The sequence below is a fragment of the Setaria viridis genome, chromosome 8 (assembly GCF_005286985.2).
Source record: "Setaria viridis chromosome 8, Setaria_viridis_v4.0, whole genome shotgun sequence".
Taxonomy (NCBI): Eukaryota; Viridiplantae; Streptophyta; class Magnoliopsida; order Poales; family Poaceae; genus Setaria; species Setaria viridis.
In genome coordinates, this window is record NC_048270.2 from 8,185,466 (window position 1) to 8,256,664 (window position 71,199).

The window sequence follows — 71,199 nt, forward strand, 5'->3', positions numbered from 1 at the left end:
TGTGACTCGCTAGGACCATAGTGACCGTATAGACAGACTAGTGCAGACAAACAAAGACTTCAGAATTTGCTGCCATGAAAAGATCAGGACTTCAGGAGTATCCGCTGACACTGTACTCTGAGCTAGTAGCAAGGCACAAACACCCTGAGGGCGAGAAGCATGCGGCCACGCACAAACAATCATTGCATGCCTCATCAATAGCTTAACAATCGCATCCCGGCCAGGCGTCCAAACATGCCTTCCCTGGATGCCTCTCCCTCAAATATTATTCTACTACCATTGCAGTATTGCCAATAGATCGTACCACTGCAACTAATAACCCTAACTGACCAAATATATTACTGTAAGATAATTGTGCGAGCATCTTATTAATTAATAAAAAAGAAATGTCATCATCAATTAGCATACTCTTAAGTGTCTTAACACATGACCTCAGCAAACCTTGCGCTAATTAGCCTAATTAGTCCATGATTTGACAATGTGGTGCTACAGTAACCATTCACTAATGATGGTTAATTAGGCCTAATAGATTCGTCTCGCGATTTAGCCTAGGAGCTATGCAATTTGTTTTGTAATTAGTCTATGTTTAATACTTCTAATTATTATCTAAACATCCGATGTGACAGGAGGTAAAATTTAATCTCTGTCTTCCTAACACCCCCTTAATTTGGCTAAAGGCTACCTACAAATACCTACCTCTACCTAGCCAGGTAGCTAGCCTAACTTACACAGAGCCTCGACGCCATGAATTCATGCAAATGGAAGGCAGGTCGCGTGGCGGCGGGGCAGGTCCGGCGGTGGCGGCGGCGCTGCGCCGCCGGTGGCGCCCGGGTGCTTCTCGGTGTACGTGGGCCCGGAGCGCGCGCGCTTCGTGGTGCCGGTGGAGCGCGCCAACCACCCGCTCTTCCGTCGCCTCCTCGACGACGCCGAGCGCGAGTACGGCGGGCAGGCGGCGCAGGGCCCGCTCGCGCTGCCCGGCTGCAACGTCAGCGCGTTCCTCGACGTCCTGTGGCAGATGGAAGAGCGCCGCGACGACGACGGCGGTGAGATTCCCACGGCGGTGGTTTCGTCGCCGGTGTGTCTTGTGGAGAGGCGGCGGCAGCAAAGGGTGGCAGCGCGACGGCTGGGTACCGGAAGCTGAGCCCGACGAGGTCTGCTGCTCTCCGTTGGATGCGTTGATGGGGTGTTTTTATCTGTCAAGAAAACCTAGGGTTGTTTTGTTTCAGAAAAGAGGCAGCCACGAGCTACACATCCATGTTTCATGGCTTTCACGTATGGTAGCCTGCTTGTCGTTGATGGTGTGATCTGTTCATTGGCAGGCTCTTACCAAGAGCTTGCCAGCCAATGAACACAGATCACACCATATAAATGCTATGACTAAGGACTAAACCAAAACGTATACAACTTATAATTTGGAACTGATCGAGAGAGTAAAAACGGTTGCCAGCAACCAGCATCCCTGAATCCATGGCCACGGGCTCATACAGGGCATGCATGATAACCTTGTCATTGTTGATATTGTCAACATCCTGTCCTCCCCGTAGGAATGTTGGATCCCTTATTGGCTCCAAGGCAGCAGATCCTACCTGTTGCTCCAAGGCAGCACATCCTGTCAAATTAAGGTCGGCGGTGATGACTTTGGTCATCACAGCCGGATGTATAACTGGCGGTGATGAGCATAGGAAAAAAAAAGAAAAAGAAAAAATCCCTGCTGCCGTACCCGCAGTCACCGCCACATCCCGGCCCGCAGCAGCTAGCTCGCTGTCACCATTGGCGCCGCATCCCGCAGCCGCACCCGCCGTCGCCGCCACATCCCAAATCTCGCAACCGATGGAACTCACCTTGGGCCGCCACTACCCCTCGGGTGCCGCCGCCGCAGACCCGTTGGGCGCGCTGCCCCTAGGCGCCGCCGCCGCAGCCCCTCAAGTACGTCGCCGAGGCTCACCGTCGCGGATCCCTGCGCGCCACTACTCCGCCGAGGCTCTGTGCCGCAGATCCACGCCTGCCGCCACCTGGGGTGCCCCCCTGCCTTGGATCCTGCCCCGCCGCTGCACCTCGCCACTGCGTACTCCTCTCTGCCTCCACAACTCGCTCCTCTGCTACTGCCGAAGGGCAGTGAGCAGAGGGGGGAGGGGCAGCCATAGAGGTTGGAGGGGGAGCTGGCTTGGGAGAGAGAGGAAGGGGCTGGGGCGAGAGAGAAGAGGGGACCGCAGGGGTGAGAGAGAGAGGAGGGGGCCGGGGCGAGAGAGAGGAGGGAGCAGAGCAGCTGTCAACGGATAAGGCATAGGAGGAGGTGAGAGAGGGAGGGCTCCAGGGGTATCGGACGCGTGTGGACGGTTAAATGCGGTGAAGTCCAAATTTTGGGTGCGGGATCCAGGCTGCACTGCCGATGTGTAATACCAGCCGGCTATGATGGTATCACCACCGACTCATAATGAGATCCGGCGGTGATATTATATTATCACTGCCGGTTCAAGTTTTCACCGCTAGATCATTTAAAAATCCAGCGGTGATAACTCAATACTGCCGAATTTTCTTAAACCGGCAGTGATATAGGCGTGGCGATAACAAATTTTGTAGTAGTGTGATGGCAGTCATCAGCCAATACTTCACAGAATGTGGTCCGTAGCAAGACAAAACCATTAACAATGAGAGGAGAGAATATTGGCAGCGAAGAGTGGAAAAACAAGATGAAGCGAGAATAAAGACGAAGAAGACAATCAAACAGCAATGTCGTTTCACGCATGAAAACAGTAAACCACAGCGGGTTCATATTTCAGACCGTTAACAAAGCAACCTGATAGGACACTTGTCAGCCATTGCCTCCTCCTGTCTGAGGGGAACGTCCCTGACAATGACCCGATAGTGATAGGAGATGAGAGGTGGTTGGGCTGGCATCGCCGCATGGTTGGTGCCTGTGAAGAAGGGTGTGGCAAAAAGGAAGTGATGTTTGTGAAGTTATGATAGCAATAGCATAGCATCTCTAGGGAGAAACCGACTACGATATCTGTTGGAAGATACTTTCCAGTGGAAGCAGGTTTCCCGAACGGACTCATCCGGCATGAGTCGATCCCGCATGCAAACGGCCGGGTGTCGTCCAGCAATTTCATGCAGGGAAATTAACTTAAAAAAAGGCTATTACGACCTTAGCTTCACACCTTCAAGCTAAGTTCTCTAAATGAAAAAAAACACGATTGTGTAGTGTATATGTATATCTACACGATGATTAGAGGGAGAGGAAAAAAAAGATAAGGAAAAGAAAAGGATGAATGAAACAAAACGAAATGAAAAGAAAACGGATGAAAGAAAACATGCAAACCGTTTCGCAAATGGGCCTTCCAGGAGCAACCTTCTTTAGCAGGCCAGCCCAATCATACATATCCCCACACGCAGCCAGCCTGCTGCTCCTTTACGCGACAAAACATGAATATTATCATGTTCCAATCCCTTGGTACACCTTCAATTTATCCACACAATCTTGATATCTCGGATGATTTTGGGATCAACTAATGGAGAGCAAAAGTAAGCGTTAATGCAATTAATGGATGGCAGATTGTTTGCTTTAAAGCATAAGAAAGAAATCAAGTGAAACACCCACTGGATATAGCTCTCCTTTTGTCAACCATTTTCATTGTGACAACATGACTTCAAGAACTATAGAAACAAGCAGAGACAGTATAACGCGGAATATAGGCTTAGTTAAAAAAAAAAGAACGCACAATATAGACTTCAATTTTGTTTGCACCTGCTGTGTTATCGAGGTTGCATACATGGCGGTATCTATCTATCTATCTATCTATATATATTGATCCAAGGCTCGAAATAGTGTAACTGAATTGGATGTACTCTATATTCTAGTCCTAATTAACCCACTTGCAGGGAAAGAAAAAAAAAGTGGGGCAGTGAGAAAGAAACGATTATGATGGCAGTCATTTGGGTGTGTATTCGAATGAATTATTTATTTCCATGCAATTTTTGCAGTGCTCATGGTTTTACTGGTAAATACACCATACATGCATGTAAACATTATCTGAAAATCTACAGCACTAGGTCTTCTTCTTCATTCCCGGTTCTCTTATGTTCTTCAACTCGTCCCTGCAGCAATCTAACTTTTGAACATTGCACAAACGCCGCGGATCCACTAGCCAGATGAATCTGGTATTACACCCTCTGTCCTAAATTACTATTCATTTTGACTTTTCTGAATACATGCATGTCTAAGTGCATAAAAATTATGTATCTAGAAAAACTAAAACGAATAGTAATTTGGGACGGAGGGAGTACTTACCAGAAAAAAGTAGATGATGAAATGTGGTGGCGCCAGGGCACCGTGGAGGAACTGGGGATCGGAGTCACGAGATCCAATAGCCCGGCCAGAAGCATAATCTACGGCTGGTAACAAAAAGCCGTCGAAGAAGAGGCTGATGAAGTTCATTGTGATTTTAGGTCATCGTTCATATCTCATTCGTTCGCTGATCAGCTCTTCATGATTAGATGCATGTATAAAATTTCATCAATAACTTCATCAATTATATTCAGTCATGCTGTGTTATTTATTTGCCTTCTCTTACAGCGAAGGGTTTTCATTAGCATTCTTGATGCTATAAATTGAAGTTCAATCCAAAACGAAGTTATTATACGTCAGAAAATTCTTTCTCCTTGAGGGCTGGAAGTTCAGAAAATTCTGGCGTGGGTCCCAAACGCGCCTGAGTGACATCAAGAGTGCACCTGGAGATGGCTACATACGGCCTTTGTCAATTCCCATCAAAAGATCATGGGTCGGTATGTTGACTCGCTCAAGTCTCAACCCTCAACTACCGGCTTGTTTACACGAGAGGCGGCGTAGAGTAGGCCGTGAGAGCCGCCATGCACAGTCATTAATATAAACAACCTCAATTAGCAACCTAATTAACATGTGCATTTCCATCCCACATCGATCCCCACATGTGCCTTCCCTGCATTCCTCCCTATCAATTCTTATACTAGTATATGCATGTAACCAACACTAACTGACCACATTGTACTTGTGCAAAGATATAGAGATAAAACAAACAGTATATTTTAACAAATCCATCACAGTTAATCAGCATCTCTTATACTATAATACTACTATAAACCCCATCCAGCCCCTTGCTTCCTTCCTTGATCCTCTCCTGTAGCACTAGCAGCCACATCCACATGCGCCCTAACGGCCTTGTGCACATGCATGACTTCAGCAAACCTTGTGCTCTGAAACTTCTGAAGGAGTCAACACCACACCCTGCCCTCCCTCTGCAATGGAATCATGGGCATAGCTGGGAGCTGTAGCAGTTCACAATCGACGAGTCAACGGTCAGCACCGCCATCCATGAACCCTAGCTTGTTTGGGCCCTACCACTCTACCTATAAATGTACAGCTAACAACTAGAGTGCCTATACCTAAGCCATCGATCTAGCTGCTAGAGTCAACGCTATGCATGCACGCACGTACAAGGAAGGCCGCATGGCGGCGGCGGTGAGGAGCCTGGTGTCGAGGACCCTGCTAGACCGGCGGCGCCGCGGCAGGTCCGGCGCGGTGGCCGGGTGCTTCTCGGTGTACGTGGGCGCCGGGCGGGAGCGCTTCGTGATGCCGGTGGAGCGCGCCAACCACCCGCTCTTCCGCCGCCTCCTCGACGACGCCGAGCGAGAGTACGGCCTCGCGGCGCAGGGCCCGCTCGCGCTGCCCGGATGCGACGTCGGCGCGTTCCTCGACGTCCTCTGGCTGATGGAAGAGCGCCACGACGAGGATGAGGAGGACGGCGAGGGGACGATCGCCAACAACACGGCCGTGTTATCGTCGTCGCCGATGTGCGGCTTAATCCGGAGGAGCTGCGGCGCCAATGGCGGCCGCGTGGTGGCAGGGTACCGGACGCTGTGCCCGACGTCGAGGTCGAGGTCTTCTCTCCGCCGGTGGTGGCTATGACGAGAAGGAGAGCAGCAGCGGCAGAGAGGATTTTTTTATAATGGCTCAGGATGTTTGTTACAAGAACAACACTGCGCATGTTTTTTTGGTAGTTATCAATGGACGTTTCAAGAAATGTGCTCTTTGAGATATACTGTGTGAGTAATTATGGGCGTTTTGCTTCCAACAACGTTAGATGAGTATAAGGGCGCGTTCGGTTCCTTGGCGAACGTGTTGCCTAGCTCGCCTCGCCTTGCCAGCCTAGGCCAGCGAAAAGCTTGCTGTGCTCCAATGAAAGTTTACCGAACGCTAGTTTCCTTGCCCAACTAGGCAAAGCAAGGCGCGGCGAGAGATCCAAACGCCCCCTAAATGGTTTGGGGTTTAGGCACATGCATCCTATGATTGTCTTGTAATGTGTTTGTGAAATTTTGTACGTGCCATAAGGTAACTGCCTCGTAAATCTGGTTTGTCACATTAGATTATTATTGCAAGAAATTACCAACAGAAAACGAAATGTATATATAGTATGCAATCTTGTTGAAAAATATTATATATTTTAATATTTCAACTCTTATTGCATAGGCTGCTATATGCCTATATAGTTCCTCTCCATTAATTTTGCGCGTGTTAGACATCAATGCCGTATCCCATATGCAACTTCGACCATACCAATTTATTAATATAATAATTTATTTGTATCAGATCTTTGCATTGTGGAAGTACTTTTCAAAAAAAAGTAATGTATTTTACTATTCTGAGCAAAACACTTTGTAAATTTAACTCCAAAATAAAATTTGGCTAAATTTAATCCTTCAAACTATTTCAATTGTAAAATTTACTCCTTAATGGTATTTGTGTTTTTTCCTCCGTGTACAAGCAAGTTTTAAGCCTGAATTTTTGTGGGGCCATAGAGGACATGATATCCAATTTTAGAAAAATCCTAGAAGAATTTTATTATCGTTTTTCATTCAGTTTTATATCTCTAGGGTTAATTTAGTACTAGATGGCCATAACTTAATTATTCTAAGAAACAATGACATAAAAAAAGCTTAAAGCTAACATATGTTAGATATTCCCTACAAACTATCACCCCCACCAAATTTGAACTTAAAAATTAACTTGAACTTGGAGAGACAAATATTCGGGGAGAAAATGAAGCCAAAACTTCACTTAGGGATTTAAGCAGACAAAGTAAGTTGTTTAGTATGTAAACTGGACTTAGTTCTATTTCAATATGATTAATCCTTGTACTTGTCTAACTGGTCAAAGTAAGAGAAGTTTACCTACGTGAATTCTAGGACATTTTGCATTTGAGAGCGGGCTAGTACAATGGGGAAAGTTGTTGCAATAACGTAAGAATCTAAAAAGTAGGTAAATGTTGCAATTTATGTTACTTACCATACACTACTAGAAATATGAGCATTCGTCCTTGGCGTTAGTACCGGACAACTTTTCAGCCGGTACTAATGCGCGAAATTAGTACCGGGTAGAATTTTTCAGTCCTCGAAGACCATTTAGTACCGGGCAATAACACATTTAGTACCGGTCGTGTGTTTAGCTTTTGTCATTAAACTTAATCGCATGCATAACATGATCACTAACATTTCATATGCGCCTTTGGCTTCAATAAGTTCTAGTATCAATTGATCACTTGTGCTATAGTCTTTGGTTTCAAGATGCATTTTTGGAGTTTCTTCATTTAAATAATATTAAAAAGCATAAATGTGAAATTATGGAAATTATGCTCAAATTAGTCGCAGATGCTAAATAAATCAATTTTGAATCATGAACATGTTGAGTATCGAAATAAATTCGAAATCCACTTTAAACCTTGGTTTGCTTGAAAAACTTAAGTGTTGGTTTACTCCAATTTCATCATCTTTGGCTGCCATTTAATTAATTATTTTTTTACTAAACACTTAAATTTTGGTCAATACCAGTTTTGTAGTCCTTCCTATCTAGTTTGACATAGGCATCAGCATGGAGTATGAAAACTTGGTATGGTAGTGCCAACATGAGGTCAAACTTGAGTCAAAAATCACATTTTTCCCTATTACCTGCTACCGTCCTACCCTGAAGGATGCTCGCTGCGCGTCGGCCAATGAGCCATCGGCGAGCGGTGCCACTGCCATGCGCTGGCGTCCGCGACGATCATTGCATGGCTCTGTGCGTCAACATGACCCACCCCGGCCACTTGCGTCGCTCGCCCATGCCGCCGACGTCCGTGCCAACGCTGCCTCGGCCGCACTCCTCACTGCTCCGGCGTCCTCGCCGTCCTAGCACCACTACTCAACTACCCTCTCCACTGTTAAGCACGCACGACCGTCGCTTGCCCGGCCTTATCTCCTCCCCACCCAACCAGCCTCCTCTTCCCTCTCCCATTCTTCTTCCTTCTTCTTGCTTCGGCCAAGTCAAAGCAAAACAGAGCCGAGCCGAGCAGGGCGCCTTCGCCGGCCAAATCCACCGCCCCTGCCTCGCCATTTTCAAATCGCCTCGGCCCAAAGCTGCCTCACCTTCCTAGCCACCTCCTCCACCTCTCCTTGCCCGGCGCCATGGCCTCGACCACTGGAACTTGAGGTTCCAGTGCCGCCATTCCCGCTGCCTGCACAAACTCCACCCCACCGTCGAACCACCCCTTGCCGGCCTCCTCTGCTCCAACAAACAACCAAAACCGAGCTTTGGTGAGCCCCTAACCATGATGCGCTCACTATTGAGTCAAACCATTCGAGTTGCCGTGCTCAATCCTGAGCATGCCGCCGGCCATGTGCCGCCATTAGTCAAGGGCTAGGCTAGGGTTAGAGTTTTGAGGAGAAAAGAGGGGGAGAAGGTGCGCCAGGTCATGGGCAAGATGCCAGGGGAGTCATCGGGGTGGGGGAACGCGCCACCGCGCCGGCGCCGGTGCGCCGCCACCGCCGGCCGTGAGATGTCCCGAGGTGGATGAAGGCCGGGGGCGTATGTGTGAGGAAAACAGAAGGTCAGGGGGTTATGGGGAAGGTGGTAGGGTTTAAGTGCTAGATGGGAAAACTTCCAAGGACCTAAGTGCTAGTTCCAGGGGTTTTAGTGTAAAAGGAACGGCTGAGCTAGGATAAGGATTGTTTCCGAGGACGTATCCGTGAAAGTAGTTCTTCCTTTTAGTCCTTAGTTTTTGTTTGAAAAGGCTGAAACTTTGAAAATCCATATAAAATCTTAGAAAGATGGTAAAAATGCATAATAAATTTTGTTGGCTTCCTGATACTCAGATCCACCTAGTAAAAATACTTGTTCTGTGAAATATATGCTTTTGTTGCTGATTAAAATACATGTGGTTTAATCTCCTTATTTTGGAATAAATAGTTATCGTGCTCATAAAATTCTGATAAATTCACATTAATATATTCCTATGTTGAAAGTATTCTGAAAAGTTTGTAGAACCAAATTGCTTATATAAATTTAGATATAAATTATTCTTCATATCTACAGTTTTGCAATGTTTTATTTTTAATACATTCTGTGGAAGTTCAATCATGCTGAAATGTTTATAGTAATGTGTTTGTGTGATTGGTAAGCTCCTGTAAATGATTTATGTTCATATAACACAGAATGCTTCCTGAATAATTATTCTTGCTATGAACTAGTTTAAATTATTAAAGATACCTGTTGCTATAATTATGGGCTAATAAATTATTTTTATGCCCTTTATCAGTAGCATGTTCATCCTTGAAAAGCTTGCCAGCAGAATCTATATGGCTGCTTGTATATGTCATTTATTTGGCCTCCAGTATGTTATTGCTATAGTTTCACTCGTAAGCGTGTTTTACCTAGATCTTGTTGCCATCATGACATGCTAAGTCACTTATTTAGGACCTGGTATTCATGTCATGCTGCAACCAAAGTTACTGAATATTATTGGCTTAGTTTGATAATGGTATGTCTCACATGAAAACTCTAGTGTTTCCTTATGTGGATAATGATATACTTGTATGCTCTTCTTTGATCTTTAAATGTTGTATGATTGAGTTTCTGCAAAGTTAACTTGATGTATGATTGAGTTGTTGCACTCTCTAAACTTGACTTCACGTATGTGTCATCACCTTTCAATCAACTCATATATCTGCATCTTCATGTCGATAACCCGCTAGTCGACAGTCTTTATGAATTGATCATCGTGTCTAAGAGTGAGCAGCTCGAAGCCTTTCAAGTTGAAGCGCCACAAGATCTAAACCAAAGTTCAGAAGAGCCCAAGGCTAATCTCGAAGGCAAGCCCCGAAGCATGACCCCTAATTTCAAAACTATGCAATTACTTTAAATAAGTGTTTACTTCATGCATTAAGTTCCTAGGAGTTGAATGAAACCTTAGTTACATGATCCCTAGGACTCCCAAATCAATACTAGCATGTGTAAGTCGATAGAAGTGCCATGCTTAATTAAGAATGGTAGAACTCAAGTGATTGCCTGTCGCTCTTGAGACATAGGGCCTTTCGATATCTATGGCAAGTTACTTGAGAATGAATCACTGATGAAAGAAAAGTTAGAGACCAGGCAGAGATAGAAATGAAATTGAAGTTAGTATGGTTGGTTGCACTCCGCATGTGTCGATTAAGGTCTGTTCGTTGTGGCCCTGCTGATCGAGTTTGAAATGTATGATACACATGCTGGAAGCTAGAGGTAGTTGAAACTGGTAAAACCTGGTACCTTATGGCTCGATTGTAGATTGAGTTGGTCCTATTTCCTATTTGTGTGCTAGTCAGTAACTCACGGTTGGTCCGGCGAGGTACATGTGGGGATTATTACTCGAGAATCGTAGGAGTTTGCAACTGTCATCGCTCTTTAAGGGAACTGTTTGCCATATGCGGCTCGATGGGGCATGCATATGCCATGTGTATAGGTCCACCTTGCACGGTTATAAATCGAATCGATTCGCTATCGCCCTCGGTTAAGAGAATCTTGATCACTGCGTCACATCGTAGTAAGAAGTGGAATGAAAGAAAATATGAAATGATGTTGATGTTGTTATCTAATCAATTGTTTTTCCACACTGAAAAGTTTTGAAAATGTTGCTCACTTAGAATGGTTAGCTCAACTTAATTTGGATGCTAAAACTTGAAAGTAAGGATCCACTCTTAGTTGCTTTTTGGCAAAAGAAATCCCTCAGCCAAAAGTCTTTCATACTAAGAGTCGGCTAAGTATATACCATAGTCGGGTAAGTCTTTCCAAGTATTAGTATACTCAGTCTTGCTTTGTTGTTTACTTTTAGGTCTTAGTGAAGAAATGATAGAGTTGGTTGCCGGTCAACCTTGAGATGGCCATCCTTTACCTGAAGGGTGGTCGGTTGAGTGGTCTCCAGCCTCACCTTGAAATGATCTCGTATTGGATGACATGTGGCGAGCTACTCATGTAGTCATGTATCTTTATTCTCCCTTTATCCTTTAGACTTTCGTGTGTTTTATTTAAGAACTCTAGCTTGTAATCTTTTATGAATTTCGAACTCGGTTTGTAAATTAATTAAGAACTTATGTTTGTAAACTGAAATACCATGTTGTATCATCTGTGCTCATCTTTGTGTGAGACTTGTTGCATGTTGTTTCGATTGAGGTATTCAGTGGTTGAATCGAGCTTGACCCGACGGACTATCAGATTACACCGTTTTAAGTGTGTGATAGGATTAACCATTAAGATGATGGTTAGCACACTTAAGCTAGTTTAATTTGGGTGGTTCCACCACAAGTACCAGGCAATAACACTAGTACCCCGTGGAGTACCATTTAGTACCGATCAATAACACCGATTCACCATTTAGTACCGGTCGGTGTTATTGACCGGTACTGAAGGCCTATCCACGGGTCACTTCAAAAGGAAAGAATATCTAACTCAATCATATGTGTTGTGTAGGTGAGATGGTAATGAAGGTTCGCGCGAGGCTTGAGGTCGTGGGTTTGAATCCCACGAACCGCGCACGTGCATATTACGGGTGAAATACTTGGGACTTGGGACAATGCGCGTGTGCGAGGACCTTCCGGCTGTTCATTAATTTTTTTTCCTTATTTTTTGAGTGCAAAGTCATTTACTACCGGTTGGTAAATGGTGCATTTAGTACCGGGCATTTTAGCTGGTACTAAATGGCGTGATATTTAGTACTGAACAAACGGTACCGGTCAGATGCCCGGTATAAAAGGAGGTTACTGACCGGTGCTAAAGCTTCCGCAGTAGTGATATGGTTTTGATAGTCTATATTGATAGTAGCAATCATGGTTGTTAGTTGTTATCACAAATTTGAAGGCGTTGGTGTTGCAGATCTCCTTGTAAATGAACAGTTGCTCGATCTGATGAAATCGGTGCGCCATAGAAGTCCGGAGCTTTGGAGTCTGCCTTCATGTCTTTTTTTTCCCTTTTTGGAAAGGAATGCAAATTCCATTAAAACATTGGCACCGCTTGGCTACCAGAATCTGAATACAATTTGGAAGAGAGATCGCTCTATGGGAACCAGTGGCAGGGGGGCCATGCAAATTTCCATTAAAAATTCAAAGTTTAACTTAAATTTTGAAAATTTTAATACTGCTGATCCCCTAATAAGATAAATTTTGAGTTTTTAATTCCAGCACTGATGAGGATAGTTCTCCTGCCACACACATCCTAGTGCTGCTAAAAGCATCAGCCACCGTATTGCAATCTCTGCAGGAAAAAAAAAACACAACAAAGGCCCTGTTAGGAACCAGTGGTCAGGAGAAGCGCTTTTGTATAAATATTGAAATAGCGCTTATTTAATAAGAGAATCTGAACTAGCTTTTGCGTTTTAGTACAAATGGAAGTGGTGGGGAGAAACGCGGCTAAAAAAGTAAAAAAAAGGAAGTGGTTTGGTTTCTAATTTCAGTTTATTTTAACCGTAGTGTTCCAAACAAACAGGATCAAAGTCACCACGATTAACAACATTTGCTCCTTCAGCTCCTCGACAAGTAGGCCGTAATCCTTATAAAAAAAACAAGTAGGCCGTAGTACTCGTGAGAAAGACGTGTAGAAACAAAATTAGGGCAGCTACATACATAATCGAGCCTGGTCCAACAATTCGTACTCGGCCCACTAGGCTAACGTGCTCGATTAGGGGCCTACTGGATCGGGACAATGGGCTAGATAGCCTGGTCCAACAATTCGTACTCGGACCACTTGCCACAAATCAAAGCCCATGTATGGTTTCCAATCACACATAGAAATCCTGAAAACAAAACACATCCCACTTTAAAAAACACTTTAAAAATGCGCAAAAGTACTGTAACATACAGATAGCCTTTATCGAAAAATTTCAGAATCAGCACTTCACTTTTTAAAAACCGATTCTGAAACACATTTTAATCGTTTGGTTCCAGAATTAGGATTTCGCCGGTGCAAACTAGGACAGAACCACTGTCTGAAAGTGAACCCTTACCCCATTTTTAAGGGCAATCTCTTCGACAGGAAACTTTCATGGTCAAAATCCATGCTGATATACAAATCGAACCAACCATATACTACTCCGGTAAACATGTTTATGTGCAGGGTCAATGTAGGCTTTGACCTTTGAACGTTCGTTGGAAATAGACCTGTTCTGTCTAAAAAAGGTTCTTTGAACATGGACACGTTCTACCTTCCAAAGCATTCTTATAGAAAAACAGCTTTCCGAAGCAGCCGTTGGCCGTTGATCTGGACAGCAAGCGGTGTCCTATGGTTTCTCAGGAAAAGAATGCGGCAAAAGCACCTGCGTTCAGGTGCCCGGTCGCTGTTCTTGGGGTACACGTTCGCATTACCTTGAAAAGACCTTTGACTGGACCACACAGCAGGCTGCTCTGTTCTCAATTTTGTTTCTCTAATAACATTTTTTTCTTTTTAGCTATCAAGAAGCTGTACATCAGCTCATCTTCTGCATTTGTTATTTAGGGTGCACCGTTAAGTTTAGCGCATGTCACATTGGATGTTTGATACTAATTAGGAATAGTAAATATAGATTAATTAAAAAACTAATTGCACAGATGGAGTCTAATTCGCGAGACGAATCTATTAAGTCTAATTAGTCCATGATTTGACAATGTGGTGTTACAGTAACCATTTGCTAATGATGGATTAATTAGGCTTAATAGATTCATCTCGCGAATTAGTCTAGGGGTTCTGCAATTAGTTTTATAATTAGCTTATGTTTAGTCCTCCTAATTAGCATCCGAACATCCGATGTGACACTGCTAAAGTTTAGCACCTAGTATCAAACACCCGTTAATTTCTACATGCAAACAAATTAAATTCTGATTAATATTAATTTGCAGTCATAGGATACTATTGTGTTCATGTATGCAAGGACCAGGGCGTGGACCAATCTACTTGTCGTCGCTTCGCTCAAAAGGATTAATTTGCTCTTAAACAAGGACCGAGCATGGTATGAATTTTCTGCATGCGCGTGCCTTTAATTAGGTATCTGGTGAATCATTTGTTTGTTCATGTAGTCTAATCTTCAACTAACCTATCCAAGTAAACAAATTCGCCTGTTACATAAACATCACACTAATATCCAAGTAAACAAACCGTACTAATGCTTTTTATGTGACGTTTCCAGACAACAAATCATATAGCTCGTGCAGGCCAAATCTGATGTCTGAAGCATTATCTGAATCTGAACAGACGAAGTATATGGTGTTTTCCTTCTGTTGGCTAATATAGAAGACAATATTTTAGTTCAGAGATTCTTTCACCTGCAATTTTAGGCTTGAAGAAAAGTATCTAATACAAATACATACTAATAACTCTTGTCACATCACACAATAAACTGGCCAGTTTATTTGCACGATATTTAATTTTTCACGCCATTACTATATAGCATCTTTATTCCCTTTGTTGTTTCTACTCACTTGATTTGGAAAACATCAGGCTAATTTATATGTGGCGTCAACCTTTTGAACAGGCATTCTTAGGACACAAACAACTACATGTGAAAAATCAAATATACAAACACAGCAAATGCTCCATTTGCACATGCCTTTTCTACTAGTCAAGTTAATTTGAAGTCTTCTTGCAGCCAGCGAGCTTTACTTGGTTAGCAAGGGAGAAGAGATGGCATGTGCACTTAGCTCATCAGCGGAGTACCAATGATGTAATATTTAAGGGTTTTTATACAACTCTACCAACCGCAAATGCCAAACAACCCCTTGTAACGACCTTTGATGATTCTTCTTCTTCTTCTTCTTTTTGAGATGACGACCTTTGCTTTTTGACACAATGACTTCTAACACATTCTAAATGTTGAATCCTGAAGCCCTCCAAAGAAGAGATCAAATGGAATCTTCTGTTTGGTGGGGATCCAACGGGGATCCTCAAATGAAAGAGATACATAGCATCTAAAGAAGAGGTTGGTTTGGGGATTTAAATAGAGCTCTCCGTGTAAGCAACCAGTCTGATGAGTGTGTGATTAGCAGCGTACGTGTAGCTTTAATTATCAAATGATACAAGAAGACGTGGCACACCTGTAAGGGCCAGGCATTGTTGGAACATCATAACCTCTTTTTTTGGCTCTTCCATGTGGGCGTAACGCATCCACCCATCTGGAGATAATGTTGGTACACAACAGATTGGTTAGAGATAATCCATCATTCAAGGATTTATTTTTCTTTTATTAGAAGTTGTGGTTCGGTCTCTTTGGCATTGGATCGGCATAATTAGTTCCCATATAATACACCATATAATTTTTTACGTATCCAATATCCGTATAAAATTTTCCATCTATTCTTTTTCTCTAGATGATCCGGGATAGTTGGCATGTATATAGCACAATTTAACTTTGACCGTATTTTAAAAAATATGTTAAAACATATAGGTCCAAAAGATGTATTATTAAAACATAATATTAACATACACCACATCAAAGATGTATACTATGGCCCTATTTGGCATAGCTCCAACTCTGGATGGAGCTGCTGCTCCACTCCAGAACTCCAGGTAGAGCCAGCTCTAGGTGGAGATGGAGCTGTCTGATGGAGGTGTTTGACTGGGAGGGTGTCCCCAGCTCCAGAAAAGAGGAGTTTGAAGGTGAATTGTCATTCTTGCTCCCAACTCATGGTCCCACCTGTAATCCTCTTATCTCCCTCTTTTCTTCCTCAGGAACAGCAGTGCCTCGGCTACGACACGCTCCAGGAGGCGGCCGGGGGAGGGGAGGCGGAGGGTGCTGGGCGGCGAGGGTGGACAGCGGGTGGCGACGGGGCTCGACGGGCCAGTGGCGGTTGGGAGGGGCAGCAGGACGGCGGCTGGCGGGGGTGGACGAGGGGCAGCAGAAGGGGACGACGACGATCAACAGTGGCAGGAGTGGACGGTGGTCGGCGGAGAAGGAGGAGCGAGAAGAATCGGGGTGGGAGGAGCAGGAAAAGGGGTCCTTTACCGCAAGGGTGGCCGCCAGCGGTCGGGAGGAGGGGGGGCTAGGGTGACCGGCGGCGCTCGGCGTGGCTGGGGCGCTCGGGGGGGCTGGGGCAGCCGGCGGCGCTCGGCAGCCGGCGGCGGGGGTGGCCAGCGGCGGGTGTTGGGCGCCAAAAGAAAACGCGGGGGAACAGAGGCGTGCAGGATGGAGATGAGGCGCGGGGGCTCTCGGAAGGAATAGAAGAGAAGCATTTTTTTTTGGTAACCAGTGGTATTGGTGGGTAATTACCCACCAACTCCACGAGGAGGTTCAAAAGAAGTGGTTTTAGAGCTGCAAAAGAGCCCCATTTGCACTACAGCTCCATGGAGTTGGCAGCTCCATAGAGTTTTGGAATTGGGGTGTTTGGCTGGAATTTTTCTGGAGTTGCTAGAGTTATGGAGTGGAGTCATACCAAACAATCCCTATAAAAATAAACATCTATGATGGTCAAATGACTTACAATACTCCATCCGTCCTAAATTACTATTCGTTTTGACTATTCTAAATTCATAATTTTTGCTATGTATTTAGATATGTGATATGTCTAGTTACGTAGTAAAGGTCTTTATCTAGAAAAAATTAAAACGAACAGTGATTTGGGTATCTCTGATCTCGGCATATCCACGGAAGCAGCAGCCAAGGAAATCCTATCCAACCCCCCGGAACCAAAAGTACTAAAACCGAACCCCAGTACCCACGAAGCTGTACTAAAATTCCTTTTAACAGTCCCGATCTCGGCGTCATCTTTCGCAGCTGCTTCTGTTGCGAGTGTGACTCTCACTCTCCGGCAGTGGCAGAGCGAAGCAAGGCACACACACCCTGACTGACACACATGCCTCTGCCTGCACACGGTCCCACCTCATCGATCAGGCGACGTGAAGATTATTTATTATATATAATATATAATATATAGGACATATATATAATATATGTAATAAAATGTTGTGCTCCCCTCCGGATCCGGCCGGCCATCTCCACGCTGCTGCGCGGCGCGCGGCGGGCGGCGGGCATGATTGGATATGACCTGCGGCCAACTGGGCATCACGTCACCTACTGTTCCATCGAGTTTGCATGCATCTGTTTGTACGCATCCGTTCTTCGTCCGATCCCCTGCAGGTGTAGCTAGCTAGGGAGGTGCCTGTTCTCTTCATCGCTGGACGTCTGTCCGTGATCCGTATTCGTGCGTGTCGCATGTGTGGTTTGGTTCATTCGTTGCCTTGGGCGACATCCGTGCCTTTAGATTGGTCTCTCCTGCTATGTTCCTATATGGTCACCGATGCAATGCTGCTGCTCTCTGTTTACGGATAGGTGGGGCGAGGGCGATATAGTGGAGCACGTGTGCTACAACTATGGGGTACAGTACGTGCGAACTTTCTTCTTTTTACTTGAAAACACACATGGATTTTATCGTGAAAAATGGCCGAGAATGGAAATTCTGGCACATTCCAAACGTGGAGAATAACATGGTCAGCTGAACACCGTGCGTATTTGGTATACCGCGTAAAGTCATCCGTCGCGTAAAGTCATCCGTCCGTATGTCGTCAAAGATTTGACGGCTGAAGCCGTCCACAGCCCGCATCGGTATTGGGGCCATCACGATCCATGCCGCGGCTATCATACAAAACGATGTTCTATCTACGATATCTAGCCAGTACAATGTAGGTGTCCATCCAAACACGCTCTAACTGCGGCATCTCTACGTATGTCTCGGGAATTTAGGTTTGCAGTTGGACTTTATGTTAACAAAGCTATATGCAGTAACTAAAGTTAAAATGTATAAAAAAATGAGAGTTTTTTTTCTATTTATCGCAGCGATCAGATCGGATGACTATAGACGATCACTACTATGGTGGATTGCCACAAGTGTATAGGGAACATGCATGATGCATCTGTTACCACACTGGCATTTTCTGTCACTATTATGGTGGTTTGACTTTATATCAACCACACATGATAGACACATGTGTCGACATTATTGGTTTTCATCAAATTTCTGTTTTTGGAAAGATAGCTAAATCACTACTCCTTTGTTGTCTTGTCCAAATGTGAAAAAATGTACATATATTGATAACAAACCAAGGTTTATTAGCACTTTTAACCATGCATTTAACAAAAAGTTATGCTTAATGTTGTTGTTGTGTATGTTAGCTTGTTATAGCGCACATATCATGAGCACTAGAGGTGAGGCAGGATGGGGCTGGGGGCTTGAGTCCCCTCCCCCTCAGGCAGTCATTTCATGAAGAGAAGAGAAGAGAAGATGGCTTATGGCACGCTTTTCCATTGTTTTTTAGTGGTGTTCCTTTTACTCTGCTATATACGACATAGAACTTATTACTCCTCGTTGTCGTATAAATTCTGGGCAAGGAAGTTAATTGGGGTGGGGCTGAGGGTACAAGCCCCCCTCCCTTAGGGTAGTTGTTGTAACATGGAGAGAGATCTTTGTTGACAAAAGCTTTTGATTCTTGAAAACTCCACCGCATATTAAGGGTACAACCCGCACTATCAATTTGGTTGTAACTTAATTCATTTTGGCATCACTCCTAATAAAAAACCGATGGTAAATTCTTTGGACCAAAGATGCTAGCCGTGGCTTTCATGGCTTCTAATGGTTTTTCTCATTAAAAGCACTAGGGTTTCTTGTGTATCCAAAATGTTGACTTTTTTTTGAAAGCGCACACAAAACATCTCCATGATGTTGTAGAAAAACTTCACCAAAAAGTAGTACATATTTGAACAAAGTGTTTTTGAATACAAATAAAATCTGACCTAATCCTTTTTCTCCACCCTAGCCATTGCAAGATGACCACTAATTTTGTTCCTTATCACCGTATAAATTGTGCCGTTAGTGAAAGAGCGGAAAAAATAATTAGCTAACCAGGATAATTTGACGAGAGTCAACTGAACTCAAAGTTATTTGGACGTTTTTTATAAATATCTCGACAAAGTTGACATAGGAAGACAGTTCATTAAAGGACTCCTGGGATTTTAGTAATTTACAAAGAGACAAAACCAAGCATGCCTGCTTGAGCGTTTTGGAGCGGCAGTTGCGCTGGACGACAAGAGTCAACGAACGTGACTACGTGAGTTACATGTAAAAATGAGCTACCTCAAGGTTGGCCCTGCTGTCGTGGTAGAATCTGGCGACCTTGTGCGTAGACTTGTTTATGCTTGAGCTACCTCAAGTGGCCCGCCAGAGCTTTGGCATGGACGCATCATGGAAAAAAGTGATGCAGACAGACCATGAGATTCCTCATCAAAAATTGATCGGGCATGCGGTAGTCGTGCAAGAATATTAATTTGGGGATAAACTAAAAATCAATATAGATGATCAATTGTTTATTACCATGGTTGTCTCCTGGTAATTAAGAAAGTAATTAAGAAAATATATAAATATATCACTAGTAGAGAAGAGATCTTCCATCCAACGTTTTTTTTCCCGTATGTCTTTGGCCTCGAGACTAAAGAGCCTTTAGTCCCAAGTAAAAAATGAACCACCGACGGGGGAGCTTTAGTCCCGGTTGGAAAGACCAATCGGGACTAAACCCCCCTTTAGTCCCGATTGTAACGGCTAGTGGGATGAGGGGATATTTTGTCCATGTTGGAAACATCAACCAGGACTAAAGGCTCCCTTTAGTATCGGTTGGAAGGGGGGCCTTTAGTCCCGGTTGGTGGCTCCAACCAGGACAAAATGCCCCTTTCCACGTGGCCCCCCTCTCTCTCTCTCCATCTTATCTTCTCTTCCTCTCCCTTATCTTCGCACAGGCAGCGCTCTCCTCCTCATTTCCCTGCTTTCTTCCAGGTGCTTCCTCTCTCCCTCCACCGCCGCCTCCTCTCCTCCCTCTCCTCCTCTCCTCCTCTCTCCTCCCTCTCCTCTCTGCGCTGCCCCGGTCGGGCCGCCTAGCCCCCGACGCGTGGCACGCTGGGCCTCCCCGGTCGAGGCCCTGACTGCTAGCGTGGGGCCCTCCCCAGCCGGGCCACCTGGTCACTGGCGGTGCAGGGCCGGTGGCTCCCGGTCGCTACGGCAGTGAGAGACCGGGATGAGGAGCAGAGTGGCTTCCTGATTCTTGCTTTTTCATGGATTTCTTATTACTTCCTATTTTTGATTGTGCCTCATTATGCTTGTTCCATCTTCTTACTTTCATGTGAAGGTGAATGCCAATGGTGTATAATAGGTTCTAGTATATTTGTACAAAGTTCTTGAGAAGTTGTTTTATGAACTGATGATGGCCATCTTCCTGGTTTATGAAGTTCTTCAATATTGGCATATTTGTACAAAGTTCTTTGAGAAGTTCTTGAGAAGTTGTTTTATGAAATAAGTTTATCAGATCAAAATCATAAAAAGAAAAGTTCATGGTAATACCAACCGGAACATAAATTATTGGCCAGTATTTTTTGAACCTTTTAGTCCCTGTTGGTAATATCAGCCGGGACTAAAGTGGCCACGTGCATGCGCATGCATGGCGTTTACCAACCGGAACTAAAGGGGGTAAAGAGAGCCCCCTTTTATTCCGAATAGTTAGTCCCGGTTGATTTTTCAGGATCTATGTGGCTTACCAACCGGGACTAAATGTGAGTTTTTCATCAGTGTGTGCATACTAGTAGATCCGATAAAGGCTGTATTTCTTTGAGCAACAAAATAAAAAGAAATTACACGGAAGATCAACTACATATGAGACACACACAGATGAAAAAGCTCAAATTAATGCTAATACTCTTTGCAAGGCCTAATGACAATCTTAGTGCTTCCGAGTTGGAAAATAAAAAATGTATTACTATGACATTAATTAGCTTCCAACAGAAGATCACCCATATTACGAAAAAAGGATGCATGTAACACAACTAGATACGAACAACATCCACGGAAGCAAAAAGGCGTAAAACTATCGAGGACACATCTACTCTACAAATGCGACAAAAGCTTTGGCTACGGCATGATGCCTGCCAGATTTTGTTGTGTGTTGTTTAAAAAGAGAGCATAACTACCTCTTCACGAACTCAAACAGCTTGCTAAACCAATGAAGCACTCGATAGTGTTGAGATTTCGCTTTTTTGTGTGTGTTTCTTGAGGAGATTGTAAACTTCACTCCTGAGTAAATAATCAATCTCCTTTAACTTGAAAAAAATTTCTTTCCAAAACCTTGTGGCTCCATATCTGCCGAATCCAGCAATTAACACTATTCTACCTCCAAGCATTCCAACCACTTCTCTTATACATGACGTTGCTCAGTTATAGTGTAATTCGTCGTGATCCAATCACGTCTCCTCCCCCCTCCAACACCATTCCTACACCTAAGCACCCGCATCGTCCCCTTTTTCAAGTTGGATCCAGATGTCGCAACACGATGCGTCGCCCCCTCGCTCGCCACACCACAACCCACTTTTGCAATAACTCGCTTCCACGCTTAGGCAACCGGCATGTATGTCTAGTTCACCATTAAAACCAACTTATGCCACTCTATTGCTCATCACCACGGCAAAGTCTCTTACGCGTAGAAAAGTAAAGGAGTAAATGCTACATTATACACATCTATCTTACCATATAGAGTTATTTGATTTTTTACCAGTACTCTGTCATACGAAGCGCAAAGTTTTGACTAACTTGACTGTTATAGGCAAATCTTTTCTCCAAGTCTTTTCAAACCTACATCGAGTGTACCTTTGAACCATACCCCGAACATTTCCAGTATAACCCCCCAGTAAAAGTGCCCGAAACGAACATGTAGACCCGGCGGCGTTTCCACCCTTGTCCCGGAAGTAGCCATAGCGCCTCTCCAGCCTCTCCCTAGTCCCTACCATCACAACGCCACAGCCACAGCGTTGGCCACGGCGGCAGAGCACGCACCCCTTCCTTTCTGACTTCTTTTCGCATCCCGCGGCGCCCACACACAAGGATATTATAATAACAATATAAACCAATAATAAACTAACAACCCCAAAAAAATCCAGCCCCCTAATCAACCCCTCTCCCACCGCGTCCTCCACCCGCCCCTCTCGCCTCCGCGCGGGCCCCGCGTTCCTACGGCCCCACGCGGCAGCGGGTGGGGTGGAACCGCGCGGGTCGGCGGCCGCCGCTCTTAATCACATCCAATGGAATTCTGACGTCCGCAAGGACAAAGTCGCAGCGTTTTCTCTGCCCTTTCTCTTTCTCTCTCATCGCTGCTTTCTTCCCCACAGCGCAGCCGCAGCACACAGGAACACCAAAAACCAAATCCCATCCGCGAGATAACAAACCGGGGCGGTGGCGGTACCCTGTCGCTGTACTACCACCGTGCTCGCGCCCGCCGCCGCGGCGGCCCCCTGGCTAAACCCTAAGCCGGAGACGGGGGACGCGCACCCCGCTTGCTGCGAAGGCGGTGTCGCTCGCTGCTCCCTCGGCCAGTGCGGTGCGGGCGCTCGACTGCGCCGCGGGATTCGCTCGAGGGGCGAGCTCCGGATCGCCGGATTTCGAGCTCCGGCGCGAGGGGGGAACGAGCTCCGCGCCGAGGAGTGGAGGTAAGTGTGGGCGAGCGTGTGTGTGGTGGGGGCGCGTCTCGTCGGAGTGTCGAGCTGAGATTGCCTTGCCGTCGCCTAATTCCGCTTATTTGGGGGGTTAATTTGCGGTCTCGAGGGTGCTGGTGGGCTCGCGCTGGCTGTAATTTGGTTGATTTCTCGTGCTCGCGGGGCGGATTTGGTGCTCGCGCTTTGCTTGCTCGCGGGTGGATTTGGGGAGGACAAGTTCGCTTTCGCTGCCTGTGCAGTTGTTTCGTGCTGGTTGCTTGGTTTCGGTTAGGGATGGCACTCTCTCTGCAGATTTGCGCGGGGGGTAATGGCGTAGTAGATCCCACACTCGCGTCCGCTAACTCGCGGTCTCCGGTTGTTCGCAGGGGTGGTGATGCTCGCCGGTTCCTGCTCGATTCCCGCGGATCTCGCGGGCGCGCCGCGATGCCGAGGTGAGTACTGAGCAGGAGCCGCGCGCGATCTCGGAGCGGTTGGTGGAGGAGGAGCGTCCTCAGGATGATGCCGTCGGGCCCGCCCAATCCGATGGGGCCCGGGCAGCCGGTGGGCGGCACCGCGGCGTCGCTGCTCCGGACGAGCTCCAGCTTGCTCAGTGGCGGAGGCGGCGGACAGCCGGGGATGGGCGGAGGTGGTGGCGGCATGCTCTCTGCGCAGTCGCCCTTCTCGTCCCTGGTCTCGCCGCGCACACAGTTTGGTGGCAATGGGCTGCTTGGGGGTGCCTCGAGTGTGTCCTCCTTGCTCAACCGGCAGTCCTTTGGGAATGGGGGACATATGCAGGGTCCAGGGTCAATGCAAGGTGGTGGGATGCAGATGGGCACGCTCCAGCAGAGAGGAGGGATGGATGGTGGTGGTGATTTCATTGGTGCGGGAGGGTCGGATCCTCTGTCGTTCCCGTCTTCCTCACAGGTTAATTTAGGCAATCAGATGGGTTCAGACAACATGCAGGCGACTTCGCAGCAGCAGCAACAGCAGATGGATGTTGTGCAGGATATGCAGCAACAGCAGCAGCAGCTGCCGATGTCTTACAACCAGCAGCCACAACATTCTCAGCAGCTCCAGCAGCCACAGGCTACAGTGAAGTTGGAGAATGGGGGAAGCATGGTTGGCATCAAATCCGAACAGCAGATGGGGCAATCTGACCAGAATGGTCCAGCCCAGATGATGCGTAGTGCTAGTGGTGTGAAGCTTGAGCCGCAGCAGTTGCAAGCCCAGATGATGCGGAGTTTGAGTTCAGTCAAGATGGAGCAACAGAGTTCAGACTCATCAGCTTTCTTGCAGCAGCAGCAGCAACAACAGCAACAGCAGCAGCAGCAACAACAGCAACAGCAACATTTGTTGCAGCTGACAAAGCAGATTAGAAATTGTCCAGACCTTGTATCAATGGGTGGACCAAATGCAATCGCAAACTCTCAAGCTGCCGCTGCTGCTCAACTGAGCCTCTTGCAACAACAACGGCTCCTGCATATGCAGCAGCAGCAACAACAACACCAGATTCTAAAAAACTTGCCTTTGCAGAGAAATCAATTGCAGCAACAGCAGCAGCAGCAACAACAGCAGCAACATCAGCAGTTACTTCGTCAACAGAGTCTAAACATGAGAACTCAAGGAAAGTCACCTCCCTATGAACCAGGAACCTGTGCAAAGAGATTGACCCATTACATGTATCATCAACAGAACAGACCACAAGTAAGTTCTCAGCTGCTTGTTTGAAGGAGTAATTTGGTGCTCCAAATGATGGCCAGATTCTTACAACATGGTATATCTTACTTATTCCTCTGATGCAGGATAACAACATTGAGTACTGGAGAAACTTTGTCAATGAGTATTTTGCTCCAAATGCTAAAAAGAGGTGGTGTGTCTCGCTGTATGGAAGTGGTCGTCAGACAACTGGAGTTTTCCCACAGGTCTAGTGCACCATTGCCATGGAATACTGACTTTATTGTTTGAAAATTGGACCATGACTATTGAATTAGAGAATGGTTTAGCATCTAGTATGTTCGCCTGTGAAATTCTTACCTTTGGATTTGTCATATGGCTCCTCTTGCAGGACGTATGGCACTGTGAGATTTGCAATCGGAAACCTGGCCGTGGTTTTGGTAAACATCATTTTCTTATAGAAAAAGAATAATGTCTTACTCTCTCATGCTTTCATTTGATATTGTGTTACTTTTTACAGAAACAACAGTTGAGGTACTACCACGATTATGTCAAATCAAGTATGCAAGTGGTACTCTGGAAGAACTTCTGTACATCGACATGCCACGTGAATCCCAGAATGCATCCGGTCAGATTATTTTGGACTACACGAAAGCAATCCAGGAAAGCGTCTTTGAGCAATTGCGTGTGGTTCGTGAGGGGCATCTAAGGATAGTTTTTAATTCAGACCTCAAGGTAATGTAATTTAATTTCCAATTTGTTCCTTTTACATTTATTCCTTGGTACCTTCTAGGCTAAAACACAGTTCTGTGCTATCTTCTTTTAATTCAAGATTGCATCTTGGGAGTTCTGTGCTAGGCGCCATGAGGAACTTATTCCACGGAGATCTATAATACCACAGGTATGAGGTGTTTCCAATAAATAGACCGCGTATTCACTCAATTGACAAGTCATAAACCTTGTTGTCAATTTTGAATTTCGTGACAAGGATTTTCATATACTTCCCTGTCCTTGATGTTTACATGCAGGTTAGTAATCTTGGTGCGGTTGTACAGAAGTACCAGGCTGCAGCCCAAAATTCAACGAGTTTGTCGGCTCAGGACATGCAGAATAATTGCAACTCGTAAGGAGATTGGCCCTTGATGCGCTACATTCCAACATTTCATCTTCAGTTCTTGCTCTCATCAAATGGCTTTCCACCCTTTCCATCATGCATATTTTTGTTTTGTTTTGAAATTGACTATCTTCCATGGTAAGAAAAATCATTTTTAAGATGGACCTACTTGTTGACGTCTTCTATGTGTGCAGTTCTTGATGCGTTAGCCCTATGGGCAACACTTTCTTCAATTTTAATTGACCTTGATTCTATGAATAGATTAGTGGTGATTCCAGTGGAACACGTGGAGACAAATCAAATAGGCTACTGAGTCCATTGATCATTGTGGTGGGTGTTGGCTATTTTTGTGCTATCACCCACAAATTATCTGCAAACATAAGGAACCATTGTGGCTTCCATCTTGATAGATTACAAGATATCGTATTTCCATTTGGGAGCCTTAATTAGCTACAACATACCAGATCGACACAGGCCTAACTGTCAAATAACAAGTGATTGTATTATGGTACTAGCATTTCAAATATCAAGTGGCTGTAGTGATACAGAGGGTATGCGTAGTGTGGAAACCATACCTAGGTGGCTGTCAGCACTGTAAATGGTTGTGTCCCAGAAGAGGTCTAAGTGACTTTCTTGCAGCTGCGGTTGGGACTATTTTTGTGACTGCATATGACTAGTCACCATGTATCCAGGGTTTTCTAGGCTATACTAGGCTTGTTAGTTGTTAGTGTGCAACCCATCAGCTTACAATTGGACATCAATAATCTTACTCTCACCTTGTCTTTCAGATAGGATAACACACCCTTAAACCCAAGATCAAAGGGCTCACCATATGTCCTAAGCAACAACTTACGATTGTCAATTCCTCTTATTAAGCTGGTACCACTTGGATGAACACTAGAATGTAGCCGGACAATCCACTTTGTTAAGTTCTTTTGTTGAGCACTATTTTTTTGTCTGTTGAATGGAATGACCATTGAGTACAAGTATTTTTCCTGTTTGAAATGGGAACATTCCATTCAGTGACATAAATGGTATATGCCTATATGGAACTAAACACTTTCCAAAATGTTACCACAGAGAGTGCTGAAGTTGTGAGCAGAAACCAAGCCTAATCTCAGATGAATAAGAGACTTGATCTAGGCTGAAAGGAACTTTATGCAGTGTAATTATTGATGCACTTACCAACTCACCTAAAATCTTATGCTATTGGGTGAAGAGTAGTAACTTATTAATGCCAATGGTTGTGCTTTGGTTCTGTAGAAAAAGGGGATATGCTACTCTGTGAATCAGTGTGCCTCATTTTGGAGCATCTTGCATTCCTGGCATGATTTGCATTGTTGACTTGTGGTATTTGGATAGGCTATAAGGGAACAGATCTAAATTAATATATTGGGCATTGGGTTCTGGGATACTGGAGCAAATAGAGTAATGGAATTCTGGTTGAAAATCAATGTGTTTCTGGAATAGTGGAACAAGTGAGCTAGTGTTGCCATGATAATGATAGCATTTTAGTTGAGTAGGAATTTTAGGCTGCATTGGTAATACTAAGTAATATATTGGTGGTAAGCTCTCGTGCAGATGCTTTTATGCATGTGCCCTTGCGTCAAATAACATTTTTATATTATCTAGTATTAGTGGCATGCAAGTTGCAGTCCGTAACAAGAAAATGAGTTTATGCTAAAACATATTTAGACAAATATTTGGTTTACATGTGCAGATATCCTGCTTCAAATAGTTTATGATTTGATTTTAGGTACATTATCTTTTGCTTCAATGTTCATAACTTTTATTGCATAAAAGAACCTATCACGGTAGAGGTATCCATAATTTTTGCTTAGCTCATAAATACATCCATATGCATTTTGTCGACTAATGCTCGCACTAACTCATCAACTTTTTCATACCTTCCAAGTTCATAAGATTTATTTTAATCTAATTTTAATATTGTAGGTTTGTTGCATGTGCCCGTCAGTTGGCTAAAGCCCTGGAGGTGCCATTGGTAAATGATTTAGGATACACAAAACGCTATGTTCGCTGCCTTCAGGTAATCAACAATTTTATATTTTAGAATCTTGTTGCATTTCATGATTTGCATTTTTTTGAAGGCTATCAACTTATCTAAAGTTATTGAAGCTGATTATCCCGTGTTGATTATTATTCTTGTAATCTGAATACTGATTCTTACAGATTGCTGAGGTTGTAAACTGTATGAAGGATTTGATTGATCACAGCAGGAATACAGGATCTGGACCCATTGGTATGGTATTTCATCTTTTTGTGGGGTCCTTCTTATCCTACACTTCTATAACACTTCCATGTGGGGTCCTTTTTATCCTGCACTTCTATAACCACTTGCTGTTTGAAGGATCTGATTATTGCTGTGTTTCTGTTAGGAAATTATGGCCTGAATTAGGTCCCTGTTTGATTTGTAACCGCATTTCTTGCAAGGTTCTTTTTTTTGACAACCTAGCCCCAGGTGCCTGTGTCTATAAAACACTACGGCAAGATTCTCCTAATCAAGCTATGTTGTGGCAACTGATTTAAAAGTTTATCAAGTCATCTTTGGATGCTGAATTCATGGTCATACCCTAAATACGCTAGGCAATTTAGTAAAATAGGAATGCATTCAATTGATCCGATGTGATATTCCATGATTTGTCACCACATTGAGAGAACTAATTTCAAACATTCCTGACCACAGCCAAAACAAAGGAACTAGTCAGTTCATGGTGTATTAGAAAAGGAAATGAACCCTCCGACGAGGACTCGAACCTTGGTGGTGGGGGTGCATGCCCACATGTACCATCAACTGAGCAAGGCTCAGTTCCTTATTATGGTGTATTCCAGTTTTACTCTTGATCTATATGCCCCATTTTCTTCAAATTTTCATACTGTGTTGGCTTATAAATGTTTGAAATTGAAACAATCATGTTGCATTCAGTCTTTCTCGCTATCACCTTGAAACTGGAAGATTTCACTGTTAACATCACCTGCACAGTCCAAAAAAGCTGGTGTTGTCTCAGTGTTCTGGATTGGATCTGGGCAGCCTCACACCGTGGTTGTGAATTTTAAATTCCAAACATGATGTATCTCTTAGCACGTCTCGTTGTAAGCCTCCAGACAGACAGAGACGTTGTGGCCTGGGATTTCAAGCACCCAATTTTTTCCCAACTTTTTCCATAGAAATAAAAGTTTGAGTTTGAATCAGATAATGTTTTTTGTAAAGCTTGGTGGTCTGAATCCCCTCCCAAGTAAAGAACCAGCAGCGTTAATATTTTTAGTTGTTGAAATGTTGTATGCTATTCTTTTCTTTCCTGCCTTTCTTTAACATCTACTGTTGTTGCTTGTTCAGATAGCTTGCATAACTTTCCAAGGAGGACTGCTTCAGGGGTCAACCCTCTTCAACCACAGCAGCAACAGCCTGAGGACCAGCAGGCTATTCCTCAGAGTTCAAATCAGAGTGGCCAAAATTCTGCTCCTATGACTGGTGTGCAGCCTTCTGCCTCTGCTAATGGTGATGTGACATCAAATAATTCTCTCAGTTGCGCCCCTTCTACATCTGCACCTTCACCTTCTGTTGTTGGGCTCTTGCAAAGTTCAATGAATTCTAGACAAGATCATCCGATGAGCAGCACTAATGGTGGTCCCTACAATGGCGGTGGCAATGCGGCAATTCCCAAGGTGAACTCAACAAGCTCATTGCAGTCAAATCCATCTACCTCTTTCCCTTCCCCGGTACCCACAGCATCCAATAACAATATGATGCCTGCTCCTCAAAATACAAACCAACTAAGCTCCCCGACTACGTCATCAAGCATACCTCCGATGCAACCACCTGCTACTCGACCTCAGGAGGCTGAGCCAAGTGAGTCCCAAAGCTCGGTTCAGAAAATCTTGCAAGATTTGCTGTCATCACAGATGAACGGAGTTGGCCAGTCAGGGAATGATATGAAGAGACCAAATGGACTAAACCCTGGTGTTAATGGGGTTAATTGCTTAGTTGGCAATGCTGTCACAAATAACTCAGGAATGGGAGGAATGGGGTTTGGTGCCATGGGTGGGTTTGGTCATGGGATGAGAACGGCAATGACGAACAACCCAATGGCAATGGGTGCAAGGATGGGAATGAATCACAGTGCACATGACCTATCACAATTGAGTCAACTACATCAGCAGCAACAACAGCAGCAACAGCAGCATGACATAGGAAACCAGCTATTGGGTGGTCTTAGACAGGCAAACAGCTTCAATAACATTCAGTATGACTGGAAACCCTCACAATAGAGTAACCAGGAACGATAAAGTTCCAATGTGATGATGCATTTGCCCTCCCTGGGCAGATTGCCTATGCAGCATCAGTTATGGTGCCATGACCTCCCCGGGGCCAGTAGCATTTGTGCTTCGCGCTAATGCTGACAAAAAAGGGTACCATAAGCGATAGCAAGCATTCCGGCTGGTAAATGTAAGTCTGTAACTATCCGTCTAGCTACCTCTGCGTGTGTTACTCCCTCAGTTCTATAACATTTGTCAATTTTACTGGGAGTTGCAGTTTCACAATGTGTCACATTGCTTGTCCACTGTTTACCCCTTTCATTGATGTTGTAAAAAAGCTAAGTAGCTGTAGAATCATATAATAGGGCTGTGGGCATTCCTTATTAACGCTTAGATTGAGTGTTCCTCGGTCTATGCATACATGGGTGAATATTCATGGATAAATATCGCGGAACGGAGGTACAAGACCTGCAGGAATGGGAATTGGAACACGCCCAAGTTGGGTTCCTGGTGCTGCCTGCTTCAGGTATTTTGTGAAAAGTCGGCATCTTGTGCTGTCTGATAGATTGACAGTGCTTGGTGGTATTTTTTTTACTGGAAAAGAAGTTTTCCCTGTCTTTTTTCCTTAATTGTATTTGAATATGTGCCATACACACCTGCAACAGTTAAAACTGTATTTGAATATGTGGCATACACACCTGCATATTGGCACAGCGCAGTTTCTGAGTTGATTTGCAGAGTGCCAAAGGAACTCTTGGTAGGGCTGTCGAAGTGGCGCCACGATCGCCATCTTGTAGGTTGCTAACATGTATTTTTTAGAAGTAAAGTAACTTCCTAATTTTATTTCTGTCCCCGGCCTCACAGTATGGAGTTGGTGCTTGCCATGAGGCTTCTTGTACTTATCACCAGATGGTTGTTACAACGATGGCCTCCTGCAGGTTTCTGAACCAGTAAAAAAGGGAAGAAAGATAAAAAAAGAAGAAAAATGGAAGGTAAGATTTTTTTTTCAGAGAGTATTGTGCTAACTGCTTAGTACATGCGTACTTCTAGTACACTGTACACAGGAGCAGCTTCCATGTGACTGGACGGAATACCATACTACTATAGTGGGCGCTTTTACCTTTATTGTTCTTTGGGATTTGTCTGAACGCACGGTTCTAACACATGCATCTAACGGTCGGTGAACAAATTTTTTGAGAAGATACCGTCTCATCATATTGTACTCGAAGCTCAAAACAAGGCATCTGGTCACTATCAATGCTCTCGCAAGTCTAGATCTGAAGTATAGCCTGAAGGCTAAGCATCTTTCCCCTGTTCTAGGATGAAATAGCTCCTCATAAGCTGCTTCGGCTCTTGAATACCGGTTCGATGACTTTCTAAGGTGCGTTGTGGATCTAGTCTGTGGTTTCATGCTCGTCCCGGTTTGCTTCTGAAGGGGAAGAAGACCTTCTCACTCTTAAGCATTTTTCCTTTCTTCCCGCATCCTTTTCTTTTGAAAGATTCTTCTTCTCGCATCTTTGTATTATGGTTAACCTTAAGAACCAAAGCACGCAGGAAATGCCCAGATTGCGCCTGTTTTTTTTTAACTTGTGATTCCACAATTGCAAGCGCAAACACTGAATTGCAAGGAAATTTCCCCACCATAGGCGTGGCTTGTGCGGGAGCTAGCGCTGATGCCGTAGAGCAGGGAGCGCAGCCGTAATCCGACGGCGCCGAGCTCTTTTGATATATACTATATATAAGATATAAACATTTATTATTATGAATAATCTAGTAATTATTACATTGTAAAATGTGATATTTCAAATAGAATGTTCTTTTTAGATTTTACACTAGTGTCAAAAAATATTATAGTGATGCCATTTGTGTTTTTAATCATGGTACCCATATACTATTTATACTACTCATGTATACCACCCATACCACAGGTGAAGTTTTCAGTAGTATACAATTCATCTTAATCGTCGGATGTTTATATCCTAGTACTTTTCGAATACAATGGTTGTGTACCATAAAAGAGCTCGCGGCGCCGGCATCACAACTACGGGTCATGGGTGGCCGGCGGTTGCGCGCAACGGTAGTGGCTTAGTTGTAAGTTGATCAGGACCGAAGAATCGAAGATGCGATTGCAAGGATCCAACGGGCTTGGCCGATGCGCGTGCTGGCACAACGATGAGATGCCCGGCCGGCTCGGTTGCCCTCTATGTCCCAACTGTTAAGTAGCCTCAGCTTTTTACGATCCAAATTGTTACAGTCCAGCTTTTAGAATTCTGCAATCTGCAACCTGCTTTTCACAATCACATTCTTAAACACACAGGCTCCAAGTCACCGGCATCAAAGTTCTGATGTTTTGTTTTGTCTTCACCTGGTTACTTGCAAAATATTCATCGGCCTGATAACTAATTCTGGATATTTTTTGAAGGGTGTCTTTTATGTTTAGTTGCGCATGGATTCTGACGCTAGTAAGCTTAATCTCTTGGTGCGCATGGTATCTGATGAAACTTGTTCTGAACCTACTATCTGTCATTGTCATTACTGAAGAAAATCACGAAAGATTTCTCAGATGATCTGCAAATCGGTAGGGGTGGGTTTGCAGTTGTTTACAAGGTATTTTGATTCTATGAGCAACCCAACTACCGAAGGCAATGTCAAGCCTGACATTCATGCTGACACAGCAGTGTTTTGTGACTTTTGATTGCAGGGGTTTCTTGGAAATGGCAGGACAGTCGCTGTGAAGAAGCTGTTAGACACGATTGATCTGGATGAGGCTAAATACAACCAAGAGGTTGATTGCCTGATGAGGGTCAAGCACAAAAATATAGTATGATTCCTTGGATACTACGCTGGTACTCATGGGAAACTTCAGGACCAAAGGGGAAGTTTGTCATGGCAGCTGTTCGACACAGATTGCTCTGCTTTGAGTATCTACCTAATCGCAGTCTGCGTCACTATATCACTGGTACGATCTGTGGCACCTAATGAAGTTCATCTATCTATTATTTATTAAGGATTATCTTTGCCACGCTTCCCAGGCTTTGAATCGAACTATTAACTGTCCAGTTTGTACTAAAAGATGCCGTGAACAACACTCTTTAACGGGCATGAGCAACGTGTGAAGACCAACCGGTCTTTATACGTGGGTCATGTAAAAGTAGTCTTTTACCCCTATTTCTTTGCCACAATATGAGCCAGGTATGTATAAGTATGGATCCCACTTGCAAATAAAAATCAACCGTCCCACCTAGCCAACCATGGAGAGAGAGTGAGAAAATATTATTCTATTCTATATGGGTGATCTTTAGCTATATGGGTACCCATAAGCCTGCAACTCTTTAAATTGCCTGCATAACGGTGAGACATGCCATATCACTCTATAAGGACTACTTTTACTTCTCATTGTGGCTGCCCTGTTTCCTTTGCACAGATGCATCTCATGGACTGGAACGGAGAGAACGATATAAAATATTAAAGGGAATTTAGCAAAAGGCACATGTCATCTTCATGAGCTACATATAGTTCATTTAGATCTGAAACCTGCCAATATACTACTGGACGATAACATGGTGCTAAATATTTCTGATTCTGGTCTCTCAAGGTGCTTCGATGAAAACCAAACCAGGACTATTACATCATGGCTATATGGATCCTGGTTAGCTAGCTAGGCCTATTCAGAGTCACATTATAATTTTGTTAGGCATGTATAGATTTTTTATGCATTAATCTAATCGTACGATACATGTTTCATGCAGGGGATATCTGGCACCAGAGTGCCATAGTGGAGTCATCACATTCAAGTTGGACATATACAGTCTAGGTGTTATATTCACAGAGATACTGACGGGGACAGAAGGGATATTCTCCAGTTGACGATGTAAGGAAAACTATACAGAATATGCACACAGTGGCAATGTCCAATATAAAATTGTTCACATGGTTTAGTAAATTGTTCTGAATAATATAAAATCCTGAGCCATGATAAGCTGCTTGACACAAAAAGGAAAATGATGAAATTAAACAATGAGCGAAGGCACGTTTTGGAGCCTGCACCCTGTTCACGTCCCATTTTTTTTTGTGACTTCTTCGTAAATCGATCCTTACATGTATATCTTTGCAACTTTACAGGTGCTTGAAAACTGGAGGAACATGTTTGACATATCATCGGAAGATACACTTTGGGAACAAGTAAGAGTATTGACACAGATAAGCATAAAGTGCATGGATCTTGTCCCAGCAAAGAGACCCGATATACAGTGTATAATCCAGTGGATCAAGGAAACAGAAAGAACTGAGCAGTTTATCATATCTGGCATGATTACTTCATTGATGCCACAGCTACGCAGCTGGCGCATTCTAATATAATAACTTTGTTCACATAGAACCTAGAGACAGCTAGGTAAATTTGAAAGGGAGTAGATAGTTTAGAATCTTAATTTACAAGAGGTGAACAAATATTAGGAATATATATAACTTACCTTTCAAGTGGCAATGTACATTGAGCTAGTGGTTTATTGCACTGTCGGTTAATGACAAAAATGCTGGTAGTGATAGCCTAGTTACCAATACCGGTCGTAATTGCTGTGTTGTCCTGTGAACATTCAGGTGGAAGAGGAGCTGCAGGCTGGAGTGATGCGGAGCCCCCCGCACTACATTGAGAGGCTGCCAGCCAAGCAGCTGACGTGGAAGCTGGTCTTCAAGGTCCTGCTGCGGCTCCCAATCTACACGGGCACTAAGGCCAGTCCCAGTACAAGGTTTCATCGCACTGTTTCTAAGGATGCCACATTATCCCATGATGTGTATTCTCATGAATGAAACAGAGAGTCCCAGTGCATAGTTCCATTTCACGATTTCATAGGATGATCATGACATTTAATTGTGAGGTATGTGATTGGATATGGTTAGAAGAAATGAAACTCTATAGCCCCCAATGCAAGTTTTATAGTCTTGGAAACAGTGTATACACAATTTCATCCTGATGAAACTCCTTCCCTCTCCCACTTCATAACTATCATGCCATGTCATCACATATGCTGATGTGTCACTGTATTTAATGTGCATAAAACTTCTATGAAACCCCCACTGGGATTAGCCTAATATCGAGGGTGCTAGCTAGTGGCGGTCCAGTAGAGATCATCCTCGTGGACGCAGGCACCGGCTCGCCGGCCGAGCTCCGGTAGACGCTGCGCTTGATGCTGGTCCCGCTCGACGGGGAATTCCCACCGGACGGCCGTCAGGAATGGTCATACGAGGAGTTCCAGAGGAACGTGGTGCATGACCGGCGTGAGTGCGCAACTGTGCACTGCTCAGGGGCGATGTCAGCCTCACCATGAGGCACGGTGGTGCTAAGGTGGCGCACATGCTCCACCGCATGCATGCTAGGCAATGAAAAGCACCGAGAGGGCAGGGTTCGAGAGGGCAGAGGCCATCACAGAGGCCTTCAGAGTCATAGAAAGCCGCGCGCTAGGCAATGAAAAGCACCACCCTCCCGTCATCAGCGATGAAGTCTGGAGGCTGGAGAAGATCGGTAAGGATGGCGCGTTCTGCAGGAGGCTTTAAGACCACCACGTCAAGACTGTTCAGGACTTGGTCAGGATGCTCATGGTCAAGCCCAACGAGCTGCGCGCGGTGAGCTTCTAAGTACTTTTCACGCGCAGGTATGTCAGATTCTGGGCTCGCAATGCCGTTTTGATCGACGACTGTACTGTTTGAAGGGATCAGATTCTGGGCGGCGCCATGACCGACCACACCTGGGAGTTAACGACGAAGTACGCAAGGACCTGCGTCCCTGGCGACAAGGTGTACGCGTAAGTACCTGCAAAGATTTACAGAACTACTCTACATTACGAACTCAGGCTTGTGGTGGTACAACTGTTATAACTACTGCCTGGGCAACATACAGGAGCAGCGCACATGGCGCTGCCGGGCACCAGCGGAGACAACCTCAGGTTCCAGGGCAGCCAAGACATGGAGTTCTAGGTCATCGACAACAAGACTGCCTGTTTGTAACATCAACCGGTTTTGTTATATATAGAACTGCTGATTCCGAACCTGTAGACAAACCAGCAAGAGGGTGGACTTGGACCAGCAAACAGCATCAACAACATGCAGTAATCAGTATGACCGGAAACCCTCACAATAGAGTATAACCAGGATGCAGATTTCTTATGCAGCCTCTTTAACTAATAGCAAGCGATAGCAATAGTAAAGCATCCCGTCTGGTAATGTAAGTCCGTGACTGTCTGCTTAGCCATCTCCCCCCTATGTTACTCCCTAGGTCTTGCAACATTTGTTGATTTTACAGGGAGTTCCACCAAGTGTCATATTGTTTTATCCACCTCTTTAACCCCTCCTTTGATGCTGCGGAAAAATGTGAATTAGTTGTAGCCTATGTTATCAACAGGTGGTTATGTGTGGTAATGCCTTATTAACTCTTAGATTTTGTTCTTCCTGGGTCTAATTATTTGGCGATCGTGAACAAATCTTGTGGAACGGAGAGACAGACTTCCATGAATTGCAACTGGAAACCGTCCGTGCTGGGTGGCTGCTGCCGCTTGCTTCAGCTACCCATTTTTGAAACTTTAATCATCTATATATACATTTCGAAATATACTGTTTGGTCGCCCACATATTCAATGTTCGAATATTTAGTTAATTAGTTCCGAAATTTTAAGGGAAGAAGTCCCCGCGCGCGTGTGGCCACGGCTAATTTTTTGTTAAAAAAATCCCTGAAATGTTAAACTGTCGATTTGGCATGTTCTATTCTTTATAATGAAATTTTGCACAATCTCATGCTGATTCATTAAAAAAGACATGTTGTACTATTGATCCTGCATTTCCTGCTTAGACCTTGTTGGGATGAAACATGTGTTCGTTTAGCCCACGCAGGTTTCGACCTCAGCCCTATCCCGACGAAACCTACTCCTCCCTGGCCTGGATTCGTCTCACGAGTCAAGGGCGTGGGACCGATCCGATCCCCTCGCGAGATGCTGCGAAGGGGAGGACGCGATGTGGTGGTGGTGGTGGCGACGCAGGGGTGCTGCGGCAGCACGATTCGAGGTGTCGACGACGGTGACGCAGTGCCCTCTTCGCCGGCGGCTGTCGGCCTTCTCTCCAGTGAGTTTCTAGTCGTTCCCTTCCTCCTCTTCTCTCCCGTTTCCTAGGGTTTCATAGGTTTCTTGCCGGTGGCCGGCGGCGGCAGCAGCGAGAGCACGCAGAACGCATGTAGATCGATTGGCCTCCCTAGCTACTGCAGGCCACACAAACACCATGATTCAGTCTAACCCTGAATTATGAACTGCAGTTAGTTATTCAGGCTTTGGAATGCCTGACGTGTACCAACCTTGTGCACAGCACAGCACCGACCTTTCGCTTTGGTGAAGCATAGAATATCTGCAGAGGGTGAGCACGTAATGGATCGATGATACCCAAGGGAACCTGCACGAGATGATAGCAACAGTTTTTGATGGCGATTATTCAGACAGAGTTCGTTCGTTTGAGACTTTGAGCTGATGATGGTCTTGTGGTTCCTTGTTACTAGACATCCTTTAAATCAATCAGGTGTTTTGTGGTTCCTTGTTACTTAATTGATTTTCTTTAGGTTGTAGCTAAAATAACAAGATCAATCAGATACTTTACAGTTCCTTGATACTTGGTTGATTTTCTTTAGGCTGCAGGTACATCATTAATTGCTTGTTTGTAACAATCGGGATAGCTGGAGTGTCGCTACTTTTTTATTGGGAATGCTAAACCTAAACCCAGTCCATCAACTGTGCTCCGCACATGCTAGTAACTAAAATTCATGAAAAAAAGGCCCATAGCTAATAACAAAAACATAACAAAATACTAATATTGACATGATGTTTTTCTTTATTCAACTGTGATTCGTGATAGAATTTAGCTCGCGGTAACTGTATACATGTTTTCTTTCATCCTAATAGTTTTTCCCCTTACTTTGCATTGCACTTCCGCACATGTTTGACATGTACTTACACGGTTACACAAAATGATACATATAAATCTTGGTATTTTCTATGTTATCACCTACGAATATAGGTAATTCAGAATCATGATATTTGTTTTACAATGACAAGCATAGGTAACTTGCATGAATATTTAAGGATTAATTTATCTTATTTTTTGATAATGAAAGAGGTGCATAATTAGACGCAAATTTAGAGACTATTTCATATTATTTTTGTAATGGTATACATGGATAATTTATATGAATATTAGGGCTTATGTTATTTTTAATCGTGGTAGAGATGGATAATTTAGATTTATATTTAAGGTTTTGTTTAGACTATTATCATAATGGCAGACATGAGTAATTATTTGAGAAAACAAAACGGGCGTGATTTGATTATAATCTACCAAATAGACAGCCTCATTTTTCTAGTTTTTGCGAGAATTTCTAATTTTTTTATTTTTTAGCGTGTTCTCCAAGGATTAATGTGGAGGCTTCAAAAGGAAAGCAGTAAGATTGTTCATTAAACAAAAGGTCTATAGCGATAATCTAATGATTTTTGCTATACCTCTGTCACAGATTCTAGGGGTCAAAATCTTTCAAATTTCATACCTTCTTCTCCAGCGAGCTTCATTGCTTCTTTTAAGTCTGGCGACCTCCATTAGCTCCGGTGGGGTAGGGTTTCGGGTTGGGAGTTTGGTATTTGGAGGATTGGTGTCCCCGGCTGTAGAGAAAGCTCCAGGGAAGGCCGGCAGCCCGGCAGTGGTGGCAGTGGGTGGGCAGGGCGGCAGTGGCATCACTCGCCACGGGTGCAGGAGACAACCGGTTGGCCTGCGGTGGTGGCGGGGGCGAGCGTTGTCAAGGGGTTAGCGAGGGGGCAGCGGCTTCAGCAGCGGTGGCGTCGCCGGAAGCCGGGTGGATGGTGGTGGAGGCGGGGGAGCACAGCTCGGGAAGATGGGCTTGATGAAATAATGGGCTTGGCCCGTTGCAATTTCAGAAATTCCAAATAAATCTCAAAGGTCCATGTGGGCATGAGCAACTGGTTGGAGTGGTGCAAACCTTTAGTCCCACATTGCTAGTGAAGGAGAAGGATGGACAACATAAATATGGAGGTTGTCTCCACTCCTCCAAGCTATGTGTGTGGGGAGAGAAGGAAAGCTCCACACGCGCGCGCTCGCTTGCCACGCCTTGCCTCGCTGGGCGGGGCGAAGGGCGTGGGCGTGCGACACCTACGTGAATGGTCAACCGAAATCCGGCCTCCAGCCTTGCGAGGGTGCTTTTCAGCGAGATATATGTGAGCCTAATCGGTTTAGATTACAATTACGACGTGAGATCGTGACCTCTCCTATATATACGACCTATTGGCCTCAGCCGAAACTACATCTAATCGAGTTAGGGTTTTTGCCTCTTCTCGCTGCTGTGCCGCCACCGTAGTCTACTCCATCCCGAGCGCCGGTGAACGGGAGAGCAGGTCTTCGGAACCTCTCGCTCTTGTGATCCTGCACCGGGAGAGAGTGAATAGGGTTTTTGGGAAGCGCTCCGCGCGACTGTTCAAGGTCTTCACCACGGCTCGTCTTCCGTTCTAGTCTACCAACCTCATGTTGGGGTCACGCAGTCCTACACGCTGCGGACTCAATACAATTGCACCCAACTGCATACCATGCAACCTCCCCGTTCCAATTGGTTCATGGTGATCCTCCAAGTATTTCCCATCTACGGAAATTTGGTTGCACAGTATACATACCGATCTCACCACCAAAGCGTACAACTATGGGCCCTCACAGGAAAATGGGGATCTATGTGGGGTATTCATCTCCGTCGATTATTAAATACCTGGAGCCCCTTACAGGGACTTACTTACAGCCCGGTACGCTGATTGTATCTTCAACGAAGATCATTTCCCGGCATTAGGGGGAGAATTCAAGTATCACACTGAATGCTAGGAAATAAATTGGGATGCCATAGACACCCTAAAGGAGGATCCTTGTACCAAAGAATCCGAACTTCAAGTTCAAAGGATTATTGATTTGCAGAATGTTGCAAACAATTTGCCAGATTCATTTACTGTCGACAAAAGTGTCACAAAATCCTACATTCCAGTAAGGAATGTGCCGGAAAAAGTAGAGGTACCGAATAAAACTATTCAACTATCTTCTCAGAATGAGAATGAGAGAAGTACGGCAAATCCTCGCAAGCACACGAGGAAACAGAGGACAGAATCCTCTAAAACAGTAAATGCGACTTAACCTCAAGTTGAGATACAAAGAGTGGATTTACCCAATCCACCTCCCACATCAATAGTGCACTCAATTTCTGATGATGGGACATTGGAACGCCCCGACACAATCGTATTGGGAAATACCGAGCCGTCAGCTGGGGTGCTTGAGATTTCCATAAACTATGTTGATTCTGGAGAATCATTTGATCGTAAGACTACAATTGTCAACATATACTTTGCCTCATCAGTTGCTGACACCATCTAAAATGATCCAGATCCCAAATCCATGGTAGAATGCAAGAAGTGTTCGGACTGGAACAAATGGAAGGAAGCAATTGAAGCAGAGTTAGCCTCCCTAGAGAAAAGAGAGGTATTCTCATCAGTCCTGAAATCATCTTAAGACGGAATTCGAGATGAAGGATTTGGGTAAAACCAAATTTTGCTTAGGTTTACAAATCGAGCACCTTCACTCGGGAATTTTAGTGCACCAGTCTGTTTATGTCCAAAAGGTATTGGAGAAATTCAATATGGATAAATCATATCCAATAAAGACTCCCATGGTTGTTCGATCTCTTGATCTAGAAAAGGATGTTTTCCGACCTCAGGGAAGAGGTACTGGGTCCAGAATACCCTTATCTCAGTCTCATTGGATCACTCATGTATCTTGCAAACAGTACCAGGCCTGACATTGCTTTCGCAGTGAATTTGTTGTCAAGACATAGTGCCGCCCCAACAAAGCGCCATTGGACCGGAGGAAAGCAAATCCTTAGGTATTTGAATGGCACTAAAGACCTTGGATTATTCTTTCAGAAAACCCAAGACTCCAATTTAGTTGGATACACTAATGCTGGCTATATGTCTGATCCCCACAATGCCAGATCACAGACAGGATTTGTATTCCTACATGGTGGAACAGCCATATCGTGAAAATCATCTAAACAAACAATGGTGGCCACCTCCACGAATCATTCTGAGATCATTGCACTATATGAGGCATCACGTGAATGCGTGTGGCTTCGCAGAATGATAAACCACATAGAGCAATCTTGTGGTATTGGTCCCATTGAATCACCCACCATTATCTATGAAGATAATGCTGCTTGTGTTACACAGATGAAAACTGGCTACATCAAGAGCAACATCACTAAGCATATTGCTCCCAAGCTATTTTATCCACATGAGCTTCAGCTAAGTGGAGATATAAATATCTTGCAGACAAAGTCTTGCGATAATCTCGCCGACCTCTTCACCAAGTCCCTACCATCTTCCTCGTTCGAGAAATGCGTTAAGGGCATTGGTATGAGACGTTTTCGAGATTTGCAGGCTTAAGGGGGAGTCCCCTTGAATGATGAGCCTAGTTAACAACATCACATTGTACTCGTTTTGTTTTATGAGTTTTACCATCAGGTTTTGTCATATTAAGTTTTAATGAGGCAATGGGTAGCACAAAAGATGTCATATCTATTATTGCACTATATGAGGCATCACGGCTGCACCCGCAAAGTACGTACGCCGTGATCCTATCTATTATTTCAGCATGTTTTTTGAGATAATGAAGTTGTGCTTGTTGTTGCCTAGTATGTTAGAGATTTGCATGCTAGATTTTATTATTGTTATGATAAATCTAGTTCGGAAATTAATCATGCAGTTGTCTAATTTTCCAACAGAGCCATCGTGGAGAGGAAGAGGTGGAGGGATGGGCGGCGACAGCATTGCTGGCGGCTGACGCCGGTGCCGAGCACAATGAAGGATGCGGCGGTGGGCCTGCGGAGCAGGCAAAGGTCGCGAGGATGACGACGGGGTCACGTCGGGAACTCGGGAGCCAGGAAACGGACGATAAGAGGATAAGGTCCTCTCGCCCTTTTGTTTTGCGGTGGGTGGATTAGTAGATCACGACCATCGAATTTTGATTCAATGGCTCAAAATTTGACAGATTTGGGGCTCTAAGTTCTGATGACAGATAAATAGACTCACCCCTAATCTAATTGCTTTGTTTTGTGTGAAAGTTCAGGTGCAAGAGGAGCAGCAGGCTGGACTGATGCAGCCCTACATCGAGAGGTTGCCTGAGGTGGAGTCTGGTCTTCCGGACTCGGCTGCAGTTCCCGATCTACAAGGATTACAGGATCAAGAGCACCAGCAGCAACCCACTGGAGATCATCCTCGTGGACGCGGTCACGGGCTCGCCGGTCGCCCTCCCGTACCCGCACATGTTGCGCGTGGAGCTGGTCCCGGTCATCGGGGACTTCCCGCCGGACGGCCGTGAGAACTGGTCCGCCGACGAGTTCCAGAAGAGCGTCGTGAAGGAGCGCGAGGGGAAGCGCCCGCTGCTCACGGGCGACGTCAGCCTCGCCATGAGAGACTGCCACGCGGCGGTGGGCGAGCTCCGGTTCACGGACAACTCGTCCTGGGTGCGCGGCCGCAAGTTCCGCATCGGCGTGTGCGTCATGCCGGCAGGCAGCATCGACGGCGCCAGGGTCCGAGAGGCCATCACCGAGGCCTTCGTCGTCAGAGACCGCCACGGGTTACTCCGCAAGCAGTACCCTCCCGTTCTTAGGGACAAAGTCTGGAGGCTGGAGAACATCCGCAAGAAAGGCATGTCCCGCAGGAAGCTTGCAGCCAACGACATCCATACTGTGCAGGACTTCGTCAGGTCATGGTCAAGCCTGCCGAGCTGCGCCAGGTAAATTTTCGGAGTATGTTTCACGCGCTGCCTCCAAAAAGATTGTCGTCTCGCAAAGCTGTTTTGATCGACTGCTCTGTTTTATGAGATCAGATTCCACGAAATCGGTCTCAAGCAAAACTTTCCCTTGTGACATCATCAGGCCTCACTCATGTGATGAGACCGGTCCTGCCTTTCTCTTTGCCTGAGCATTCTCAAAATTTAATTAGCCAGAACATTATCATGAATGTTTTCTTAGTCTGTAAAGCGAGATGTTACTGGCAAAGTTGTTCTGTTACGATTACGAAGGATTCAGTTCGATGTGCGGTTCATGGTTGCAGTGAGCAGGTTAATGATGTTCTAGGTTGGAGTTGCATACTTGCATTTTGCAACAGTTAAAACTGTATTTTAACATATGCATGCCTGCATACTGGCAGATCCTGTTCCGCAATTTCGGAGTTGAATTGCAGAAGTTGACATTGGCAGCAAAAGTTTGGTGTTTGCCAAGACTACAGGGCAAGTATTGTACGAGCATCTATGACCCTCTGAGAGAACGACGCTATTTCACTCTTTGAATTCAGTTCATCCAACTAGAAAGAAAGAGAAGAACAGTGGCAGACCAGACGGGAGGCGCTAGCCATGGAGTTCAAATTGCCTGACGATGGCAAAAGCGCTGACGTCGCCAGCCCACAATGAGAAGGGTTTTCACCTGCAACCACCAGCAAGGTATGTGTAGGGGTAGAGGTGCAAAGAGAAGGCCTCTAAGGAGGAAGTAGCATCCTTTTAGACATCGCCGTCCATGTTTTCACCATTACCTCCACTAACCCACCCAAGGAAGCGACCGGAGCACAACCGTGCCGTGTAGACACTGGTTCTAAGAAGGTTGCGCACTAAACGCATGAGCCGAGCCTCCATGACAAGGTAAGCACATAACGCTGCCCTTCCTAACTATGCTACCACGGCCGCGACCACAAAAGTGACCATAAGTAGGATGCCGGTTGCACCGTGGCCGTTGCACTGGCACCACCCCCTTGTAGCTACACCACCCTGTTGGTGCTCTCCATCTAAGGGACCACCCAACACAATGGGACTAAAAGTGGTGAAGGATGTACAGGCCAAAGTTCATCATGGTGAAGGATGCACAAGCCAAAGTTCATCGGATTCGATGACCTCCCTTGACACCGATGATGGCGACACCTCCAACACATCTGGTCTCCCCGTACGACCATGTAATGTCGCCCAAGTGGATGAACCATGACAGGGAATGACGGAAGTCGTGGAAACACCACCCAGTATTTGATTTTCTAGCACCACCAACGAGTACAACGTCGATAAAGCAGAGGCATGGTAGAGGACACTCACCGAATCAGAAAAAAGCGAACAACCAGTGCCACCCTCACCCATGAAGAGTAAGGAGGAAGAGGAAGGCACGTGACAAGCTCACAAGCATGATACACCACCAAGCAACGCTCCAACTTTGTGGAGTAGCAGACAACACTAGTTCAGGACGGGTGGTCTCTTGTTAACGCCTCCAAAAAGGACAATGGCAAATGAGGGTGTCGCCGGTAACAGCACTGGGCAATGCTAGGCTTGATTTGTCCGGAATGTACCCATCCCAACCTGCGTCGCCCCAGCCAGCGCAAACGTGGCCACACCGGCATGTGGATGCTGGGGACACCTCGAAACAACACATCCATGGAGGGAGAAAACACTTGTGGGTGTCGTTGTTGTTGGCACTGGCACAATGCTGAGTTAGGATTTCTTCTGACGTTTTCCGGACCCATAGACTGCAGCGCAGCCGCCAAGAAAGACGAATGGTGAAGACAGCAGCCGTCGCTGCCCATGCGGCTGAGGAAGACTCGGTGATGGTGCAGCTGAAGCCAGCCTGTTCGCTTCAGCTTATTTAGCCGGCTTATCAGCCACCAAACAGTGTTTTCCTCTCACAACAAATCAGCCGTTTCAGCTTTTCAGCCGGCTTATAAGCTGAAGCGAACAGGCCAAAGAACTAGTAGGCAGCACATAGTGAGTTTGTAGTTTGACAGAATTTGAGTCTTGGATTGCAGTGCCAGATCCAGCAATCATAGAAGAACCCAATTACTAAGCCCAAAAACTTTACCTCTACTATGTTCTGCAAAGAATGAAAAGTAGTTCTTCTAAAAAAAGAGTGAAAAGTAGTTACATGTCATGGTACTGATAAGCATACTTGTTAAAGATAATCAATTCGTCCTCTTTCACCTTTAACGTAAGTTGGAAATCAAAATTTTATAATCTTGAAGCAGCGCAGACTAGCTGGTTTGCCAATGTTGCCTCAACAAAATTCCATTGCCTGCGCTTTAGTCATTACTTGTCAAGATCCACATCTAGTAGTCCACGGGAGAGAAAAATCAACATCTAGTGGAAAGTGGAAACAGATCACGCAGGGCAATGCGAGGCAGAGCAATCAACTAAGCCGCCGCTGAGCTAAGCCAACGACGAGTGGGTAGCGGAGATGGCTCGCTAGAGGCGGTTCCGCTATTCCGCCACGCGCCCACGCAGGCCCGCTTGACGACGGGGTCGCCGGTGGGGGATCGGACGCACGCGCTGCCGACAGAGCACAGGCGTTGCGGAGCAGCAGGGACCCCCGCGGCTGCCCACCTTGTCCCGCTCCAGCGATGCGCGATAGCTGCGTTTTGCGGGTCGGCGCGGACCATGCACCCCAGCGAGATGGCGGCGTGAGACGCTACACTTGCAAGCCAGGAACCACAGAAATTATTTCTTCTTTTATCGATATAAAGGAAGTTTTGCTAATACGACAATATATAGTACCAAGATGATATAATCATACTAAGATCCATCCCGGTTTCGGCTTAGTTAGGATACACACAATATTTGGCTGGCAAGTACCCGAAGAACAATCACAGAAATAATTTTCAGGGGTGCCCTCATTTTTTTGCAAGGGCGAACAAAAAGATCAGCCGCCCCTGATAATACGGGTGATTACTGTAGCATTCAGTCCACCTCTGGAAATGCATTACCAGGGGTGGATAGGCCCGTCACCTGCTCCTGAAAAAAATTTGAAGGTGCGGATTGCCCCATCCACTGCGCCAAAAAATGAGTCCTGCGTCGCAAATTGAAAAAAAAAATCCTGCAGCACTTTATCAGCCCATCCTCCTAACTTTCTCTCTTCTCCCTCATCATTGCCCCCGTCTGCTACCTTATCCTCTCCCCTCACCCTTCTCTGTTTCCCTCGGCGCAGGGAGTTCGCCCCTCCCTCGGTCGGTCTCCCGCAGCGGGCTGGTGGCTGGCGGCCGGCGCAGCGCGGGGAGGGAAGGGCCCCTCCTGCGGCGGGTTGGCGAGTGCCGAGACGTGCGGGGCTGCCCCACCCTCAGCTTGCCGGTGACGGCACAACGCAGGGAGGGGAGGGCCCCTCCCGCGGCCGGCCCGCGAGTGGAGTGGCGCGACGAGGAGGGCCCTCCTCCTGCGGCGAGTTGCCGAGCGGCGCAGCGCGCGGGGCTCCCCGTACCTTGGCTGGTCGGCGAGCGGCGCGGCGCGACGCACGGGGCTGCTCCTCCCTTGGCCGGCCAGCGAGCGACACAATGTAGGGTGGGGTGGGCCCCCTCCCGCGGCAGGCTGGCGAGAGGCGCGGGGTGGGAGGGGGGCTCGTAGCAGTGAGCAGCGGTGGGGGCGCGGCCCGTGCCGGCCATCAGCGGTGAGACCATTTCCCAGCAGTTGGCGAGCGGCGGGGGCCAGCGCCAGTGAGCAACGGCTGGCGAGCGACGGGGCTAGTTGCGTGGCCAGGGGCCAGCACCCTTTTTGCTCACCCGCCCCTGCAAAACGCCATTTTCAGCTGTGAAAAGCAGGGGCGGGCATCGGACCCGACCTTGCAAATAGCATTTGACCCCTGCAAATATTTTCTGTAGTAGTATGCTTACATACTGTCCGATATTCTCCCCATAGCCCATATAGGTGTGCAGTGTGCTACATATGCAATGTTTTCATTATTGATGTTTTCTTTACTATTGTTTTGATCTCCTTCCGTTATAGGATAGCTGGAGAAGAAATAAAGGTTGATATTGCCACAATTGCCTCCTTGCACCCAATAAGAGTAATTTCTCGTAATCAGAAAATTAATTTTTTAAATTCACTCAAGTATCTTTTCAAAACATGTGGCCATTTTCTTTCAACGTACTGTAAAGTTGTTACACTAAACTTACCATCATAATCACCTCATAGTAGCTTCACATACGTTTTGAGGTCTTTGATTCAATTGGGTGTCAAGTTGTAATCCTGCGCCATCAAGAGGCGATGTCATAGTTATAAGCTTGCACATGAAGGTGATTCCCTTTTCATTACTCAGATATGTTGGACAAGAGAAACGTCAATGAAGATATGTACTGTGACAATTGGAAATTGCTTTCCATTTGCTTGCGTGGTGATAAGATGGTTCCAGATTAATAAGCCCTCGTGGCAATGGACGTGCGTTGATGTAATTGTAATCATAAAAGCAAGGAAATAACACGGTGTGTGGACTTGTAAAGTCTTCCGGATTATAAAGAAATAAATAAGGAAGAAAATGATGTTACTGACTCTTTCCAAACAGAAACAAGCACAAATTTCCCTCGCTCTCACCGGGTATTCCCCTTCCTCTACCAGTCATAGACGACTTCTGATCTGGTAGCGTTGCATCCAGCATCAATCCATGGGTTTCCTCACCAGCAGCTCGTTCCATTGCTAACAGGTGCGTGCCTGCGTTGGTTACATTTGTAGCGCAGTTCCTTTTGGTTTCACTGCCCCGGTACTGATACTATCCTAAGCTCTTCAGAAATCATGGTTGTTGGTGCTTCCTTCATCCTTCTGCTTCCCATGGACCTCTCTTAGTCTGCCTATTAGCTGTAGTGCTTGTTGGTCTGGAACCTGGCGAGGTGAACATAAATTTCGTACCATCTCTGTAATCTGACGACCTCCTCTCCCTGTTCTGCACTTCTCCTGGCTGCAAGTCGCTCAAGATCTGGGCGGCGCAGCAACACGTACGCCGGCTGGGCGCATGGCTTGCGGCGGCGCGGTCGAGCTAGGCGCGGACGGTGTGTGGCTTGCGGAGGCAGCGAGCTAGGCGGACGTCGTGTGGGCGGCAGCAAGACCGCGGCAGGCAGTGCCATGTGACGGGGCGGCGGCGCTACCTCGCTGTGGACAGCGGAGCAGTGGCCCAGCCACGGCCGGCGTCGCGCGTGCAGCAGCGTGGGGGGCTTCACCGTGGGCGGCCTGTGCGGGCGGCAGAGCAGGGGCCAACCGTGGGCGGTGGCGCGGGGGACACGTCATGCGCTGGAGCGCAAGCCCAGCCGCGCCTGGCCTCGTGCGGGCGGCTGAGCAGAGGAGCAGCTGCGGCTAGCCTCGCACGCGCGGCGGAGCGGGGGCCTCGCCATAGGCGGCGTAGCGGGAGCCTGGCGCCGGCAGCTGCGCGGGGGCCTGGCCTCGGCTCGGGGGCCTCGTCGCGGGAGCGGCAGCGGCAGTGGACGCGAGGCGGCTGCGACTGTTTCTCGTCCCAACCTCGTGCTGCAGATCCGGCAGTGGCGAGCTCCGTTGGCGTTGTCAGGCCCTCCGCCGGCGACCATAAGCGGGAAAATGGGCGCCGCGAGGAGGACGGTGAGCGCAGCGGCGCTACGACACAACTAGAATTGTATCTTTTCCTGAGTGTTTCCAATTTGGTGGCCGACGGTTAACAGCTAACGGTGAGAGTTTCAGACCATACAGCATTTGGTCGGTGATTCATCACCAGTTTGAAAATTTGTGAAGATTCTCGATCCCCGTCGGTCATCTGTTGGAAACGCGCAGCAAAACATGCGATTCTTGTTGTGGAGCTTCCAGCCGTGGCCCCCGCAAAGCGGCGTGGGAGGAAACCGCGCCCGCCTCAACGCGGTTCTGGCAGTCTTTGCCGCTTGGAGAATGTGCCGACACTGTTTCGTGTACAAACAATGTCTTCATTTTCTCCCTTCTCTCCTCGTTGACTCTCCCGCCGTATCTTCATTTACTTATGTAGCAATTTATTTATTAATGGTATGGACACCAGCTGACCTAGAGGGTTTGGCAGTACCCTTTGGTGGCCATTGTTGCCTGCTTCAGCTATCGACTCATCTCGATAAAAGATACACTCCGAGAGTTAGAGCCTAGTCCTTGCACACCTCGCTACCAACTACCGGCTATCAATGATACTTATCCCTGTTTGTTTGAGATTATAATCTATCTAGATTATATAAGCTAAATTATGGGTCATGGGTACTATGGTAAAAGATCATATTGGGATCATAAATAATTTTAAATAAGCTAGTCTTGGCAGCTTATTTCAGATTATATGTAGTCCCATGATGATCTTTTACCCTACTACCTTTGAACTATAATCTAGCTTATATAATCTAGGAGGGAAATAAACCATCACCTAGTAGGTTCCATCTATATAAGATATAGATATAGATTTGCCTGCTGCCTAATTTGATCTAGGCAGCTAATACCTGCATGTCAGCCAAATTAATTAAAACAAGAAGCGCCAACGCTTAATTCCCATTCAATTGCAAGTTTTGTATTTGAGTAATAACTACTACAAACTTACTACATGTCGGCTTCTGCAAATATTTATATTTTTGAATACACAAATTCAGTGGAAATATTAAAGCAGCAAATAAAAACATACATTTTGATTCAGCAAGGATCTGTGTATTTTCAAGTTGGAAATTCTAGACCCTATCTTCCAGCTTAAATGGCGCATGTATCTTCATGTGCGCATCTAACATGGTTTAAAATTATTTAACCGGACTTGACTTAGCCAAAACTTTGTTATCAATTGGGTCTTTCAATCTTTTTACTTACACACGAACTAACCAGGAGGACTCTACATAATGGATGCTCGATCGACTGACTTGACTTTTCGTCCCGGTTGCATTAAATAAATTGGATATGTAATACGTACTTATCATATGGTACTACACATAGAAACTATATTCCTAATAGATGGTTTGATGAAAATTAATTCTCGTCCATTGCCCTATTTTATGTCTACTTTCCTCTCCTTATATCCCCTCCTTCCTTCCTTCGTTTTCGTGTTGAGTTGGTTTCTTGCTTGAGAAAATATTTCCTTCTCCCTCGTCCTTAACTACATTACCGAATCATCATTCTGCTTACATGCAGAAACCATTCATCCTAGCCATCCCATTGGGATTGCCCCCAATAGGTTAGACTTTCTCCTTGCATGCTTTAATCTTTTATTTATGGGTTTGGAGCCTTCATCAAAGCATCGAATGCAATAAGTTGGATTGTGTTCCCCTTGCACAGAGATTCATAGACTTGTCGAACTCCCACGCCCACCCCTCCACATAAGCATAGTGCCCCTACATTGGGTCTCCTTCCCTCTTCCTTTCCGGCGAGCTGCTGTTAGGAAGAGACAAGGAGGATCCATCCCTATAATAAATCTGGTACTTGTTGACGTTTCATCCAAATAAAACATCCATCTGTCTTCACCTTGGTCAATAATGGTAATGGTGAATCTTTTGCTATTGATGCCGCCTTCTAAAATAAGAGTCCTCCGGCTCTCTCTTGGGCTCACTAGTGTTCCATCCGGAACAAGTGATGCGGTTGCATTGATGGATGGCAGCATAGGAGCAGGATCAGGCTTGAGGCACGGTCTTGTCGATGTTTCTCCAGCGATTGTATAGATTCGTTCGTCAGGATGGGTGACTAGTCTGGTCTTAAAAAGCTTTTATGTGATTGGAATTTATCCATGACTTATTTCGTTGCTCTGTGCAGAGAAATGAGCAGTAGTTTCGGGAAGTCACGCGATTTTGCACGCAAAATATACGTGTGCGCGGGATTTGAACCCACAACTTCAAGCCTCGCGTGTAGCTTTCTTACCATCTCATCTACACAGCACATCTAACTAAGTAGGGGATACAATCCTTTTGCAGTAACTCGTGAGGGACCCTTTAGTACCAATCGGGACTAAAGGTGTCTCCACGAACTTCGAAATTTAGACTCGGGACTGAAGCCTCTTTAATCCTGGATAAAAACAATCAAGATTTTTATTAAGGATGTAATAATGTCGTTTTTTCACTAGTGCTGTCTATTTATCCTCTCTTCCACTAGCGGCAGGATCGGCTGTGATAGAGTATAGCATATGGTGGCCATGGTTGCAATAGATACCGTGGAGAAGACATCTTTATCTAATTTATTGTAGTTTTCTTTTTTGGCATGACCTATTATGGATTGGTTCATGTATCTCCATATAGGTCATATTAACTCGATCTGAACTTGATGCCTGTGAATTTAATGATGCGCTTGTTGATCAATGTTGGGTGGTCTCAACAGCAAAAGAATCCATCAGCATGCCTTGTTCCATTAATCGAGATTATGTTTCCTTCACCGCAAATGCCATTCGTTTGGCAATGGTATTTGTTCCCACTCAATCTGTTATCCTTTAAGACAACCTGTTAACCCAGCATATACCAAACTAACGCATACTACATCTTATTTCAGATACGTTAGAGGGAGAATCAGTCAACCATAAACATCAATGTAGAATATAAACACTCTGTTAGTTAAATGCCACTGCTTTCGAAATCTCAACCTCCTCTTCATCCCTGTTGACATATTTCTGCCAGTCACACCATGATACGAAGAGATTTTTTTCTGTTAGTACAGGGCAAGCTAGCCACTGCCAGGATCCAAAGTCAGTATGGCATCGAAGAGTAAAGTATAGTAAAACGTAATATTCATAGATTAAAAAAAGTTTGCGAGGTTTTCATCTCTTTGATGCAATGTCACTGTCGCCCCAACTAACGTCACATGTGATGGAGTTATGGAGACACTTGACCAGTTAATGCTGGACAACCCCTCGAAGGCAGTTTCTCATATGAGAAAGTGTTTGGTTGACCAGTTTTAATGCCCCAAAACTAACGTAGGTGTGTGGGTAGACTATTTCATCTCATGCTGCACGATCAAGGGAACTGTTTATTACCTTTTAAATTTTTGAACCTTAGGCTCCAGCAAAAAAAAATGTTCTTGAATAGTAGAAAAAGAGCTTGTTTTACTTGCATCAATTCCTTTCTCTCATACAAGGAGGACTTACCGAACAACTGGATTGTTTCTCACTTTTGGCTGTTGTTGCCTAGTTGCTCTATGTGTCCTAGTCAAAATTTTAGATAAGGTCATAGAATTAATATGATAAATATCCTGAAAAGAAAGGTCTATATCAATTCTGGTCATGACGCCGACGCAAGCAAGCATAAAAATACAGTCAATGGGCGCCTTGGTCAACTCTTCTGCTGCCATCTTAGTAAACTCTTCTTATGGTGAACTTGCAGTTTAATACGGTATCATCGCGAGGTGTGCAAGTTATTTAACAACGGGTTGGTTAATCTCCAGCTATATATGCAACGAGACCAAATCTGCATCTTCTACCTCCTTCAATTGGCGGCTGCTTCAACCACGTACGTGAGCCTTCGTTCTCTTCTACGGACGCCTGCACCGAGCCGCCTGCGTGAAGGCCTCCATCTCCCAGCATCCAGGTTAGAAACCTAACGATTTTGCTAATGCTTTCAGTTGAGTCCTACATACTTCTTTTATTTAGGAACATACTTGTGTTGCTATGCTAGCACGGGCAACCGTAGCTGTGGCCTACATCCTGCGGCGGTGCGGCTAGGGCCTAGGGGTGGGCATTCGAGTAATTCTGAAATTTCGGGTTAGGTAATTCGGATAATCTAAATTTGGGTTTTCGAAACTGTTACCCGAGGAAAGGGAAACCCGAAATGTCGGGTTCGGGTAACGGGTAATCCTGATTACACAATGTCATAGTTCATAGGCATTCAGGCAGAGCATACAGCAGATTCAAACAGCACTTCAGCAGAGTTTCATCAATAACTTTCAGCAACTAACACATGAAAATTGCACAAGCATAAGTGCATCGCCAATTCACCATGACATTGACATCATCAGTCCATCGCAGATTCACAGCAAAGACTCACAAACTCACAATGAGTCAGTGAGACCATCAGTTCAGACTCAGACGACAGACTCATAGTAGTACTAGAACCATACCAAGTTACCAACCAGATTACCAGTATCACAAATTCACACACAAACACTTGAGGTCATGACCACACTGAAGAATCTTAAAACAGATCAAATCTTGTAGTAGGAGAAGTGCAGGTGCAATTGATCTAATCATCACACAAAGACACAGAATGACACAAAATAGATTATTGCAGCTTTAGAACAACGGTAACTTTATGGCTTCATGCACTTCACCTGTGAATAGAAGAACATGCTCAAAAATAGAGAGCTATTTTCAGCCACTACAACATGGTATGATCAAGAACAAGTAACCAATTACATTACATAATGATTGATACCTTTAAGATATAGTTGTTCCGGGTTTGGAGGAGGCACACAGCCGGTCCTTGAACTTAGCGGAGAGTGTCATATGGATCCCCAAACTCCAAAATGCACACTGTATCCCTAAACTTGCTAATCAATTTGGGTGAGTTCCAAATCACCACTACCCAATTAAGTTAAAACGCTTGCGTGGCGTGCAAACTGTACGTTGACGTGCATGTCAGCTCCATCTTCTTCTCCCCATCTTGTCTTCCAGGTAGTCCCCTTTGTTGGTTGCCGTCCTCCTCGATCCCCTTCCCCATCGCCACCCCCGTCCCCTCCATCTCTTCCTTACTCTGCGCTCCCGAACACCAGCCGCCCAATCTCTGCCTCCCCAAGCCGCTGCATAGGACTAGGGGACAGTAGTGCTGGTTGCCGAAAAGTGGTGGTTCTCGGCTCTGGGCTCCTGGCACTCTGTTGAAGGCCACCCGCCGGCCTATGGCCGATGTCGTCTAGCTTGGCGACGTCGGCCTCCGCCTCATCACACTAGCCGTGAAGCTTTCTGTGAGGACGCCAGCCGCTTCGGCCCCACGCCAGGCACCGCCCACCCCTCACGAGCTGACCGTCCTAAAGCCCATGTTGTCATGCCTTGCGGTCCACATCCGAGCCGATCCCAGCCGAACCCCTCTCCATCCTGGCCGCGCGCCGCCCAGCCGAGCCAGCCCCTGCCAGCCATCCTCAAGCCCCATGGCACCATGCCTCATGGCCGGCATCCGAGCCGCCCCCAGCCGAACTCCTCCCCATCCCGGCCGTGCATCGCTCAGGTCAAGCTAGCCCCTACTGCGTGCCCCAAGCAGCACCGCCGCTGCACCTCGTGCCGGCCGTCTCTGCCCCGCAAGCGGTTTAACTAAGGTAGTGGTGATTTGGTTCTCATGTGAGCCGATTAGCAAGTTCAAGGATTTAGATGGCATTTTGGAAGTTTGGGTACCTAGATGACTATCGCTGCCAAGTTTAAGGGCCGGCGGTGCATTTTACTCTTGCTTGAGACTTGGAAGTGGTAATGGTAGCCTTCTCTTTCCCTTTTCCATCACCTCCAAATTCTTCAATTAACCATGAAATTAAAGGAAATGAAAGCATGCAGTGAACAATTACATAATCAACAAAGAACAAATACATGGAGAAAATGCTGAAATATTGTACCTTTTCCAATGTCTGCTAATTCCTCCATACTCTCCTTGATGTTAACAGTAGTGGATCTTCTCAGCCAATCCTGTCTACAAACCAGAGCCTGTAGCATGAATGGAGTAAGGGAGGTATAAAAGTCATCTAAGATTCATCTAGTGGTGCTAAAAATGGACTGAGAAGCTATAGTTGAGATAGGTATAGCAAACACATCATGAGCCATGTGAGCCAAAACTGGAATATCTCTTCAAATATCTCTTCAGGTACCGAAACTAGCGGTCCCCTTTTGAAGGACCGGGATGAGCGACCAGTTGGGGGGGAGGGGTAAATGATGGAAGCCTTTAAAAAATTCTTTTCAAAACCAAGGCTTATTATCCCGATTGCCACCCCAAACACACCTCGCTTCAGTCAACTCGTGACAAGTTCACCCTAGGAGCGAGTAGAAACGCTCAAAACATAGCAGAAGCAAATTGGAAAGAGCTCAAAGCATAGCGGAAGCAGCAAATTGAAAGAGCTGCTCACTAATTACCAACTAAAACAAGAGCTCCGGTTAAGCATGTGAGACAATAGTTGAGCAAAGCTATTGAGCTACACAGCAAGCTACTATTGACCAAATGCTACTGCCAAACACATAAGCATATATATTATTCGGGTAATAAAAAGACAGAGCAAAGATTACTAATTTAAAAAGGAAGCTAGTTACTGTTGACACAAGCAAAGGAAGCTGCCACTTCAGAGACAAAGCAATGATTTCTCCACTATTCACAGACAATGACACTTCAAGTATTCAGTTCGTGCACCTGATCTTTACAGTTCCTTGGCTTGGTCAGCTGCATTCAGAAGCTACAAGCTGCACTGCTGTTGTTGCTGTTACAGAACCTTGCAGGCTTGCAGACACAACGAGAGCGGCTGCTGTCCCTGAACGCTGCCTCCCTTGGGCCATTCGCTCTGGCCCTGGCCTGCCTTGCGCTGGGCCACGAGCGTGCGCAGACGCCCTGGGCTGGCGGTCCCACGCTGGGCCTCACCCCGAGCCAGCCCGCTCCACCCGCGTCGGCCTGCTTCGCACAGCAGCTAGACGGGCCTGCTGCACGCGCAGGAAGCCAGGCGGGCCTTGCAGCTGCTGCCGGCGTCGGCCTGCCGAGAGCGCGTGCGTGCGCACCGCGTGCTGCTCGCTGCTCGCTTCTTCCTCCTGCGCTCGAACAGAGAACAGAACACACAAGAACACGAAGAACAACTCCCAACTTCAAACGAAAAGTCCTCTCTCAAAACACCACGGATCAAACGAAAACTTAAGCCATAGAAGCACCCCCTTAGGGACTAATAGATCCAGGAATAGATCTCGAAAAGCTCAGATATTCACCACGGATTTTGGAGAAAATCGAATGCCCGACGAATAACACGGTTTAGCGGAAAACTTCAAATTCAAGATAAATTTGTGACGGATTTGAGGGATCACAATGAAGTCGCTTACAAGGGTCCTAGCAATAAATTCCTCCAACAAACCTCGTGGGATTTAAGCTCAACCACGAAGAACAAAAAATCCTACAAAAATGCTCCGAAAAACCCGAAAAAGATAAATCGCAGATTCAAACGGGATGAAACAAGATGGCACGAAATTAATCTTTAGATTACTCCACCATGTTCAGTTAAAAGCTATTTCTAAGCACAATCAAAGTTATGATGGTAAAAAATCAAGTCAAAGATCCCTCATCTCTCTCTCACCTCCCAAAGACTCTCACCAACAAAATGAGAATCCCACCACCAAAGAGATGTAGCTGCCCAACAGCCCACTCCTCGTATATATAGCCATTTGGCACACAACAAAAATACCCCTAGGAGTAAAATCGTCCAACTTTTTTATCGTACATCGGACAGACCCGACGCCTTTACGACTTCGCTTCACCTCGACGCAAGTTTTGTAATGGTGCCACGCATCCTTCAACTCGACGCCGTCCAGCCGCACTGGACTCATCCTTCGATTTTAAGGTCAAACCAGTCAAACCCTCTTGCACACCACGCAGGCGTGACTCGTCCCCGGCTTTGAGGTCAAACCGCTCAAACCCTGTTGCACGCCCCGTAAGACATGACTCACCGATGTCGACGCGTGTCCAGCCTCCGCCAAGCCTTCGCACCTCCAAGTCTTTCGCTCCCAGCTCTCGGGCCGCCTACTCGACTCGCCTCCGTCTTGCTTGACTCAACTGACGCCGTCTCCATCACCGTCCGTGTACTCTTGCTCTTCCGTGCACCATGTGGATCGACCATGACTCCATCCGGACTCCTCGAGTTCCTCGGTCCAAGCCTACTCGTGTCCATCCTTCACAGCCCTAGTACATCAGCATGAACCTTTCGCTTGACCTTCACCTCATGCCGTCGACCACCATGTCGCATTCTACACCTGCACATTACAAGCCAAGAGACACAACACACAATATATGGTTTACACAAACACCACAATACAACGCACACAACACAACACATCCGGTTAGCCGTTAGCATAATCATGCATAATATGAAATATGGACTCAACCGGTAAAGCCTCAAATCATCTAGTCAATTACTCATCACAAATATACTAAGGCACATCTCAACTTGGTCTCTCACCTTTCCACACCAAATATCTCTTCAACAGTAATGTTTGTATGATGCAAATATAACTTGTACCTTGGATCAAGGATGCAACAACAAATATCAGTATCAGTAAGTTAATTTTCTCTTTGTCCTTCTCCTTTTTATTCTCCATGCCCTTGTCCTTGTCCTGCTCATTGCCGTTGTCATTCTCCTTGTTGGTGTGCCAAACTCCCCAATACTTGTCAAATTTATCTTTCATTCTCTTGCCAATTTCTACCTGCAAAGTGTCTTTGCCATTCATCCAAGCTTGAATCAACAAATGGACTTCCCCAATGTACAAATGGACTTCCCCAATGTCATAAAAGAAGGCATTGCAAGTGACTTGAAGACTATATATATGAGACACGGACAGTAAGATCATGTAAATGCTCTAGAAATTCTGCCATCCTTTTGGCATTGTTCCAACCGTCTTCATCATGTGGTGACTGCAGCCCTGCCTCTCTTCACATAGATCAATAACATAATTGCTGTTGTCTTCAGCTAACTTCATGAACATCTTCTCATAGACAATTGCAGCTTTTAACATCAAATATGTTTAGTTCCATCTTGTTGAAACATGAAGCTTTAGAAATGCCTTGCTGTCCACCTTATCTTCCTCAGAAATTTCCTTAAACTTGACCAATCTTGAAGTTCCATCTTTAATATATGTATAGTATATATCTGGATATGCAAACATACTTCCCTCAAATATAAATAATATTTCTCCCACTTAAACTCTTTTGACTCAATCTATTATTTTATTATGAAATATTTTACCATACTCTAACGATACATCTGGCCCTTTCATCTTCCTTCCAACAGTTTTAAACAATCTAATGCCCTGAGATTGTAGCAACATGCCTGTTGGGAGTCATTGGGACCTTTGAGGGACTTCTTAAATATCAAGTTTAGCTGCCCCAAACTTGAGTCCTCGTTTAAAAAGAACAAAATCTTTCTAACTATGTTAACTGTATAGATGAAATTTATGAGTCAACGATTGCACTCAATTCAAGATACTGAATTTTCCGAGTTACAGTATTAAGTAGTACTACACGGTATACAAACACACAATATGGGTTCATAATTCCTTGTTGGTATTGTAACCATGTGTTAGTTTTTCATCCGATGGAGGAAAACTCCAAATTAAATACTATCAGCAACCCTCAGATCGAGAACCCTCAGGAAAGTCAGAAATACTGTATTGTACTACTTCCTTCATCCCAAATTGTAAGTCATTCCAAGAATCTTGGAGAGTCAAACCATCTCAAGTTTGACCAAAATTATAGAGAAAATTATAAAGATTTATGACATCAAATAGGTATACTATGAAAATATAATTGATGAAGAATCTAATGATACTTAGATGACATCATAAATGTTATTATATTATCATATAAATTTGGTCAAACTTGAGATACTTGGACTCTCTAAGATTCTTGGAATGACTTACAATTTGGGATGGATGAGTAGTTTGTTTGATTTTTCGTGAGCATTAACTCGACAAGGCTTCTGCACATTCTGACTTGTCTTACTTGATGGAATAACATAGTACTAGTTCAGCAAAACAAAGTATATAGAAATAAAAACTATACATTACACATTTTATTCTGCAGAAATGGGTGATCAAGAACATGAAGACCTGGAGCGTATCTTGATTGAAAAGAATGCCAATGCAATCCCGCTATCATACACATTTTTGAAATATATTACAAATAACTTCTCTCATGAGAGAGAGATCGGTCGTGGGGGGTTTGGAATTGTCTACAAGGTACGATTTAATTTTGTGGGTAGCCTTGCTAAATCATCTTCTAGAACAAGTTCCAGCTAAACTAACTGCTAATGTAAATGCTACTGAGATATTTTTTTTGGTAAAGTAGGGAGTTCTTCGAAATGGGAACGTAGCCGTGAAGAAACTTTCCAGAACAGATGACATTTCGGAGAAACAGTTCGAGGATGAGCTTTTTTGTTTGATAAGGGTTAAACACAAAAATATAGTGAGATTTTTAGGCTATTGCTCTAATATATCAAGAGAAGTGGTACATCACAATGGGAGAGACATTTTAGCAGATGTCCAACAGAGGTTCCTCTGTTTTGAGTATATACCTAATAAAAGCCTAAAGCACTATCTTGAAGGTATCACTACAACACTTTTATGTGCTGGTTTCCTTTTATTTATGTTGTATACAGCTAAACTGGATGCCAAGTCTTCTATTTTCAGGTGGCTATCAATTTATAAGCTTATTTGATGAGCTTTGTTGAAATTTTGAGTAATTTCGTTAGGAATCATTGTCATTACATTGGAAGAAATTTCATTACTGAACTAATGAACCACTCCATACTTAAACAGTGTAGAGTAAAATTAATTCACTTGAAATGTTTTTGTTGTAATATAGAAAACGAACTCATTTGGAGCAATCTTGAAACGAGCAAGTTTTTTGTCACTTGAGATGCTTACAGTTTCTTTATTTAATTTCTTATTAAGAGCTTTTTACTTACATGGATAGATGAATCTTATGGACGTGAATTGGAGACACGTTACAACTTGATTGAAGGAATTTGTCATGGTTTGCAATATCTTCACAATGAACAACGCATCAATCACTTGGATCTTAAACCTGAAAACATTTTGCTGGATTATGGGATGGTTCCAAAAATAACAGATTTTGGCTTATCGAGACGCTTTGGAGAACAGTCAAGAATAATTACTAAAAATATTTATGGAACACTGTAAGAAAAACATCTTGAGAACTCTGTTCATATTCGTGGCTTCAAATCTATTGGATTGCTTTTTGCCAGGATGCTTAAAACCATTATACTGTGCTACAGGGGATATCTTGCACCGGAATATTTAAACTACGGGAAATTATCATTCAAGTCGGACATATATAGTCTGGGCATCATAATGGGAAAAATATTAAGGGGAAATAATGATATCCTTGATTTTCAAAATGTAAGTATAGTTTGCCTAACGATTTCTGTGCCATACATTATAGGGTTACATTGTATTTTTTATATTACATTACAATTGCCTAGAAAACAAGAATTAGAAACACTGTCTGCTTGCCAATTTTGTTGGCGTCACTTTAAAGTCTATTTTTAGCCCATTATACTTATCATTTTTATTTTTATTTAACATTTTGGTCACCTATGAGATGTTAGTCAAACATGAATATATTTTCAAGGGGAACACAGTGAATGTATAGTCTTTAGTACACCAATGCAAAAAAATTATGATTGTCAACGGTATAAGACAGTTTATGGGTTCAATTTTCTTATGATACGAGGAGGCATTAAAAAGCAAATTGAGCATAGCTCAGCTGGTAACAAGGTTCCCTGTGGTGGAATCTGCCCACCAGGATTTGAATCCTCGACTCGGCGCAGGTGCTCGCATATTTCTGGATTTATTCCATGATTTAACTAGTGTTATTCTTTTAGTGGTAGGCGACATGCCCATCGATAGCGAGGCACCTATGGTGACTTCGCCAATCTCGAGATCAGCCGGCTCAGTCTCCCATAGAGTGTAGTTTTGCATGCATGTATTCGTAGAGGTGAGTGTATGTGAGCATCTGTATCTGTGTTTTGCAAAAAAAGAAGGCATTAGAAGGATGGAGGACATGACGATGTAGGCTGTTATGATAATATCTGCATCAGTTGAACATTCCACAAATTTTACCAGCAATGATTTTGCGCAACAAATAGGTAGAAAGTTCAGTATTTAAAATATTCATGTGTTTCAACTAAAAAATATTGATTAAAACGTGAACTGAAGTACAATTTGTTACAAAAATGTCGGAGGACAAAATCAAGATATGCTTGTTATTATTGTGTTTCAAACATGTATTCTTGGTGAAGTGCTATGAAATAGATTCATTTAGCATATCATACATATTATGTCTATGAAATGTATTCACTCCCCCCCCATCTCTCTCTCTCCCCCTGTGTGTGTATTGCATTGGTATGCGTTGTGGGCATGGATAAATATTAATAAATCGGTGTTAATATCAATATTAGTTCCTGATGAGTTTGAGCCTGTATCTTGCAGTGGCACAAATCACAAGTTACAGACAGTCCACAAGTGAAGAGATGCATTGAAATAGCCCAACTCTGTGTCAATGCTGATGAACATAAAAGACCTACTATAGATGAAATCATTGCCATGCTAAATGAGATCCACATGTCAAGAAGTAATTCAGTGCCTTCGCTAGAAAAGGTAAATGGACCAATTAATGCTTGATCTCCTCAGGGGAGGAAAATATATTTTCCAATTGATTTCAAATGAGTTCGTACCTTATATGTTACAAGTGTGCTCCACTAAACCACAGTACACATTTTTGTAGCTAAGAAAATATGAACATGTCTACAATTCTTCTCATAAAGAAAAGGAAGTACACAGCGAAACGCTGCTATTCTTCTGACGGTCTGTCAAGGGTCTTTCTAACAACATGCATGAGAACGTTGCAATCCATATATTTTTACAAGCAAATTCAGAATGATGTCTTATACATTGTCCCGTATTTTCTACTCTTATCTTAACTTGATTGCACCATTAGCTACCTTCTTTATGTATACATGCACAATTTAGAGAATAACTAGGGTAAATTATCTTTTTACCTATCTATATATTAACTATTTTGCCAAACTGTGAACAAACAAATATATATATATTGCATTATGTTACAGATGGAAGGCCAGAAAACACAGCCGCAACACGTGGCACCGATTGAGCGTTCCTCCGTGGAGCATATGCCAGGGACAAAGGCAGGACCAGAGTGGAATCGAGAGTCAGCCAGAGCATCAAGTAGTCAGCCCCCGCCAGTACGTGCAAACAAAGAAGCACAAGATGCCACCACCACTCAGGTAAGCTCACTCACCATACTACTATTACGCACTTAACATATCCGGTCGCTGCAATTGCATGGATCTGTAGCTTATTTCTGCAGTTTTAGTTTCAATTAACCATGTAAGTTACTACCTTTAGTCGACATTAGTTGACGCTAGGTAGCGTCAACTATTGTTGACCGGAGGGAATATTAGTTTTATCTTATAGTATTATACAAGAATGTTAATTTTTCTATTTTTTATTAGAAATCTTGGTTCCAAAGAGATGAAAGTGGGCCATCCCACCAATCATTTGCACCGCGACAAACGGAGAGGGTGGTAGCCAAGGAGACGGCGCCGAATTGCTTCGGTGAAGTAGTGGACGATTACAAGCTGAACGAACTGGTGAGGTATGCGGGCAAGGCCAAGACGCAGGAAGACCGAGCACGGCAGGCCTGGTGTGCCGTGAACGAGGATGACAAGAAGGGCAAGGCGCTCAGGTATGTGGACGTCCTCAAAGCCTTGTACGGCAACGGGCAGTCCACGTTGTGCTTGGTCTACAACGCAACGGGCGATACGCTCTACCATGTCGCCCACCATGACTGGTACGGCTACATTAATGACAGCAAAGAGGGGTACCCTGCCGAGATCGGCAATAGCCAGTGGGGAGTCTTCCATCATGTCCACAGGCAGGGCGAACCGTCAGGCTCAATGGGAGCTGTCGTGTACCGCGGCAAGAAGAAAGATGGCCAGGACCAAGACTACCTGCTGGCGTGGAGTACCCCGTGGGGTATCTGGTACCGCAACAAGGTACAGCAAAACCTTATCGTCATCGTTAATTACTCATTCAACCTTACTACTGCCCTAGCCGGTTGACAAAGAGATACCATTTTGATTGAATTTTTTATTTATTAAATATTTTGAAAATTGCCATCTGTGTTTAATTTTAACATCCCATATTCAAAATCTACTTACTCTTCACTTGGAACGAACCTGCATACGCATAACATCCAGCTTACGCTTTAATCTCTGTTTCGTAGAGTGATAAAGATTATAAACTTCTTCTTAACCTCCTAAACTTTCAAGACGCTACTAAACCACCACAACTAGACCACATAAACCCACAACTATCATGACTAGCATGAAACCTCGCTGCTAATTCATTTGGAACAAAGATGTTTGTACAATATACTACTTGATGGACTTACTGAATGTGTGCTTGCATGCAGGCTTACTGCGAGATTGGTGGTGTCGACTACTTCAAACGACGGTGGGATGAGATATATGTGAAACTGGAGAATGCCGATTATTCTTCACGTACCAAGTCCGGTGGTTGTGAGATTGAAGCACTCATTGACAAAGGCGATAGTCCAAAGTTTACCGCAACATTAAAAACCGAGCACGGTCCATGAACGCATACGTATACCTACCTCTCGAGCCCTTTGTTAACCCCATCTGTTATCATCCTGTGTCCAGTGGTCTTATTGGAGTGTCATTCTGTTTCTGTTCTTCGTTGCTTGTGTAGTTTGTTTATGTTGTGCCTTGAGATGAGATTGGTGTTGATCAGACCTTGTTATATTGAAGAACATGCGAATAATGTATTTGATATGGATATCAATGCACCCTCTGTTCTTTTTCTGTATCATTTTTACTTTTCAATGTCATGAGGATGCTATTTTGAGCATTAGGTTTTCCAACTAAATGAGAACGGATGGATGCATTACTCAAGGAGATCAATAACATATAATTAATCTCCTCTAATTTGGCGTAGCGACGAGAATAGGGCTTAGGGGAAGACATTTTATGTGCTACGTTTTTTTGAGCAACACTTTACGAAATCTGTGAAACGGCGCCATTGCCAAAAGGATAGTCTCTTTGATGCAACTAATTTTTGGAATTTTAATATTATTTTAATGGCTGACCAACTGCCAGCCAAACTGAGACTGCCGTTTTCTGGCTCACGCACACGTTTAGAGAAACTCAAGTAGATCCCCTTTGTCCTGTTTCATGGTTTCAGGATACTTGCTGATGGGTCATGTAACTTGTGAACGAATTTCAAGAGCAGACAGTGGTTTCTATCTTCAAGGCTTTTAAACACGCTTCCATCGACGAGGACTCGTTTCTCGGCCGCGTGGTACAGGCAGAGCTGCCCCGCTTTCACTCCTTGATGCCGTTCAGTTCCGAGACGGCAAGCACACCTCCTTCTGGCATGACTGGTAGCTCCTGAGCACTCTTGCAGACACTTTCCCTGCCCTGTACTCCCACTTCACCCAGCCAGCTCTCTCGGTCGCTGCGGTGATAAACAGCAACTTCTCCGGCAATCTCAGACCACGTTTGACCCGACTTGTAGCTGAAGAGAAGAATATACTACAGGATTGCTTACAACTCATCACCCTCTGTCAACGACAGGATTGACGCTACCTGGATGGCACTCCCAATGTCGAATTCTCCACCAAAGGTGCTTATCTGAGGATGCATGCTAATGACACATTGGACCGGACGCCGCTCGCCTCTGGAGCACCAGACTTCCTGGGAAGGTCAAATTCTTCGGATGATTACTCTACCATGGAAGTCTCAACACCAGGGCCAATTTACATAACTAGCAAAGTGCCCGTGCGTTGCTACGGTAAAAAATTATTCTACCACTAAAATTTATTACACTTGTTGGATGTCTACATGTTTGCTAGAAATACCAACAAAATTTTAGCTTATTATATTTTCTTAAATTAAAATACTCATTAAATTTCTACTTTTTTATTTAAGCAAAAGAGTTGCTTGAGAAAAATAAATAGGTATGCTGCTCCTTTGAGCACAGTGCCATTAGACAGGAATGCTACTCTTATCAACGAGCAGTTTATCCCCTAGCTTGCACAAAGAATAATGCAACCGAAGCAAAGTCTTTGCGAACAAATCAAAACTATGCACAACAACAATCGTTGCCGTAATTGCCTGATAATACAAGAATGTTCTTCTACATAGTTGAAACGAGAGAACCAGCTTATAGACATGCTACTGACAGAAGTGAAGCTAAATGGCGATGCTGAAGAAAGACGGCAGCATATAACCAACAGTTTGTCAAATGGGAATTCATCTGGGACCCCTTCTTTTGAAAAAGAAACTCATCTGAAACTACGTTGCGGAATGTGGACTGGACAAACTGCAAAGGAAACAACAATATAAGTGGTAGAAATTTCCAGAACAAAGTTAATTGAAAAGGATATTGATGAATGGGACATTACTTTCAGATAGGTTAGAGGAGCATTTTCGTGCAAAGATTTCTCTATGGTCCAAAGCGTAATTGGATAGTAAGATTTTTTCCAAGTTCCCCCCTGCAAATCAGAGACAAAGACCATGTCATTAGCAGCCTTAAGGGAAAATGACAAGCAGAATTAAGTAAGCAAAGCAGTAAAGAGATGCCTCCATTTTCTCAGTTACATCAGAGTGATGATCAATTTATTTATGCAAAGAGAATCATCCCATGGCCCTCTACAATGAGCTCAACTGGAAGGCAAGCGCAATTTATGCAAACTTTGCAAGAATGTCAGATCACCAGATGAATTAACATAATGGCATCTCACAATTAGTTGAAATGCAAAGCAAATCATGAACTACTACTCAGATTTCTTTTCCTTCATTTAAAGGGAAATGGAACTCTAAATTAATCTTCCAGACTCTCTGAGGTAAAACATCGAACAGGGAATATGCAGCAGTTATGGTTGCCAAGCAAGCCCCAACCTTGCGATAGATACGCCCTAGTCCCTTCCCCATCAATCCATTACGAGCACAACTCACCTCCAGAAGAAATTGAGCCCTCTGGTAGTAGCCGAGCCCCGCCCACATCTCATTCATCTCCTGCGGCAAGCATCAAACCACAGCCACGAATCAAGAACACGACTATCATTTACCCCCAACAACATTTTCGGGTCAAAGATCGAATCTTCCCCACAAATCGAAAGCCTTTTTCTTCTCTGCCCCGATGCATCAAGTTTTGCTCACCTCCTGCGTGGCGGCGGCGAGGCTCCGCACGGTGGGCCACCGCGCCATCCACCGATCGTAGTAGCCGGTGACGACGCACGACGGGCACCCGCATTTGCTGATGCATCACCTCCAACATCTCGCCGCCGCTGGCACGTCACCACAGGAGGTCGCGCCGGTGCACGTCGTACCACCGCAGCAGCTGTGCGCGCCAACCATGCGTGCTCTCCCAGCCGCCGGATCTGGCGTAGGAAGGCAGGAAGAGGAGGGGCCGCCGGCTGTCCACGCACCCTGCCGTTGCCGTCGTCGCTGGCGCGTGCGCTCGCACGCGGTCTCGCCGCCAATCTGGGTGTCGCCGGCGTTGACCCCGCCCAATTCGGCCCAGGCCGTTGTTCGGCGGGGGCGTGGGGTGCGGGGAGGACCGGGGCGCGCAGGGAGGCGTGCGGCGGCGCGCGGCCAGGAGGAGCGGCGGTCGCCGGCGTTGACCCCGCCCGATTCGGCCCGGGCCGTTGTTCGGTGGGGGCGCGGGGTGCGGGGAGGACCGGGGCGCGCAGGGAGGCGTGCGGCGGCACGCGGCCAGGAGGAGCGGCGGCCCGCGCCCAATCTCCCTCCCCTATCTGTTTTATAAGCTTTTTCCTGCTAATGACACATTGGACCGGACGCCGCTCGCCTCTGGAGCACCAGACTTCCTGGGAAGGTCAAATTCTTCGGATGATTACTCTACCATGGAAGTCTCAACACCAGGGCCAATTTACATAATAAGCAAATCCGATCGCTTCAAGAGTCATATTGTGAGCTCTGCACAGGAACCCAGGAGACCGACGAGCACATCTACCCCCGTGCAACTGCCATCTGGTTCCGACTAGGAAATGCAGTCACTGCAGGGAATCACAAAATGCCCTGGCTCCTCGGTTGTACGCTTCAGCTGCCCGACCAAGTTCGCACTGACATTTTCCTCACTCTTCTCTGGCACATTTGGTAGGCAAGGAATGCCAAGATATTTGAGCAGCAAGATCTCCCTCCTCAGGAAGTGCTTCGTTGAGCGGCACGGGATCTAGACGACTGGAGCTGCCGCTACCCAAGAACAGCTCCGCATGTACAAGTCTGGCAGGATTTCCTTTCCTCAAGTTGTTAGTTTTCTTGAGGCCACTTCTCTCTTCTGGCTCTTGTAATCTCATCCTCATGTCCACCCCAACTAAAGTTTATAGTCACTTAGAGATTGGAGGTTTTTCTAGGCCCTGTTTGGTTACTATGGACTATCTGTTTCGGTGCACTTTTAGTTCATAAACACTCAAACAAGTGGACTAAAGCTAGGACTAAAGACTTTAGTCCTCTAGTCCACAAAATTGGACTAAAGTGGACTAAAGGGTGTCCAGGACACCTGCCCCTCCCATTTACTGCCGTCCCCCCCCTCGCCCTCCCAATCCCGCACCCAGCTTATAGTTCCCTGCGTGCTCCACTCCCCACTCCCGCCGCTCGCTCCCCTCCACACCGCCAGCCGCTCCTGCCGCTCGATCCCCTCTCATCTCCGGCCGCTCCTGCCGCTACCTCCCCTCCCCACTCTCACCGCCGCCACCGCCCCGCTCCGTCCGTCCCCGCCGGTTCCTCCCCTCCCCGCTCCAGCTGCTGCCACCACCCCTACTCTTCCTCACGTTGGATCCACCACCCCCGCTCCTCCCCATGCCGGATCCACCGCCTCCGCTCCTCTCCATGCCGCCACACCCAGTCCTCCACACCACTGCACCCACCATGGACCACTACAGGGATTTCTTCTCTCAGGCTTCTTCATCCGCAGCTACGCGAAGCTTCTGCTCTTCCCAGGATGCCGGCGACGAAGACGACTTCGGCCCCTTCACGTCGCCGCCGGCCCCCTGCCTTTCCGCTCCCCGCCACTACATGGAGCACCTCGACCTCATCTCCCAGGCCAACGGCTTCCCCAACCTCGGCTCCTACCAGGAGTACCTCCAAGTGGACGATGTTGGAGGCGACCATGGGCTACCTCCTCATGCCCCTAGAGGGAGAGTGGTTGGTCGTGGAGGAGGCCGTGGAGGTCGCCGGTTGAGATCCGGTGGATCCGGCGGTGGCAGAGTGGGAGGACATGGGGGAGCCATGGCTACTAGCGGAGGTAGAGGGGGGAGCCGTGGGGGATTGATGGTACACCATGGTGGATCCTCTGTTGGCGGCTACACCTTTGAGTCTCCACAGGAACTTGGTGCCTTCGAGGAGGAAGAGGAAGATGGCTCTGAAGCCCGATCCCAGATGGTAAGCTCAAAGCCCATCTGCCTATGATCCTCTGTTGCCTATGAATGCTCTGAATTCATGTGAATGCTTGTGATCTTGTGTTGCCTTTCAATGCTCTGAATTCTTGTGAATGCCTGTGATCTTGTGTTGCATATGAATGCCCTGAATCCCTTTTGAGTATGTCATGATCTACTAGAATATTACCTGTGGTATTGATCTATTCAGTCCATTTTCAATATGTCATGCCCATTTTCAATAGTTTTTCATGCCCTGTGGCACCTTTATTTTCTGTAATAGAATCTTTATGACAAAGCTAATTGGTCCGAGGAAAACACACATATTTTTTATGATGTAGTGGTCAAACAAATAAGGGCAGGCAATTGCTTGAATGGTACAATGTTAGGTAGAGGTTATAATGCTATGAGACAAGGTTTTCTCTTAAAGACTGGCCTCAACCTTTCTACCAAGCAAATGAGGAACAGATGGACACAATGCAAGACTTTGTACACCTTTTGACTTATGTTGAATATGAGTACTGCTCTAGGCTAAAGACCTGATGGTAATGTCATAGCATCTGTATCATGGTGGAAAAGGGAGACAGAGGTAACTAAATCACTTTTCATTCACATGTACTCTATGTCTTGCTGTTTCTTATGTAACTGATCACTTGTTTTTATTGTTTGTGGTTTTCAAGGTAAAACTGAATGCAAGAAGTTTAGGTTAAAAATGAGGGAGGAGATGGAAAAGAAGAAGAAAATAAGGGAGGAGGAGAAACAGATGGAGAAGAATGAGAAACAGAGGAAGAGGGATGAGGCCCTAGAAGACATAGATAGATGTTTGGAATTGGTAGTGGAGGCTGGAGCAGGGTACAACGTAGATGAGTTTTTCATTACTACTAGACTCTTTTCTTCTGACTACAATCAACATGTCTTCCACAAGATCAATAGTAAAGAGGACAGATTGGGATGGTTGAAGAGGGCAAGCTAGGAATTTCGTAACTACCGAGGACATGTTCTGTTAGCTTCACCTTCTGTGTTAAGACCTTATATTATATTACAATTTGTGTTAAGACCTTATGTTAAGACTGTGTTGTTGTTACTTTCTGAAATGGTACTGATTTGATGGTTGTTGTGTTACTGTGTTGGTAGTCATGTGTTATGGTGTTGATGGTTCATGTGTTACTGTGTTGATGGTACTAACTTGTTCCTGTTACTATTTGTAGGAAGAAGATGATGGGTCTGATGATGATCAAAGGGAAGAAGATGATGGAGATGATGATGATCAAAGAGTACAAGAGTACATATTGGAGTGTCAGAAGAAGAGGAGAAAAATCATGACTGTGGCTGCTGCAATGATTGGTATGTATCATCTTGATACTTACAAGAATAAAGTAGAATATAGAGTAACAACATAAAGTGGCTTTGAATGGGTCATGAAAACACTAAGAAATAGGACAGCTTGCTTCAATATGTTTAGGATGAGTCGGTGTGTGTTTGTGAAGCTCCATAGTTTGCTAGTTGAGTCATATAGATTGAAGTCCACAAGGAGGATGTCATCTATGGAGGCTTTAGGGCTATTTTTATGGATATGTGGTGCCCCTCAGTTTGTTAGACAAGCTGAAGATCGTTTCACTAGGTCACTGGAGACAGTATGTAGGAAGTTTGATAAAGTACTATAGAGTATGAGCAAGCTAGCAGTTGATATCATTAGGCCAGTTGACCCAGAGTTTAGGAGTGTGCATCCTAGGTTGTAATCTCCTCGCTTCTCTCCGTTCTTTGATAATTGAATTGGAGCAATAGACGGGACACATATCCCTGTTGTAGTGCCAACTAGCAAGGTAGTACAACAAACAGGAAGGCATGGATATACAAGTCAGAATGTGATGGCCATATGTGACTTTGATACGAGGTTTACTTTTGTCATGGAGGGATGGTCTGGATCTGTTCATGATATGAGGATGTTCAAAGATGCAATTGACAAGTATGGAGACAAGATTCCACATCCACCTGAAGGTATTGACGTGTTCTTTTGTCTTTTGTCTCATTATGGCAATACTTGCTATGTGACTTACATAAACCTTCTGTTATGAATGTGTAGGCAAGTTCTACCTTGTTGACTTGGGTTACCCAAACCGACAGGGTTATCTTGCATCATACAAAGGTACAAAGTATCATCTCCCGGAGTATCAACAAGGCCCAATGCAAAGAGGTAAAAAAGAGCAATTTAATTATGCACATTCTTCACTTTGTAATGTCATCGAGCGGTATTTTGGAGTTTTGAAGATGAAGTGGAGGACATTGCTAGATCTACCTAGTTATCCTATGCCAAAATAGAGTCAAAATAATTATTGCGTGCATGGCAGTACACAATTTCATTCGAGAGAGTTTTTTAGGGATGCGGATTTTGATTTGGTTGATCATGATGAGAACTATGTTCCATTTTGCGAAGGGTCGTCTAGTCAAGGAAATGTATCAAATATACATCATGGAGACGAAGATCAAACCATGAATCAATTCCGTGATTGGATAGCAGATGGTTTGTTTAGTAGGTCATAGATGTGTATGAACTATGATATATGGACGATTTTTTTTGAGTGTATGAACATTTCTATGAATGTATCACAATTTTTATTATGTCACATGCGTACAAAGGAAGCCAGCAATGCGGCATAATGGGTAGAAACAGAAGCCAAAAACACTAGAACATGAAAAAAGAAACAGAAGCTGGCGCTAGGAGAAGGAGCGGCTAGAAATTTAGTTGGCGCCAGAAACAGACTTGGTGCCAGGAGGAGGAACTGAAGCGGTTGGCACCAGGAGTAGGCGTAGGGGTACTAAGGGGTAAGGAAGAAGGGTAAAAGGATTTTTGTTCAACATCATTTATGGACTTTAGTCCATGGAACGAAACATGGGTGGGACTAAAGTTTAGTCCATGTACTAAAGGAACCATACACCACCTTAGCTAGCTAAAAGTTAGCCAGCAAAGTTTTGGTTGGGTTGTTTGGATCCCTTAGCTAATTGCTAGTTGTCAAAAATAAATGACCATTCTACCCTTCCTTTATTCTACCCTTCCTTTATTGCTTATTGCTTGTGGCCCTCATGTTTTGGCGCCAACACCACACCGCTGCTGCTCTGTTGCCGCTTCTCTTTGCTCTGCGCGCCAACACATTACGTTTTTTTCTGCGACAACACAGCACCAAGGTGCACCTTTGCCGCTGTCTGCTTTTGCGTCAGAACAACAGCACGGAGGTGATCCTCTCATTTAAACGCCAAAACATGCAGCCAGGTGCCTCTTTTTTTTTAACACCAACATATGCCAGCACATATATTTAAGTTATTTAAAATAGTAGTTGGAAGGAATAGAATAAAAATG

General features: G+C 45.2%; 4 protein-coding genes, 1 long non-coding RNA gene and 1 pseudogene across 6 annotated transcripts; 5 read left to right on the plus strand and 1 right to left on the minus strand.

Annotated features, from left to right (window-relative positions):
- Positions 1-5,482: 5,482 nt before the first annotated feature.
- Positions 5,483-5,941, plus strand: LOC117834259 (auxin-responsive protein SAUR72). Its single transcript, XM_034713879.1, has one exon. The coding sequence runs from the start codon at positions 5,483-5,485 to the stop codon at positions 5,939-5,941; it is 459 nt and encodes a 152-aa protein (XP_034569770.1).
- Positions 5,942-22,450: 16,509 nt separating this feature from the next.
- On the plus strand, positions 22,451-30,130 carry LOC117833418 (transcriptional corepressor SEUSS). Its single transcript, XM_034712893.2, has 10 exons — positions 22,451-22,790; positions 23,162-24,479; positions 24,578-24,697; positions 24,841-24,889; positions 24,970-25,184; positions 25,282-25,350; positions 25,478-25,572; positions 27,517-27,610; positions 27,754-27,823; positions 28,919-30,130. The coding sequence occupies exons 2-10, from the start codon at positions 23,292-23,294 to the stop codon at positions 29,848-29,850; spliced, it is 2,832 nt and encodes a 943-aa protein (XP_034568784.1). The 5' UTR covers positions 22,451-22,790; positions 23,162-23,291; the 3' UTR covers positions 29,851-30,130.
- A 2,219-nt stretch (positions 30,131-32,349) lies between these two features.
- On the plus strand, positions 32,350-34,820 carry LOC117833421 (uncharacterized; annotated as a pseudogene).
- Positions 34,821-41,804: 6,984 nt separating this feature from the next.
- On the plus strand, positions 41,805-46,257 carry LOC117833422 (protein SAR DEFICIENT 1). The gene is made up of 2 exons (XM_034712898.2): positions 41,805-42,696; positions 43,113-46,257. Exons 1-2 carry the CDS (start codon positions 42,224-42,226, stop codon positions 43,150-43,152), a joined length of 513 nt encoding a protein of 170 aa, XP_034568789.1. The 5' UTR covers positions 41,805-42,223; the 3' UTR covers positions 43,153-46,257.
- Positions 46,258-47,102: 845 nt separating this feature from the next.
- LOC117833420 (uncharacterized) lies at positions 47,103-63,259 on the plus strand. 2 transcript variants are annotated; one of them, XM_034712894.2, is made up of 10 exons: positions 47,103-47,392; positions 51,999-52,202; positions 58,410-58,564; positions 58,674-58,929; positions 59,301-59,523; positions 59,623-59,746; positions 60,839-61,006; positions 61,477-61,653; positions 61,882-62,424; positions 62,844-63,259. In XM_034712894.2, the coding sequence occupies exons 3-10, from the start codon at positions 58,412-58,414 to the stop codon at positions 63,024-63,026; spliced, it is 1,827 nt and encodes a 608-aa protein (XP_034568785.1). In that variant the 5' UTR covers positions 47,103-47,392; positions 51,999-52,202; positions 58,410-58,411; the 3' UTR covers positions 63,027-63,259. The 2 variants fall into 2 exon arrangements, with proteins under 2 accessions (XP_034568785.1, XP_034568786.1); XM_034712895.2 differs by having other exon boundaries at positions 52,060-52,202.
- A 1,087-nt stretch (positions 63,260-64,346) lies between these two features.
- LOC117833821 (uncharacterized) lies at positions 64,347-65,608 on the minus strand. The gene is made up of 2 exons (XR_004635565.2): positions 64,854-65,608; positions 64,347-64,771 (listed from the first exon to the last, which is right to left on the minus strand). It is a non-coding gene; the product is annotated as an uncharacterized lncRNA (long non-coding RNA).
- Between the last annotated feature and the right edge of the window lie 5,591 nt (positions 65,609-71,199).

Coding starts and splice junctions, on each gene's coding strand:
- LOC117834259 (XM_034713879.1), top strand. CDS start 5,483: ATGGCGGCGGCGGTGAGGAGCCTGGTGTCGAGGACCCTGCTAGACCGG.
- LOC117833420 (XM_034712894.2), top strand. CDS start 58,412: ATGGGTGATCAAGAACATGAAGACCTGGAGCGTATCTTGATTGAAAAG. Junction 58,565..58,673: donor GGTTTGGAATTGTCTACAAG/GTACGATTTAAT, acceptor TTGGTAAAGTAG/GGAGTTCTTCGAAATGGGAA. Junction 58,930..59,300: donor CCTAAAGCACTATCTTGAAG/GTATCACTACAA, acceptor TTACATGGATAG/ATGAATCTTATGGACGTGAA.
- LOC117833418 (XM_034712893.2), top strand. CDS start 23,292: ATGATGCCGTCGGGCCCGCCCAATCCGATGGGGCCCGGGCAGCCGGTG. Junction 24,480..24,577: donor ATCAACAGAACAGACCACAA/GTAAGTTCTCAG, acceptor CCTCTGATGCAG/GATAACAACATTGAGTACTG. Junction 24,890..24,969: donor GAAACCTGGCCGTGGTTTTG/GTAAACATCATT, acceptor TACTTTTTACAG/AAACAACAGTTGAGGTACTA.
- LOC117833422 (XM_034712898.2), top strand. CDS start 42,224: ATGTTGCGCGTGGAGCTGGTCCCGGTCATCGGGGACTTCCCGCCGGAC. Junction 42,697..43,112: donor AGCCTGCCGAGCTGCGCCAG/GTAAATTTTCGG, acceptor GCATACTGGCAG/ATCCTGTTCCGCAATTTCGG.